General features: G+C 35.5%; 1 protein-coding gene and 1 long non-coding RNA gene across 2 annotated transcripts; one reads left to right on the plus strand and one right to left on the minus strand.

Annotated features, from left to right (window-relative positions):
• Positions 1–7,478: 7,478 nt before the first annotated feature.
• On the minus strand, positions 7,479–9,703 carry LOC102670165 (uncharacterized). Its single transcript, XR_417534.4, has 3 exons — positions 9,293–9,703; positions 8,307–8,382; positions 7,479–7,780 (listed from the first exon to the last, which is right to left on the minus strand). It is a non-coding gene; the product is annotated as an uncharacterized lncRNA (long non-coding RNA).
• A 22,090-nt stretch (positions 9,704–31,793) lies between these two features.
• On the plus strand, positions 31,794–59,071 carry LOC100798882 (uncharacterized). Its single transcript, XM_014766394.3, has 9 exons — positions 31,794–32,232; positions 32,983–33,124; positions 33,203–33,484; positions 33,573–33,720; positions 34,214–35,185; positions 35,319–35,557; positions 35,656–35,729; positions 58,396–58,504; positions 58,911–59,071. The coding sequence occupies exons 1-9, from the start codon at positions 32,177–32,179 to the stop codon at positions 58,932–58,934; spliced, it is 2,046 nt and encodes a 681-aa protein (XP_014621880.1). The 5' UTR covers positions 31,794–32,176; the 3' UTR covers positions 58,935–59,071.
• Positions 59,072–60,948: the final 1,877 nt, after the last annotated feature.

Genomic DNA, 60,948 nt, shown 5'->3' on the forward strand with positions numbered 1-60,948 from the left:
GTCCATTATGAATTATACTTTGTGAGAAAAATAAATGCTTTGAGGATGATGAGATAGGGTGAGTAGCAAACAAAGGTGTTGAGTTGTAGCTATCCCTCCTACTCTATTTATAATAGGTGATGTATTGTTTTCACGTGATTGATACCAACGGCTAAGATCGCACCGATAATATAAACAGTTTAGATTAAGTCTTAATTAATTACATTTGTTTTGTGCTATTCAAAACAATTAGTATTTAGTCTAATCGTCTTGTAGAAAGCATTGTTTAGTTACATCGTCTCAAAACAAGCAATGTGAGATAAAAATCGTAAGGGGAAAAGCAACGTGTGGTCAGATCGTTTTTCTGGCACAAAGCTATGCAGGATTCATGACAAGTAAACAGTAACCTCATTTACGTGAATGCGTTATGGGTCATTGATTGTCGTTTGTGCAATCTCTACCACTTCTTTTCTGGCACAAAGGACAAAGCTCTGTAAGATTCCTAACTCGTGAATAATAACCTCGTTTGTGTGAATGTGTTATGGGTCGTTGATCGTTGTTGGTGCTATCTCGGCCACTTCTTTTCTGTCCCAGAAGACAAAGCTCTATAGGATTCCTAATTGGTGAACAATAATCTCATTTACGTGAATGCATTATAGGTCGTTGATTATCGTCGGTGCAATCTCGGTCACTCATTTTGTGGCACAGTGGACAAAGCTCTGTAGGATTCTTGACAAGTAAAATCTTCAAGTGTTACTAATTTTGTCTTGTTTTTGGACACTTTGTTTTAAATTATTTACTTTTTGGTTGATATATATTTATTTATAGCAAGGTATAATTTATGCCGAATTTTTTTATAGAAAAATGCATATATTTGAATACTTAATATAAATATAATTTAGTTAAATATTTTTCAAAAATACATATATTTAAGTGATCTAATTATTTTACCGAAACAAATTAAATAAATAGAATAAGTTCAATTTTGATAGTATGCATTAATTCATGTAAAACTATTATTACTTAAATAGTATTTTTTTTAAAAAAAAAATAAATAATCATTAAATGAAACCAAATTTATCTAGTTTGAAGAATACAAATAAAAAAAAAGTTATATAAATGGTGTAGATTAAATCTTAATTTATTACATTTGATTTATGCTATTCAAAAAATCAGTGTGTAGTGAAATCGTTGTTTGGAAAGCATTATGCAATCACATCATTTCAATACAAGCAACGTGGGGTCAAATTGTCTCAAAGAAATAAATTTGGAGGCAATTCATATGAAAAAAATTTAGTGCTTAGTCAATTAATTCTTGTTTATTGTTCATTCAATCAATAAGGGCAAACTGACAACAAACATATTAGGACATAATTAACCAGGGCAAGCAATTAATTTCGTCTATGTCCACCAATTCCATATATGGGTGGTTGTCTATTTCTTTTCAGTTGTCAACGTACTCAACCATGTTATTGTGGTTCAACTTGTTCATCGGCTACAACAGTTGGTTCTTCCTGCACGAAGTCATTAGCATAATAACTCTCGACAATACTTTGGTGAAAGGATGCACATGAAGGTATGGGCATAACTCTATGTTTTGAGGTCAAAACTCATTTTTGAGGTCAAAACATTAATAAAAATAGTCCGTACTTCTATAACTTTCATTCCAAATTCGTGATAGATTTTTCATTTTACTAAAGGTTCTTAAACTTGTTTTATTTGTAACTTTTGCTAGGAAACTCCGGTTTAAGTGAAATTTAAGGCTAACTTTATGTTTTAACATGCAAATAAATCATTTTTGCATCAAAAACTCAAGGAAAACAACTTAGCACACAGATTCAGGACATGACAACAAGCTCAAAAATTTCAAAGCAACAACATGTTCAAGGAAGTTCAACAACAAGCATATGGTTCAAGAGTTGGAGAGATCCCCTTACCTCTTGTAGGCTGCACAAAATTTAGAAGGAAAAATGAGGGAGTTTAGATTCAAGTTTCCAACCTTCAATAATGAAAATAAGGTTTTGAAACTACAAGTGAAAATAGGGGAAGAAAATGAAGTGAAAATCAAGCTTATAGTTGAAAATGAAGGTCACTTACCTAAGCTTGATGGAAGAAGGGCTCAAGAACACTGATAAAACTTGGAAGAAAAAGATGGTCTTCTTTTTCTCCAAAAGCTTTAGCAAAATGTGAGAACTAGCCTAGGCTTTGGCTTTTAAAAGACAACACTTATTGTAGGTGAAATGCTTGGACCAATGGAATTGCAAGGCCTAATCTTGATCTTCTTAATCTAAGCACTTTGAATGACCATTAATATGACTAATTGGAAACTTGGACAGCCCTTGATGTGCTCTCCATGAGCTCAAGCATGCCTTATATGGCTTCTTGCACTTTTCCAAAACTAACTATAAAAGGATAAAGTAGAGTTTTGCCAAAAATGGTCAAAATTGCTTTTGCTAAAACGGGTAAATTTTATCTTAATCTTCTAGATTAGTGTGATAACCTCCCTTGGGATATGTGTACTTAGAGTGAACCTTGCACAGAGTCCACTCACACAGAGACAAATTACACTGCGACTCAATGCACAATGCAATCCTTGCACAGATGCAAATCTAGCTTAGACAATTTATATTTTTTTATCAAGCTTTACTAAATCAATCACACAAGCGCGCGCACACACACACACATACATAGCAAAAAATTCTATGATTAAAAACATATAACTATTGAAATTAAATTCATACATGCACAAATGACAAAACACAAAGTTTCTTCTGTCAATCGGAGTTGTAATTTTTCAGGGTGTTACAGCTCTAACTTATTTTAATTATTCTACATCATATAATTATACACTTTAATTAGTCACCAATTAATTAAACTAAAATTCTATTTTTAAACTAGTTATATAGTCATTTATGAAAATGCCCTCCACTTTAAACTCTTATGGCTTAATTATCCCTTTCTAATTCTATGGAATCTAGATCACCATTAATCAACCTTAATTATCCCCACTTAATTTCTAACTTTACTTACAGTAATTACTAATTTTCTTTCAAGCTTCTAATTCCTATTTCTAGACCAAAATCCAATTATTAACATCTAGGTCATTAATAAGTTGACCATTATTTGACTAGAAAATTTTCTTTGAATTATTCTTATTCTTTTTAGACTTTAGCTTAAAATCTTAAGAGTTTAACCATGCCTCGGTATCCTATGGTGACATCTCATTTTTTTTTTTACCATTTCAATAGTCTAAAAATACTACTCAATCGCATAACAAAGCATTAACATAGTCTACCACACGCACACATGGAAAATTGGGATGTTATATTCAATTTTTCCCAGAACTAGCGAGTCGCCCGTGCCGATGCACGGGCTCATACTAATATTTGAGATTTCATAAATATAAATTATTACTACATGTACACACTTATATAATTTTGTTTATTTGGATAATAATAATGTTTAAGTATTGATAGAAAAAAAATACATTAAATAAAATATAAATTTGAAACTAATATTGAGTTACATGTAGGTAATAAAACATAATTTTAAGGTAATGTGTAAATATTATATATTGTTTGATATTGTTTGGAATAAAAGAAAAGATGTATAGTAAAAATATGTGAATCAAACGATTACATGATTGAATAATATGTACCTCATTAAGTTATGAAACATCAACAACACTAAGTCATGAAACATCAAGGAGCAGGAAAAAGAAATGATAAAAATATAAGCCAACGAAATAAATTCAGAATGAATTAAAGCAAACCATAAATTGTTCAGTTAAAATTAAAATGGAATTGAAAAATTGTTCGATACCCAAAGGTATTGAACTTACAACATTAATAAAAGTATGAGAAAAAGGCACATGAAAGAACCTTTGGAATGCACATAACTAAAATCAGACATTAGTAGTGTTAGCCCGTACCTTCAAATTGTTGGATGTATTTCTTTTTTTTTTTTATTGAAGAACGTTTGGAATGCACATAATTAAAATAAGATATTAGTAGTGTTAGCTCATGCCTTAAAATTGTTGACTGTATTTTTTTGTCTTTTTTTATTGAAGAATATTTGGGATAGACATGACTAAAAATAGATATTAGTAGTGTTAGCCCGTGCCTTGAAATTGTTGGTTGTATTTTTTCCCTCTTTTTGATTAGAGGACCTTTGAGATGCACATAACTAAAATCAGGTATTAGTAGTGTTAGCCTGTGCCTTTAAATTGTTGACTGCATTTTTTTTTCTTCTTTTTAATTGAATCTCCTCTACCATAAATTAAAGAAAGTAATACACACACAAAAATTACAGAGCATAAATCTTTCGTCCACGTTTAATCTACAATTAAAATTCATAGAACATAACAGATGGTAACTGAAATAAGACCACACAAAGAAAAGAATGGAGATCTCATCTGGAAATACGTTTGGTTGAATAGTATGGGTTATTATAAGTCATCTTATATTGTTTTTAATTACTAAAGATAAAACAAAATAAAAAAGCAATAAGTCAACATTAAAATTGATAGTGTAATATTTAAAATTGATTGTTTAGTTCAAACTAATTAGGAATAAGTCAATGTCTAAATTATCATTATTTTGATATCCTAACAGAACATGCTTATTAAAATTGATCAAACTTTTATAAAGTTCTGGTTTTAATAATTGGTTAAAATTGATATGGTAATATTTAAAATTTATTGTTAAGAACCTACTAATTAGGAATAACTTAACTGCTAAATTATTATGTTTATTAATTAGAAAATCATGAATATTTTAATATACTAACTGAATATTTAAAACTGATTGTTAAGGACCCATTAATGGAAATGTTTAAATTGTGATTATTTACATATCTAAACAGAATATGTTTAGTAATTTGAAAATCATGATTATTTTCATATACTAACAGGAGATTTAAAATTGATTGTTAAGTACCTATTAATGGAAAGGTATTTTAGATTTTTCTAACGTTTTGTTTAATTTTTAAATTCATAAAACTAAATTTTAAATATAATTGATTGTTGAATTTGATTTATTTTGATGGTGATTGACATTAAATTATATTTATTAATTATTTATTGATTTTTCGTTTGAAACATTAATCTGATGTTAATATTAATCTTATTTTTTTAACTAACTGTATCACAATAATAATTTTTTTCACTTCCCGTGCTAGACTTTTATTATTTATTATGAATATAATGATAATCTTTTTCACTTCTAGTGCTAGACTTTTATTATGAAAATACTGTTATATATTTATCAATAGTGTTAAAATTCATTATGGAATGACTGAAAATTTAGTTTATAATAATGTTTAAGTATTGGCAGAAAAAATACATTAAATAAAATATGAATTTGAAACATGCGCCAAGGTGTAGACTTGTTAATAGTATTTTAAATGAAGTCGTTCCAATTAGTTTGAATGGTCATGGAGAATCAGAAGGAGACATACTCATTCTTGGCAATAAATGTTGATTGACATTGATGAATTTGATTTATTTTGATGATGATTGACATTAAATTATATTTATTAATTATTTATTGATTTTTCATTTGAAACATTACTCTGATGTTAACATTAATCTTATTTTTTTAACTAACTGTATCACAATGATAATTTTTTTCACTCCCCGTGCTAGACTTTTATTATTTATTATGAATATAATGATAATCTTTTTTACTTCCCGTGCTAGACTTTTATTATGAAAATATTGTTGTATATTTATCAATAGTGTTAAAATTCATTATGGAATGACTGAAAATTTAGTTTATTTGGATAATAATAATGTTTAAGTATTGATAGAAAAAAAATACATTAAATAAAATATGAATTTGAAACATGCACCAAGGTGTAGACTTGTTAATAGTATTTCAAATGAAGTTGTTCCAATTAGTTTGAATGGTCATGGAGAATCAGAAGGAAACATATTCTTGGCAATAAATGTTGATTGACATTGATGAATTTGATTTATTTTGATGATGATTGACATTAAATTATATTTATTAATTATTTATTGATTTTTCGTTTGAAACATTAATCTGATGTTAACATTAATCTTATTTTTTTAACTAACATAATTAAAATATCTAACTCTTCAATAAAAATTTGAAATATTTGCTCTTTGATTCAAGTATGAAACTTATTTTTGATTAAAAAAAACTAACTACACTTAAAGATTTTTTTTTAAATATAAATTATTTTACTCTATTAGTGTGAGTTATTCAACACTTAAAGATTTTTAATATTATAACTTATAAAAGAAATTACATGTAATTTTTCTATTAAATATTTTGACGATGTCATATGCTATTGAACTGTTAAAGTGATTGTGACACCATCAATTAACTTGTTACTCTTCAATTCACTTGTTACTCCATATTAAAGACTAAAGTTATTAGAAAAAGGAAAAATATAAGAACCAAAGATGCTAAAAAAATTGTTTATGATATAAAAGTGAAATTTGCAAAGCATAATTTTATAAAAAAAATTAAACGTAAACAAATAGTAAGTAAATATAAAAGCAATATACTGTCTATTAATTATACAAAAATTAAATCATATTAAAATTTTATAAACTCAAACTTATTGAAAAAATATTCAATATAATAGTTAGTAAATAAAAGTTAACACATATATTACCGGAGGTCGTGAAATTAATGTATGCACATTATCGTTTTTATCATGTTTTTCTTATGATATACTGATTTAATTTGAAATGAAAATAAACAAAAATAAGAAAAAAAATATTTTTATTAATTAAACATTAATTAATTGACAATAATTACGAAAAAACAAATACAAAATTGAAGTTGGTTTTAACAATATGTTAAAATTGATACTGTGATATTTAAAATTGATTGTTAAGTACCTACTAATTATGAATAAATAATTATGATTATTTCCATATCCTAACAGAATATGGTTATTAATTTGAAAATTATGATTATTTCTATATCCTAACATAATATTTAAAATTGATTTTTAAGTATCTATTAATTTGAAAAGAAAAATAATAAATGTTAATTGACATTGACGAATTTGATTTATTTTGATGATGAATAAAGGAGAAAGAGAAAACAAAAATAGGTACAATGAAGGCTTATGATTAAAATGATAAGAGTGACTAACACATAATAATATAATATATTTTATAAAAATGGTGTGAGGTCTCAGTGCCTCCACTCAACAGGAATGTCTTGTCGAAATTTTTTGTCATTTTAATTATTTGTTTTATGTGAATAAATTAAATTTTAAAAGTTTAATTTTAATCTTCTATATTTTTAAATTATATTTATTAATTATTTATTCATTATTCGTTTCAAACATTAATGTTATGTTAACATTTAAATTTTAAAATTATTAATTTATTATAATAATGACTAAAAGCACCATGACAGGAAAGCGCATTGAAAAGGCAAGTCTTGGGAACATAAAAACGCATTGGAAAGACAAAGAAAAACGCATTGGAAAGCCAAGTCTTAGGAACAGAAAAATGCATTGGAAAGGCAAACGTCTTGGGAATAGAATACAAATAATTAATTGTTACATATTTACATTTACAATGGAAATAAATGAATAAACACATCCGGAGCAAAAGCAACACAAAAGACAAAAAGAATTAAATGCACAATAAAATTAAAATTAATAAAAAGTATTAATATTAATTAATTAATTAGTAAAAATAATAAATGGAGGTTGACACCGATGTTTCTGGGCGGAAATGAAGGCTCTTGACATTGCCAAACGTAAGCACGGTCCACATCAGCATTGTGAGCAAAGAAAACGAAGCTTTCTCCTGCAAAGAAAATGAAGCATGGTGAAAAATGTTCAAGAACACCAAAAAGGTCAACATGGTTCAGGAACAACAAAAAATTAAATCTTTTTCACTGCGAGAACAACAAAACAAAACAAAGGCAGAACAAAAGAAACACGAAATGCAAAGGAAGAACAATACTCAACTACAGTCAAATAAGACTGAGAAAAAAAAATCAATATTTTGTACTATCAGAACCCAAAAATCAAAGCTTTTTGGAGAAAAAAATCGTAGCTTTAGAAGAAACAATGAACATGTAGTGAAAAAACAAAAAACCGAAATAAAAAACGCATACAAATGCCAAAAGAGGTAAAAAGAAAACACAGAAGAAGACGGGGAGGGAAAACGAACTTGTAATCTATCCAACATACCATGATCTGTGGCTTTTGTCTTGCAAAGGAAGAAGAATACTCAACCACGGTCAAATAAGATTGAGGAACACAAAAAAATAATCTTTTGTACAAACAGAACCCAGAAATCAAAAGGAGAAATGAAATACATCACAAACCTGTCCTCCAAATGCCAGAGACTATTTGTTGTCTTCGTTATTGTTGTCGGTCACAAAGATACTCAATGCTACAGATCTGAACCCAAAATGCATGAAAATGAAGAGAAAGCAACGTCAAAGAAGGCTCAGGAACACAAAAATATTTAACCTTTGATAGAGAAAGCAAGAAAACGAACCTGTGTTGATAGAGTTTGGAGATAAAAATCGAAACTTTTTGAGATAAAAATGACAACTTTAGAAGAAACAATGAACATGCAATGAAAAAACAAAAAACCAAAAAAAAAACGCATACAAATACAAATAGAGGTAAAAAAAGAAAACGTAGAAGAAGACGGGGAGGGAAAACGAAGCACATCAAAACCACATCAAGAGGGATAAAGGCAAAAATCGAAGTTTTTTGAGATAAAGCAAGAAAACGAACTTGTGTTCATGGAGTTTGGAGATAAAAATCGAAGCTTTGAGATAAAAATGATAGCTTTAGAAGAAACAATGAACATGCAGTGAAAAAACAAAAAATCGGAAAAAAAAAAACGCATACAAAATCGAAGCTTTTTGGAGAAATGAGATACATCACAAATGTTTAACCTTTGACAAAGAAAGCAAAAAAACGAAGCACATTCATGGAGTTTGGAGATAAAAATCGAAGCTTTTTGAGATAAAAATGGTAGCTTTAGAAGAAACAATGAACATGCTGTGAAAAAAATCGAAAAAAAGCACATGGAGAGGGAAACCGAAGCACATTCATGGAGTTTGGAGATAAAAATCGAAGCTTTTTGAGATAAAAATGGTAGCTTTAGAAGAAACAATGAACATGTGAAAAAAATCGAAAAAAAGCACATGGAGAGGGAAAACGAAGCACATTCATAGAGTTTGGAGATAAAAATCGAAGCTTTTTGAGATAAAAATGATAGCTTTAAAAGAAACAATGAACATGCTGTGAAAAAAAATCGAAAAAAAGCACATAGAGAGGGAAAACGAAACATAACCTTTGAGTTTTTCGTTCGGCATCTCCGTCATTTCCGTCCTGCATTTGGAGAACAACAGCACCAAGGCATCGTCTTCGAATGGTGGTAGGAAAAAAAAAGAGAATGAAAGAGAGAATGAGAATGAGAAAGGGTGGAGAGAGTGAAGTAGAGAGAACGGTGGTAGGAAAAAAAAAGAGAGAATGAGAATGGGAAACGGTGGAGAGAGAATTGGAATTAATTACGGGTTTGACACTGTAGCATGAGGTGACATTTTTGGGCGGGAATTGAAACAACCACAGCTTGACACGTGTCCCTGACAGCCAATGTCAGGGCCTTGTTTGTATCATGATAGATGATTGGTTGGCCGATTAACACATATTTGTGTATGTCCTTTCAAATTTCAATCTGTCGTTGATGTTTCTCTGCCCAATTTGTGTCACTATGGCCTCTCATGTCAGTATAATTGACTTTGTCAAGATTATGCGATGGATCTAGTATATCTTGACAAAGTCCAAATTGGAGCATGACCTTGTCAGTTTGATATCATATTACCACTGGAAAATAGATTAAAGGTACTCAAGCATTCTATATTTTGGAATCTTTGTATGCATTTTCTGGTAGAAATGATTCAAAACTTCTGTAAGGCATCTAGTGGAATTGAAATATTAATTGGCATTAGTAATTTTAAAAACAATAAAATTGACGTTTGAATAAAAAAATAAAAAAAAGGGTTCAATCTCCTCGTTACGTATGTTGTCAAATCTTGACTTGTAGTTGATGACATCACAGCATGGGATTCCAGAAAGTTGTAGGCCTCTACTTCTCCATCTAGGTTAATGTGATATGTTAATATCAAATACATTACTGAAAAATTAGCTTTGTTTGAGTTATAATTTTTCATTTACCTATTTACAAGTGGATATGATGGCTGGCGCTCGACCTTTGCTTGAATGAACGACATGCGATACCATGCCCAAGACTGTAACAACAATGTACATCCTCCCATTTTTTGGATATGGGATAAATAGCCCTACACATTTCTCTGTACAAATGTGCTAAACATGCCGAACCCCAATTGTACCGGTCAGCCCGATCAAAATCTCCTGACAAGGGTAGATACATCAAGTGAACTCTATCCGCTGACTTGCCTGGCATCAACAACCCACAAATGAGCCCTAAAAGGTATGCCCTACGATGGTCTGCTAGTTTTTGTGGTATGGGTTCTGCTGGGAGAGTCAGCATGTGTTCTTTTAACCACTTTAGTTTAAGTGTTGATCCCACTAGTGAATTCTCTAGGGGAACAACACCTATATATTTTGCACACATTTGTTCCCAATCATAATATGTTCGGCCAGTAATTGGTCTACCATCAATGTGTAAACCTAATTGTAGAGCAACATCTTCCAAGGTGATTATGCATTCACCAACAGGAAGATACATCTTCCAAGGTGATTGTGCATTCATCAACAGGAAGATGAAACGTGTGTGACTCATGTCTCTACCTTTCAACCAAAGCAATCACAAAAGCATCGTTGATTTTAACTTGTTTGAGTTTTGCAACATCTAAAAACCTAGCTTGAACCAACAAAGGTTCAATTTTGGGATCTGGAGAGGGCATTGCTTGAGCATATGACTAGATTACATCATTTGTTACCTAAAGAAATGAAAATAATAACAACAACATCATTTCTAATTTATAACATAATTAACATTCAATTAAATAGAATGTATTACTTACTTCTCTAAATCTATGAAGGTGTTGTCTCCAAAGAAGAGGATCGGTTGTAGATGTAATTGTTTAGGCTTTGGTGTTAACATCGAGAAGAACTTAAATAGGGATATATGAGAACCAGAGAAAGTGAGTCTGTGAGTTAATGTATATGATGGTAATACATGCAATGTATCTATAGGAAAAATCTAACAATAACACAACTCATTCGGTGATTGTGGCAAGTACACGACATGCATGTTGCACGATGATGAAGACTATGTTTTCCATGTTCGCAAACATCTCCAAGCTCACATGCCTGGAGTTGTATATTAGTACTACAGACCTTCCCAAATAAACATGTGCACATCCACCACCAATTTCTGCTAGCTCTTTTAGTTTTGAGGGTTTGGATCAATACCTCACTCACATAATGAACCTTGAATCGAGTTATGAAGAAAAAAAAACCCAATTTATTTGATTGCTATTTTATTATTTAATGATTTGTAGGAATCATATGTTTTTCATTTTTTTATTTTTGAGTTGTCATCATCTATGTTTTAATGCCAAAAGTTTGAAGTATTGATTGAAATCTTCAAGTGTTTGCAGTTTTTTCTTCATTTTTCCCTATTTGTTGAATGCATTTAAGAGCCAAATCGATACCCGAAAATGTGTTAATGGCTTTGCTGACATCAAAACTAAGGTAATGAAACATTATTTTAACAAAAATAGTTGATACAAATTAAAATCTAAGTGTCAAAACTTGTCCTCATGGATTCAAATGTTCAACTATTAGAAATTTTTATTGTTTTTTGGCCACTTGGTTATTGTGTTTGAGGGTCAAATCGAGACCTGAAAGTTGAATTAATGGTTTTATTAACATGAAAACTATGAGAATGAATCATTATTTTAACCAAAACACCTGATAAAAATAAAAATCTAAGTGCCCAAAGTTGTCCTCATGGATTCATATCTTGAAGTCTTAGTAATTTTTCTTATCTTTTGCCACTTCATTTGTCGTTTGAGTGCCGAATAAAGGCCCAAAAGGAAATTTATCTTAATGGGTTTATTGACATGAAAAGTATGGGAATGAAACATTATTTTAAGCAAAAAAACTTATACAAATAAGAATGTGTTAACCGAATGACAAATATATCAATTTGCACAAATAGTAATTAAAACGATAAGTCTAAGTATCGTGTCCACATGGAATTTGTTTTACTTAGATGTCGTATATTCAGTGTGTAAACATTTTCAACTTTGGTAATAAAAGTAGAGAAACACATTCATGGTTCGATTTTCTTTGATTAATTCTTCTAAACTTAAACAAATGACAAAATAAACACAAAGCTGTAGAATGGAATAAATATCAAAATAAAAGCGTCGGGGAGTATTCTACTGAACTTTCTCTTGTCGTACTAAAAGGTTTTTCTCTATTCAATATTACTCTAATGTTCTTGCACCATCAATTTACTCAGACTAGGATTCCTCACATGAAAAAGCCTAACTCTCTTAGTTTTTGTTCTTGATTCCTCCATAAACACATCCTAAGGGAGCTGCACTATGCACAAGATACAATACATACTAGATTACTGCACTCTGACTTAACATCCTCTAGGGTTTTGTGTTCGCTTAGCGAGCTGGCTTCCTCGCTAAGCAGATGAGCCTCGCTTAGCCAATCTGGCTCACTGAGTGAGCCCTTCAGCAGCATTTCAACTTCTTCTCTTCTTTAGCTTAAAAACCCAATTAGGTCCAACAATAGTCAACAAAAAATGGAGTTTCCACCGTATAAATTCACACAAGAATAAATTATTTACAAATTTCGCAAAAGAAACCATAAATTAGAGGTACATTGCTACTCTTTCTCCTATTTTTAATGCAATTAAAGCTCATGAATAGCAATTAACGGAATGTAAGTGACAAAAGTTCTCTTCATGGATGGAAATCAATTTTTTGTTGTTTTTGGCCACATGGTTTATCCATTTGAGGGTTGAATCAAGACCCCAAAGTTGAATTAATGGCTTTATTGACATGAAAACTATATGAATGAAACATTATTTTAACCAAAACACCTGATACATATAAAGATCTAAGTGCCCAAAGTTGTCCTTATGAATTGGAATGTTCAACTATTAGCAATTTTTTCTTGTTTTTGGCCACTTGGTTCATGTAGTTTTTTTGTCTCATGTTAAGGAATCCAATTTATTTTAGACCCTTATCAACTCATGTCAGGGAATCCAATTTATTTCAGACCCTCATCTATTCACGCCAAGGAATCCAATGTATTTCAGCCCTAACTCGAACCCTACACTTAAGAGGAGACATACCCTGTTTTCTCTTACATTACTTGTGCTCTTCTTTTTCTCTTATTCACAAGGTCCAATGTATTTCATACCCTTATCCACTCACGTTACGAAATCCAATGTGTTTCAAACCCTTATCTACTCACGTTAGGGAATCCAATGTATTTCAAATCCTTATATACTCATGTCATGGAACCCAATTTATTTCAAACCTTCATCTATTCATGCCAAGGAATCCAATGCTCCAAACCCTAACCCATACCTTAGGTCGTAAACCCTTAACCCTAACCCAAACCCTACACTTAAAAGGAGATAGACCCTACTTTCTCTAATGTTACTTGTGCTCTTCTTTTCTCTCACTCACGGGTCCAATTTATTTTAGACCCTTATCTACTCATGTTAAGGAATTCAATGTATTTTAGACCCTTACCTTATCTATTCATGTCAGGGAATCCAATGTATTTCAGATCCTTATCTACTCACATCAAGGAATCCAATGTATTTCAGACCCTTATCTACCCACATCAAGGAATCCAATTTATTTCAAACCCTCAACTATTTACACCAGGGAATCCAATGGTTCAAACCCTAACCCTTACCCTAGGTCATAAACCCTTAACCCTAGCCTAGGCCCTACACTTTTGAGGAGACAAACCCTGTTTTCTCTTATGTTACTTTTGCTCTTCTTTTTCTCTCACTCACAGATCCAATTTATTTCCGACCCTTATCTACTCACGTCAGGGAATCCAATGTATTTTAGACCTTTATCTACTCATGCTAGGGAATCCAATGTATTTCATATCGTCGTCTATTCACGCCAGGGAATCCTATGCTCCAAAACCTAACCCTTACCCTAGGTTGTAAACCCTTAACCCTAACCTAGACCCTACACTTAAGAGGAGACAGACCCTATTTTCTTTGATGTTACTTGCACTTTTCTTTTTCTTTCACTCACAGGTCCAATTTATTTCAGACCCTTATTTACTCACATCAAGGAATCCAATGTATTTCATACCCTTATCTACTCACGTCAGGGAATCCAATGTATTTAGACCCTTATCTACTCACGTCGGGGAATCCAATTTATTTCAGGCTCTCATCTATTCACGCCAGGGAATCCAATGCTCCAAACCCCAACCCTTACCTTAGTTCCTAAACCCTTAACCCTAACCCGAATCGTACACTTAAGAGGAGACAAACCTTATTTTCTCTTATGTTACTTATGCTTTTCTTTTTCCTTCACTCACATATCTAATTTATTTCAAACCCTTATCTATTGAGGTTAGGGAATCTAATTTATTTTAGATAGTTATCTACTCACGTTAAGGAACCCAATGCTCCAAACCCTAACCTTTACCCTAACCCTAAGTCATAATTTCTTAACCTTGACCCCTATATATATATATATATATATATATATATATATATATATATATATATATATATATATATAGAACTCATATCCACCTTTGTTTAACACATTCACAAAACACTTCCTTTCTCTTTTTCTTTCTTCCAAGTTTGCAAACACAACCCAGTGACATTTTTTTCTTTTAGGCATGGCAGCGGAATCCAACCCTGTGGGAACCGAATCGAACCTGCCCCGACTTTGACAGATAAAAATCGCGTTGACCGGGTTTGGGGTCAGATTCGGGTTTTCCCCCGATAACCCGAAACAAGGGTGATGGCAAGGGCGGGTATGGGATTACTGATATCCGCCCCGAACCCGACCCCCCAGAAATTATAGAGGAAGAAAAGGTGCCAATTTGGAAAACCTAACTCCTAAAACCTAATTTGCGCCACTGCAGCTCCTCAGTCCTCAATCTACCTACCTCTCTCTGTCTCTCACAAATTCACTAATTTGTGCCGCTGTAGCTCCTCAGTCCTCACTCTACCACTCTTGTACTTCGATCTCCTCTCCGATCTCAATTTCGCCCTAGACGAGGACACCAAGATTTCTCTCTCTCTCTCTCTCTCTCTCTCTCTCTTAACCATCCATGGCATTGCTTTGGATAATTTTATCTCCTTTTGACTTGGTTCCTTTGAACACTTTACTCTGCCCACTTTCTTTTCTTTTTCAAATCCATGATGGCAACTTTGTTCTATTTGAGCTTTGTTCAACAGAAATATAAAGGAAGGTGGAAGGAAGGCAAAAGGGTATCCTGGATCTATCATCCTTTTTGGCATGTGCTCGAGGCAAGTTTGACATGCACGGGAGTCTCTCCCAGTGAATTCTTTCCTTGTTTTTGAATATATTGTTCAAGTTCTAGTTAACTACTCATCGTGGAACTTTCTTTGTTTATAAGTATCACCCCTCTGTAGGGATTGTTAATAAATAATAGCAAAAAAAAATTTTCAGCTCTACCACTATCCTTATGCTTGGTGAACTTGTATATTCCCTTTCCATGTCTCATCTAAAAGTTCCTATTTGGCTCAAACTATACGACTGCTATGTGTGGGATGAGGTTTTCGATTGTCCTTGGGTAATATTAACTTGTATAAAGAAGGGCAAATTGCAATCGTTAGTCTGAGTGTTGTAGCTTGATAAATGTATGAGACTATTCTAGGCCATTCTATTCTTTTTATCGTGGATATTGTTGGCTGCAGTAATTTTTTATAAAAGCAAATTTGATCTAATTATAGAGGATACCTTGGGTGACAACAACTCTGAAACATACTAGCCACTACTTCAACTAATTAATTGGTAAAATCTTGTTTGATGTTCATAAGCTTGAAACTTGAGTGCTATTGATATGAATATTGTGTGGATTTGCCTCAAAATATGTCTGCAGCTTATGAAATTTTATTTCATTGGCTTCTTATGTTTTATTGTGGATCAGAATCAATTAATTATGAGTTGCTTTCGGAAATGTCTTTGTACCATTTTTCTGTTTTGTTTGAAGTGATTCTCAGCTTTTATGAGATTTAGTTTTGGTTATTGTTTAAGGTTATGTTTGATTTTTGGTTTTCTAAATTCCCTTTCATGAATGTTTGGTTACTTTGCAAGTATGTTGTATATTAAAAAAATTTCTGAAACTCAATTTTATAAAATCAAAACTTGATTTATTTTTACAATTTCAATTTACAAACTTAAGTTTAATCCAACTATGAACTTAGTTAGAAACAAATTTAAATATTTTTAGTGAGAAAAAATAGTCTATAATATCTTCATAGAAAAAAATATTACCCATTAAGATTTAAGAGGAGTACGCACTTTGTGTAACACACTTAAGATTTTTATTTTATTTTTTTGTACATGAAGAAAAAAAAAACAAAACAGAGCTACGATCTTAGAAACATATAATTTTAGCAGCCAAGAGAACTATTTTTCTTCCTTTACTGAAAGCCACAGGGCAAGCAAATTAAAATAGTTGGTTGATTCACTCCCTCATACTAAATATGGCTAAAAGTATGACGAATAATAGGGCTAGCTAAAATTCATTATAATAAAAATCAAATTGTTGAGTGTATCTTTGGCTACAAAATGAGCCTTGAAGCATTCTGTTGTACCATCTAATTTTTGTTTAATTTTGTATAACCACGTGTAATTTTTTTAAAGGCAAAGCAAAATATACTATTGATGATAAAAAGTATTGGAAGCTAAGTCACAAGCCGTGAAATGTTTCCAGTCCCACGTGGCACGTTTTACAATAAAACCCATACAAACCAAAAACCCAGCACGCCACTGATCATCATCATACATACAGTAGCACCCCACATGTAATTAATCATATTTATATCTTTGTTATATGGTACCATTAATAGGACCAGGTGCGATTAGTAAGAAATATTTCTAAGTTTTTTCAGTATTTTTTGTATTATTTTTTAAATTGATTACCAATGAATGTATTGCCTTGATTTTTTAAATAATTAGTTTACTGCATATAGTTTACTGCCATGCTGATTTTACAAACAAAGGAGTTTAATTCAGATTTTTTCATTCTAGTGTATAATTAAAAAATCTACTTGTTTATCATTCTACTTTCAGCATTTATCATACTACTTGTTTGGGAAAAACTTTTTATGATATTAGTGTTTTTTCTATTTCCAGGAAAGTAATGGAAGATATTAGTTTTTCACCATAAGGAATTTACCCTATTCCTTCACCAATTAATGAGTCTCATTCACCTTCACCAATTGATCAAACTCTTTCACCTATTCAAGTTGATCTTGCACCTTCTCCTTCACCTATTAATGTTGATCATACTCCTTCACTCATGAAGATGAAGTTAATAATATGGAGGCACAAGGAGGAATATGTAGGCTGAAAAGTAAGATTTGGCAACAGTTTAAAAAAATTAAAGTCAATGGTTTGGACAAGGCTGAATGCAAGTATTGTAAGAAACTTCTTGGTGGAAAATCAAAAAATGGAACCAAGCATTTGTGGCAGCATAATGAGATTTTTGTTCAGTATAATATTTATATGAAAGGGATGAAGGGCCAAACATTTCTTACACCTAAGGTCATGCAAGGAAAGCAAGAGTTCAGTGCGGGAACCTACGATGCAGAATGTGCAAGGGAAGAACTAGCAAAAGCAATTATTATGCATGAGTATCCACTATCAATTGTGGATCACCTTGGCTTTAGGAGATACTCTGCTGCCCTCCAACCTGTGTTTCAGGTTCGCTAGCAAAACCCCTCCAACCTTGGCTTTAGGATATATAACTATTTTTATTTCTTTCATGAACTTTTCATATGTTATATGTAACTACTACCATTTTTCCAGAAAAAAAAAATTGTTATCACTATTTTCTTTAACTATTTTTAATAAAGATAAAGACATGAAATGTCTCTTTTTCAGCTGGTATATTATAAAATAAAATATAGTGATATTTTTCAGGTTCCTACTAGAAACACAATTAAGAAGGAGATAATGAAAATCTATGAGAATGAACGAGCAACAACTTTGAAGTTGTTGGATAATCTTGATGGAAGAGTGACCATTACATCAAACATGTGGACTTCAACGAGTCAGAAGATGGGGTATATGGCTATTACAGCTCATTACGTTGATGGTTGTTGCAACTTACAAAGTCAGATTTTGAGGTAATAAAACGATTTGAACTTTTTATATTATTAGGCCTTTTATTTTATAAAATGATTGAGTATGATTATATTATATCTCTTTTTTGGTTGTTTTTATATTATATCTCTATTTTTATGTTAGGTTCATTTATGTTTCTGCTCCTCATACAAGTGATAAACTTTGCAAAGTATTGACTGACTGTTTGATGGATTGGAATATTGACACAGAATTTTCCACTATCACCCTAGATAATTGTACCACAAATGATGCTATGATTGATAAAATTAAGGGTAAATTACACTTGGGTAGTTTGCTTAGGGATGGGTCTTTACTTCACATGCGTTGTTGTGCTCACATCCTTAATTTGATAGTAAAAGATGCGTTGGAAGTGGTGAAAGAAGGTGTAGAAAATATTTGAGATGGTGTGGCATATTGGACAACAACACCTAAGAGGAAGGAAAAATTTGAGGAAACGGCTAAACAGTTGAGAATCCCTTATACTAAGAATTTGGCATTAGACTGTCCAACTAGATGGAACTCAACTTACAAAATGCTTGAAATTGTCATAGGATATGAGGATGTATTTTGTCGATTAAAGCAATGAGAGTCTCAATATAATTGTATGCCAAGTACTTTACAGTGGCAATTTGCAAAGGATGTTTGTGGGAGATTGAAGTTGTTCAATACTATCATTAAATTATTTTCTTCTACTAAACATCCAACTGCTAATTTGTATTTTCCAAATATATGTGAGATTAATTTGGCAATCAAACAATGGATTACCTCTCCTAACCCAATGATTCAACAAATGGCAAAAAATATGATGATCAAATTTGATAAATATTGGGGTGTGATTCATAATGTGGTGGGAGTTGCCATTGTTTTAGATCCTAGGTTCAAGATGGAGTTGCTCGAGTATTATTATGAAAAGTTGTATGAACATGACTCTTTTACTCAAGTGAGGTGCATTCAACAATTGTGTTATGACTTAGTTTCTACTCAAGTGAGGTGCATTCAACAATTGTGTTATGACTTAGTTTCTGATTACCAAATGAAAATGAACAAAGACTCTTTTGGTAGTAATGTTGGTGATGTTACTGGTAGTGAAGTTGTTGGTGATGCATTATCTGAGTATGATAGATTTATTATAAGGAAAAAAAGGGCTAGAAGTTCTTATGGTAAATCAGAGTTAGACCATTATTTAGAAGAAGAGGTTTTACCAAGAGCTGTTGACTTTGATATTTTAATGTGGTGAAAGTTTAATGGTGTCAAGTATCCAACACTTCAAGCAATTGCTAAGGATATATTAGCTATTCTGGTATCTATCGTAGCTTCAAAATCCGCATTTAGCACGGGTGGTCAAATATTAAGCCCACATCGTAGTCGACTTCAATGAACTACTTTAGAGGCTTTAATGTGCGCTAGAAATTGGTTGTGGAGTGCTGAAAATAATGGTAAAGTTTTATTCATATATGTTGTTAAATTGATATTTGTGTTTATTCAAGAATTAATACTTGTAATGTATTTTTATAGGTTCTATGAGCTATAAAGTTGTTGATGAATGTGCTACTGTAATGAATGAAATAGTTTCAAATGATGAAGGTAAATAATGTTCTAAATTTTATTTTTTTGTTATTATATAATATAAGCTTTTGTTCTAATTTTTATTTCTTTTATGCAGGTGGAATGATGGGTGCTGGAGTCACTAATTTGGAGGAATGATTAACATTTATTTGCTGAATAATTTAAGTTGTTTCTTTTTTTATTATGTAATTTGAAAGAATGAAACATGTTTAAGTTGTTGAACAAAATCATATGCTAAACAGAATGAAACATGTTGAAGGACAACCAACATAGTATATTAGTATCTCTTTTTTTGCTAAACAGAATCATATGCTACTTATTATTGGGACAACATATATTTAGATGGTACTGTATTTTGGGGGAAAATAAATATGCATGTCATTAATTCCTCATGCAATACCCAAATTTTATGATTCTAATTGAATTGATTGATTTGCTTTAGTAATTTTTTAAATTATGATAATGATCCCATATTTTAATTTGGCTTTGTTATTGTTTTTTTGCTACGTAACTGCATTTTTTTCCATTTTTTTCAATAAGTTACAATATTTTTTCTCTTTTTTTTTTAAATTTTAATCAATACTAGCGGGGGCAGGGCGAGGCGGGAAACCCGACCCCTAATGGGGACAGGGATGGGTACGTATTTTTTAATCTCGGCGAGGATCGGGGTCGAGGTCGGGGATCGGTTACCAAGTCGGGGGCGGGGTGGGAAATGCAATACCCGTCCTTGTTTCACCCCGTTGCCATGCCTAGTTTCTTTGTTCTTTGTTTATTACACAATATGTCTTCCTCAACTGTTAAATGGTTAGTGCCTTACGATGGTGAAATAATCAAAACAAATGAAGGAGATACTTTTCAAAGCCCTAACCCTTTGTTCTTTGAAACAAAGCGAGGCCTCACACTTGAGGCCTTTGAAAACAAAAATCCTCCAACGCCTCTATCTTCAACCATTGGACCAAGTATGCAATATTTTATTCTGATACCCACAAGCAGTGAGCCGTGGAATGTTGAAAGGTATGATTTTAGTTATTCGTCAAACTGAGATTCTTCAATACTATGAATTGTATGCAAACATCGACCGCAATACAGTTCCCACCCCAAACCCTGAACCAATACCTTCTCAACCATAATATTATCCTCAGTCCCATTATTCACAATTAAACGATGCAACCCAAGACACTTTTTCTTTAACCCAACTAGAACAAACTATATTTAAACCAAACACATCTTCTTTTACCGGACTTCTTTTTGTACCATTTTCCACCAATTTTTTGAGTCACAACCATGTGATTCTACTGAGGATCATCCTCACTTGCACATCAGTACCTGATGCAATCCTACCCTGCAAGGGCATTGGATAGAAGACTCCAAGAAGATTAGGCCAGAGATGCAAGAGAATGCCTTAGGATTCTCATGAGCCTTAGGGTAGATTTCGGGCTCATGGGCTAAATATGAGCCCGCTTATCTTTGTACATATTAGATTAAGGTTTCATTATTTTTTGGCCTTGTATTTAGGGCTCCATAATATAGGTAAGGTACCCTAGAAATGTAAGATTTTTCAGCCCTTGTATTTTAGGGCACCTAGACTAGTTTTTGTATTAGGGGTAGTTTTATAATTTCACATGCATTAAGTGAATATTTGATGTGTGTGGTTGGAAATAAATTTAATTTAATTGGGAGAAGCCCAATCCAATTAAATTTTAGAGGGGGAGGTGAGCATTTGCTTGCTACACCCCATTGCCACATCATATAGTCACACTTTGTGCATATCCTTCATGCTTTACATGTCTCATGACACCTAAGCACACTTAGTGGAGAATCTTGGACTTGATCTTGGATTAGTGGGTTGAACCATAGCTAAAATTAACTAATCATAATTAGTGAAATTTTGGCTCCACAAATTCAAGTGAAATTTGAATAGAAATTCAAATTTTCCTCCAATTTTGTGTGACGCTTAGGCTATAAATAGAGGCCATGTGTGTGCATTTTTTTAACTTTGATCATTTAAAAATTAAACTTTAGATTTCAGAGCTCTTTTAGAGCACAAAATTTTGTGTTCTTCTCTTCCTCTCCCTTCATTCATCTCCTTCTTCCTCCAAGCTTTTATCCATGGCTTCCTATGGTGGTGAGCTTCTTCTAGAGTCATCTTCTCCTTGAAGTGGCGTCTCCTCTCTCTCTTCCTTCTCCATTCTGCTGCCATTCATCTTCCAAGAAGCAAAGGAATCCATTGATGAAGAAGATCCTAGGCCTACGAGCTCCAATGGAGCTACATCATGTGGTATCAAGAGCATCTTCATCTAGGTGATGTTCTTTTGCTTCCTCTATCTTTTTGTTTGGTGAATTCTCTTTAATTCCTTGTTCTTCATCTTATTCTCCATATATATCCTCCATTGTCTTGTGGTTTGGTTCTGTTTAGAGTAGATTCAAAAAAAAATAAACCGATTAAATCTTAGATCTATACTTGTTCTTGCATTTCTATGATTCAAATTTTGTAGATCTACTCTTGAATCATGTTTTTGTGTTGATTTTAGGTTCTATCTTTTTTCATTCATAATATTCTTGTGCTGAACCTTTAGATCTAAATTTTCTTCCAAAATATTGATTAGAAAAAAACACAAATATCTAAGTGTAAATCACTTAATCCATGTTGTCTTAGAGTCATGTTTAGTCATAGTAATTGTCACATTATGTTCTAAGTTTGTGTTGAATTTTTATTTTGTTGATTGAATTCAAGATACATTTGTTCATGTATTCTTGTCATTCTTAGCCTATCTTTTGAATTTTGATTCTAATTCATGCATGTTATTTAGTTCATAACATGTTTTAAATCAATTCCTAGAAGTAGTCTTGTTGTTGAACACTTTTTTTTGTTTTCTAAGTTTCCTACATGATGCATATGATGAAGTTGAGTTGTGGTGCTGAGTTGTGGCTGGACTTGTGAATCAAAATAAGTCTTAAGCTCTCTTGAATTGTGTTATTCAAGATAATTGAGCATAAGCAAACACAAATTGTAACTATCCAAGCCTTAAGCAACATAAACACTACTATTGATTTCTAGGTTGAAATCGCTGGTGCTAACAGTTTGAACATACGAACTTGTATAAATTACTGGGAATTGGTCACTATGTATTTTGAGCTAAAATTTTTACTGAATTTTCTAGACATCTGGAAAAAAATTATGAAAAAAGAACCAAGCGATTTTGATTAAAGGAAAAAAATAAGAAAAATCACACAAGTTGGCAAAAAAATCAGTGTCCAGGAAAAAAAAGTGAAAGGGAAGTGTGCTTGTTGTTTTGGATCAAAATTTGGTGTCTATTTTATACCAATCCTAGTTCTGAAATTTCAATTGAAAATTAGTGTGAAAAAAAAGTTCCCAAACTAGAGGTTTCTTGAGTCTTTTTATTTTGATTTTTTTACTCTACTCTAGAGCCATTCTAAGTTTCTCTTTGAGTCCTAGTTTGCTTTTATGTGCTTTTCATTGCTTTAATTGTTGAAAAATCCCTGAAAATTTGTCTTGTTAAAACTCTATTGGTTTAGCTTTCATTTCACTTTTTGGGTCTTTGATTATTACTTGTCTCTTTGTTTCCTTGTTTGTGAGTTGCCATATAGGGAATTGGAAAGGAGGATTGGTGCCATCCCATGAAGAATTTGAGTCAAAAAGCAAGGGGAAAACCACCTTAGGAGCTATTGGACTAAGAAGCACTCCAAATTGAGTGAATCACCAAAGAGAGAACAATCACCAAAAATTGAGGACCTTTTTTTAATTTTTTTAATTGAGAACTTACTTTTCATTGCTTTCAAATTTTGTAACAAAAAGGCCTTTCATTGGAAGTAAGTTGGGAGCCTCCAATAGGTCACCCTACTTCCATTTGTGTGTAATAATTTTAGGCAATTTTTTCTTAGGATAGTGAGTGTTTTGTTGGGAACCTTAAATGAGGTCATACAAACACTCTTAGGATCTACCTAGTTTACATTTCTTTCACTTTAATTTCTTGCTTACTTTCATAGTTTATTTTCTTTACTAGCCACACCTAGTTTATCTTGTTATTGCATAGTACTTTCTTATTTCTTATCTCGCTTATCTTGAGTTCTTTTGGAACCTTAGCTTTTACCTTTTTTTACAAACCCCCAACAAGAAAGAACTACAACTTAGGAACCAACATGAGTCATCATTTATCTAGTGTTAATGGCAAGGGTACTAGTCATAATGACCCTCTATCTAGAATCTTAGATGAGTTGAGTTCCCTCAAGTTATGGAAAGAAAAACTAGAAAGAAAAGAAAAAGGAAAAGAGAGGGTAAAAATAAATCAAGATGAGAGGGGGCAAATAAGGGAAGAAGAAAGAAGGAAAATACTAAAAGAATTAAGAAAAGAAAAACATGCCTCCTATAGTAGTCATAATTCTTGCAAGAGCCTAAGTGAAGAACTTTGTGACTATTATGAAGGAAGGCATAGGTCACATCTTAGACCTCACTCCCATATGAGAGAAAAGGAAAGAAAGCCTCAAGAGGCTAACATTAACCTCTCATACTTCCATGGGAAGGACAATGTAGAGGCTAACTTAGATTGGGAAATAAGGGTAGAGCAACAACTTAAAAGGAAGTCTACTTCAAAATCTTATGGCTCTCACTCTTATCCAAAGAAAGGCCAAGGTTAAGGCATATTAGGGGTGACACTTCTAAGCCCAAAGATGATAAGGGGAAGACAATAGAAAGGTAACCCCTTAAGGCTAGTATGCAAGAGAAGACTAGATTTATAAAGTGCTTTAAATGTCTTGGAAGAGGACACATTACTTATCAATGCCCAACCAAGAAAACCATGATTATGAGGGGCCAAGACATTTATAGTAGCCAAGATGAGGCTACTACTTTTCCTTCCTCTAGTGAAAATGAAGAAGCAAAAGGGGAAGAATCTAGTGAAGAGATCTACCCACAAGAAGAAGGACAACCTTTAATGGTTAAGGAGAAGTGTAAGGAGGCAAGTGTCTCCTCCAAGAGGTTAGCTAAGAAGGAAAGGAATTTTGAAATAAATACAAATATTAAAGTTATTTCCCCTCTTAGAGAACCTCCACATTTTCTCCTTTGTGAAAAGACACTTGTTAGCATTGCCACACCTCTTAGGCTTGAGTTTATTCCTCAAGTAAAGGAGTTGTTGGATGAGGGTTTGGTTCGCAATAGCTTAAATCCTTGTGCTTTGTTGGTGCCCAAAATAGGTATTATTAGGCATCAAATCCCTAAAATAGGCGGTATGATGAATGTTTTGAGTGGTGCAACCCTCTTTTGTAAAATCACTCGTGCACCCAACATCTTCATGATTTGTGTACATAGGGACTCATTAGGTAGGTTTGTTCTTATTTTTAGTTTCAATACAAACTTAGGTACTTACATGGGACACCTTAGGTTTGTCATACTTTTTGGTAGGAATAATCAACATGAAAATACAGAAAAATGTATGTTTTATTGCATTACTTTTCTTAATTTTTTAAATAGTGATCAAGGGGTTCCCATGAACCCTAAGAGAATAAAGGTCATTCATGAGTGGCCCACTTCACCAAGTATAAGAAAAATTTGGGGCTTCCATGACTTAACAAACATTTACAAAAGGTTTATCCCATATTTTTCTATACTTGTAGCACCACTCATTGAGTTGGTGATGAACCAAGTTCCTTCATGGGAAAATGCCCAAGAAATGGGTTTTCAGACCTTACCTTATTTCAACATACCAAACACCACTAATACATATGTTTTTGTTCTTTTTACAGGTGTTGAGGAAAAAAGCCCAGAGTTTCAAAAACCTCGGGATTTGAGGTCAAATCCTTTTCAAGGGGGAGTGAATGATGCAATCCTACCCCGCAAGGGCATTGGATAGAAGACTCCAAGAAGATTGGGCCAGAGATGCAAGAGAATGCCTTAGGATTCTCATGAGCCTTAGGGTAGATTTCGGACCCATGGGCTAAGTATGAGCCCGCTTATCTTTGTACATATTAGATTAAGGTTTCATTATTTTTTGGCCTTGTATTTAGGACTCCATAATATAGGTAAGGTGCCCTAGAAATGTAGGATTTTTCAGCCCTTGTATTTTAGGGCACCTAGACTAGTTTTTGTATTATGGGTAGTTTTGTAATTTCACATGCATTAAGTGAATATTTGATGTGTGTGGTTGGAAATAAATTTAATTTAATTGGGAGAAGCCCAATCCAATTAAATTTTAGAGGGGGAGGTGAGCATTTGCTTGCTACACCCCATTGCCACATCATATAGTCACACTTTGTGCATGTCCTTCATGTTTTACATGTCTCATGACACCTAAGCACACTTAGTGGAGAATCTGGGACTTAATCTTGGATTAGTGGGATGAACCATAGCTAAAATTCACTAATCATAATTAGTGAAATTTTGGCTCCAAAATTTGGCTCCACAAATTCAATTTCAAATTCAAGTGAAATTTGAATAGAAATTCAAATTTCCCTCCAATTTTGTGCGACACTGAGGCTATAAATAGAGGCCATGTGTATGCAAAATTTTAAAGAATCCTATTTTCAAGATTTTGAATAGAGGCATAGCTTGGATGACGAAGGAAGTCCAACATCCAATGGGAACTCCTTCAAAGGAATGTGTTTCCTGACAAAACAAGACGTACAAAATGCTTTGTAGTTGTATCATGTGAGTAAAGAAGCTAACGATAAGACACATCTATCAAACCCAACAAAGCTAATTGTCATTTGTAATGATGATAGTTGTGCTTGGAGGTGCAGGGCATCATTCATCCTTGAGTCCAAGCAGTGGGAAATAAGAAATCTTTGTGAACCCTATTCAAATCCTTCAATCTCACAAGATCGTGCAAAACTGTCATATTTGCTAATTAGTAAAAGCATCCATAACTTGATCGAAAATGATCCATCAACTTCAGTGCCAACCTTGATAACACATATCAAAAGAACTGAAGGATACACTACCACATACCACAAAGCATGGTTAGCAAAGCAAAAGGCTATTAAAGGCATCTACGACGACTGGGAAAGATCGTACCACAATCTACCGAGATTGTTGCAGGCTATGCAACAATTTTTTCTTGGTTGGTGGTGGAGAAGGAAACACTGCTAATGCCACCACAAAGAGGTCAACCAATAGAGGGTTTCATCATGTTCTATTGTCTTTTTTGAGGTTTCATACCGTGTATCGATGAGTTTCAATATTGCAAACACATAGTTTAGGTCAATGGAACATGGTTGTACGGTAAGTACAGGGGAGCCCTCCTTGTGGTAGTTGCCCAAGATGGCAACAATAAAATCCTTCTAATAGTCATTGTTGTTGTCAAGAGAGAATCAGCAAGAGCATGGCTGTTCTTTCTCGAAAATATAAAAAGGCATGTCACCCCACAACATGGTCTGTGTTTGATTTCAAATAGGCACGAGTCAATCAAAAGTGCCTACTCAAGACATGATAGTAGGTGGATAACGCAAAACTCTGTGCATGTGTTTTGTATTCGACACATTGCGCAAAATTACATGAGGTACAAGAACAATTACATCAAAAAATTAATTATCAATGTGGGTGAGTGCCAAACTTCTTTCTCTTCATATTTAATGTCACTTCATTTTATATTATTCACAATAATAAAATTCTGTTTATAACTACTCAACATATGCAAAGATGGAGCCTATGTTCAATTACTACTACAACATGCTGAGGGAGGAAGTAGATGTTGACCGAGCAATTAATTGGCTCAGTGAGATTTTGTGAGAAAAATAGATTCTTGCGTGGGATGGTGGCCAACACTAGGGGCACATGACACCAATCAAGAAATTAAGAAATCTGCCAATAGGTGCGCTAGTAAAATCCACATATGTAAGGTGTAATGCATTGTTCAACAAAAGAGGGAGAGAAGCCGCAACAATGCTTGCATCTAGCCAAGTTTATAAGGAAGTACTAAACAAGGCCATCCAAGACGACTTAGAAAGGCAAACACTCACAATGTTCTTGAGTTCGATCAACACGACACATGATTCTTAGTCTAAGAGGCAATAAACCCGAGAAAGGTTTGGCCCGCTGGAGATTTCACGGTTAGGTTGGATGAAAGGTGGTGTGGCTGTGGAAAATTCTAGAAGTTGCACATGCCTTGTTCTCATGTGTTGTTATTGCTTGTAAGCATGCTCATCATGATTACAAAAACTACATACGTCTTGTGTATACGTTAGAAAGTGTCTCCAACATATACAGATGATTGTTTGGAGAATTGCACAACGAAGCCTATTGGTCACCGTGTCACAAGCCAATGATCTCCCTCGATCTAGAAAAGAAAACAAGTACTAAGGGTCATCTTGTCTTCACTCATATCCACACCGAAATGGATATCCGAGAACCGGGTCAACCAAAGTGATGTTTTGTGTGTCTCATCATAGGTCATTCAAAGAAAAATTTCCCTCACCATGTAGACTCAAGCCAACAACATTGAATGTATGTCATATTATTTGTATTTGTGAAATTTTGTTGTATTAATTCAAATTTATATTTATTTTGTTCTATTGTTGGTAATTTTAAAATATTTTGTATGTCATTAGTTACATGTGTTTTTTTTTAATTTCAAATATGTTTTATAATAATCAAATAAAATGAAAATGCAAAGGAATAAAAACACTCTCGTGGTTAGTGTGTTGTGTTGAGGGAGAAATTCACATGTGATCCCTAATTGACTTGTAGTTGCAGTTGTGGGAACTATTGTTACATGCTTTATGGTAGAAAAAAGGCCAACCTACTATTATCAACGTTCAATTCCAATGAAACTAGCTAATACTTATCGATTTATACGAATAACAAAATCCAAAAACGCTACACATGTTCGGTCCCACCGCACATGTGCGTGCAAACTTGTATCAATGAACCTGCTAGTGCATTGATTGAATACAGCTCCCAACCTTTGCGAACCGAGAGATTCCCGAGCAAATTGAGCCAAAAAAAAACTTTTGGAAAAGTTCACTTCAACTTATATTTAAATAAATAAATTATATTTTCATTTTATAATCAAGAATTAAAATTTATATATAAATTTAAAGATAAAAATAAAAATAAACAAGTGATTTAAAAGAGATAGACATACATTAAGATTATGAATGAGCAAAAAATTAGTTTAAAAAGTTCTATTAATTGTTATAGATTTTATTTTTAAGTTTCATTTAATTTATTCAAAAGTTTAATTTGGTCTATTAATCTATTTACAAATTTATTTTATATTAAAGTTTTTATATAATTCTAATTTTTCTTTATATTGGACAATAAGACTCATAAATAATTGAGAAAAATCTATGTTAAACAAACTATAATCTATAAAAATTAAAATTATCATTACTTAAAACGTGATAAAGATAAAAATACATAAAAATAAAAAATATATATATAGTAAAGTATCATCTTAAAAAAAATTTAACAACACTTTCTCTTAAATCAATTTTATTTAATTTTAAACAACAAATAAAATTAAAAATATCAAAAATAGTACAAAGTATTTTCAAACTAAAAATTATTTTCAGTTTAAAAAATTTAAATATAAATATAATTAATTAAAAAGAAAAAAAATAAAAACAATTTACAAAAACAAACAAATAAAACTACGTTATCAATCTTAACGAGATCGACAGCTCGCGCACAATTTATTAGGAAAAAACAAATTCACATGAACCAGTAATATTCTCCTCTTAATAATTGAATCCACGTTGACAATAATTTCTCAAAGACAACCTAATAAATAAACAGCAAAATTTCGATCAATAATTCCTGCGGGACCCACGACAATCCCCAATTCCCCATCCCATGCCATGCCCCTGCCACTTCCCAGCCTCATGCTCACGCTTCCCATGTTTTCAATGTATTCCATTTTTCTTTCCTTTGTCTTAAAATATTTCCGGGTTTTTTTTATTTCTATCTCAAATTATCATAAATTTATTATTTTACCCTCTTCTCCGCCGCCTTACTAAATATACATCATTTTAAAGTTTATATATCTTAAAATAAATGTCGTATTTAAAAACAAATTCTCAAAATAAGTAGTTTTTAACTTTTAAATATAATATTAATTATTTTTTTATTAATATACCTAATGCTGTGACTTTAGTTTTTTAATGTAATATTGATAACATCATTTTACATTGAGTGCGATGGATCTTTGCAAATGATTATGAAGGGAATTTGATACTACAAATAAAATGTTTTTAAACTTTCATATTTTTCACATATAAGGTGAAATCTTTTCTTAATCTGCATTTCTAATTTTTGTTTCCATTGAGTAGGTTGCTTAATGATGTGCATGTAGTGGTTTTCTACATTTAGGTTTAGTTATTGATAGGTTTTTAAGAATTTAGGCATTTGTTGTGTGCATTTGCTTGTGAGTTTGGTTGTAACTCAAAGATTATAGTGAAAAAATCCTAATAGGTTATTATGGATCAACTAGATGTAGATTTCCTAAAAATCGAACTAGTATAAATTTTGTGTACATCCTTTTCTCTATTCCTTCAACTTTTTATTACTTATTGGTTAAAGTTCTTAATACTTGTTTTTTTATATTTGTTTGGTATCTTTGTTTAAACCATAATTTGTTAAAAGAAAATATAAGGGTGTTTACAACGTATCTTACTCTCTTGGATTAATGGAAAAGGTTTTGCAAAAAACTTTGATTTTGATTTAAATTGTTTTAAAACTAATTCACCCTATATTGATTTGTGGTTTTATGTGTAGTTATTTCTAACAATTTTTTTTAGATATTTTCAAATTTCCACTTTTGATACCCATCATTAGTCTAAGTCCTATAAGTGATGATGTGAAACTCTATTAGCTTGTCACATCACTGCCTAACTGATAATATCACGTAGTAAAATAAAAAATTAAATAATAAATCAAACATAAGATATATTATATGTATAAAAAACATATTAAATCTAAATTTGATGTCGCAAGATATATAATCATTTATAAATTAATAAATAATAAATAACTTACTGCATGAAGTAAACCAAACTCATAAGCGTATATTAAAATCAAGTTTACACTTTTCTTGGACACAATCAATCAATTTCATTTCTAAGGAATTAGTTTTCTTTTTAAATAGTTTTTAAAATAAATAAGTTATCTAAATAATCTCTTTAATATATTATAAATCATATTAAATAATTTTTCAAGTATTTAAAAGTTCTTTAAATTAATAGTTAAATATTACTAAAACATATCGACATAGGGATTAAAATAATTGTTATTTTAAAAATTATTTAAGTTAAATGGGTTTACTCATATTACATGTGGATCACTCTCAAATTAATAGAATAATACGCCGTTTGATCAATTATAAGTAAAAAAAATATATTTCATAATTATTAAAAAATTAATTAACTTCATTAAGTAGTATCATTTTTAAGTTATTGTTTGTTAAAATTTGATATTAACCATAAACAGTCCTTTCCCCTCTTAAAACAAGAGTATTTTGAAGAGAATCTCATTAAATAAAATATAAATAATTAAGATTTATTTATATTTGAAAAAAAAAGAAATTTTTATTGTTTATATTCAAGATTAAAAGATGCAGACAACATAACATTATTGAGATAATTGATAAATGAGCTTAAAAGTAAAAAGAGAAATAAAAAGGTTGAGAGTTTAAATTGTCCAACAACTTTTTTTAATAAGATAAAATTAATAAATTAAAATTTATTGAAAAAAGGTTTAATTATCAAATGAGTGTGTAAACTTGTTTTAATGTAACTGCATGACCATTTTTCTAAAAATAAAAATAAAAATCAAAATCAATAGGATAACACGCGTATGTGAAAGCAAAAAACCCATTTTATCCCAACACGACACAAGCACTGAATTCTCGACCCCTTCCTATTTTTAAGGTTTTAATTAACAGCACATGCCACATACAAACAAAACATTCCATAAAAAAAAAAAAGGGAACATGTTCGTTCCTGACGAGTTCAACTACTTTCTCTCTCTGCTTCTCCTTTCATTCTCTCTGTCTCTGCGCTAAACCAAATTGAAATTAGTAATTAGCAATTAGCATCATCGCCAACAGAAAACCTCTCTGTACAAATCCGCATTTATTTATGCACTCTTCTCCTCCCTCCCTTTAACTCTCTTTCTTTCTGTTTTATATTCTTTGTTATGAAGTTACTCGCTCCGTGTTCCATTGCCTTTCGTTCTTCTTCGTTTTCATGGAACACCCATTTCTCAGGTGCTAGTGGGAATTTTGGAGAAGCAGGTTTTGGTGATAAGAAGGGGTTTGAGGGTGTTGTTTTTCTTAATGGGGAAAGGTGACGATGGACGCTGCATTTTTCCTCTTACGAGTTTGCAAATTGGGTATGTTGTTATTCTTCTTCTTTTCTTTTTCCTTTTTGTATTTATGATTAGCTTTAATGGCTTGTTTGATCACATGGTTATTGAATTCATGGTGGATGGAATGTATTTATTTGTTTACTTTTTTGGTGAAAGGGTTGGGTAGGTTTGATTTTAAATTTTGAGTTCACGGATACTGTTTTATCGCCAATATCTGCAAATGGTAACCGTGTTTATTTTTTTAAAAAAAAAATGGTAATATTCTGAATTCTCCATGTAGCCGACCTCACCTAGTGAGATAAAGCTTTGTTGTTGTTGTATTCTGAACTCTGTTACTTTTTCACCTGCATTGATTAAAATCGGTTGAAAATTTATGAACTGAACCGTGTTTTCTGGTTGACTGAAATTGAGGGCGTTTTCTGGTTTCTGAAGATGTAATTGATCAGTAACATTGTTGGCTTTGGTCTTCATTTAACTTTCAGTTCTAGCTGCTTGTAGATTGCAAGTCACTTTTTGCATTATCTTGTATATATATATCGGGTGGAAGACTATTGGAAATTTGGAAGTGCAACTGTTATTCCTTCCACTTACCTTTCAGTTACAGTGATTTAATGATTTGGCACATCAACTTTTTAAAAAATTTCTTTGACTAGCCAAAAAATTTCTGTCTCGTCTGGTTGGTTGTTATCTACTGTATTTAAATAGATCAAGAGTTATTTTGTATTTCTGTTTTTGTAATGCTCACTTATTTTGTCTTTGTGGTGTATTTTGCAGAGACTTGCAATCTTATTTTGCAGATCTTAGCCTTTTTCTCGCAAATGATAGCAAAAAAATGTATATTTTGGTTGACAACAGACCATGGTTGAGTGACCTTGGTTCACGGGGAGTACACATTTGGCAATTGATGGTTACTAAGGTTGGTAAACTCAACTATTTGATTTGCATGTAATTGTTGTCTTAGAATAAGAGTTATACCCTTTTTATTTTATTTCAGTCAAGGCTTTCTCCATTTGCATATTCCAAATCTCGAAGAGAGAGGAAGGAAGGCAAGGAGGTTTGTCCTCAATCAAGCTCTAGCAAACCAAAGAAATTTATGAGATGGTTCTCGTTGATTGAAGCAGTGATGTTATCAAGAAAGAAAGTTTTGTTGCCTGTGAAAAACCTAAGGAATTCTTTACAATTGAGCAGTGAATTGCATAGAACTCTGTATGGCTTTATTGTATTTGAAGTTGCATGGACCAGTGTTCGTGGTATTAACTACTATAATGAGCTTCAGGTATTTGATCTCTTTGGCACGTTTCTTGTTATTTTCTCAGATTACTGTCTACACTATCATTTATTGAGTTATTTCGTTTGTTTTGCAGACTGATACATCACTGGCTATAGAAGCTAAACTGATGAAAAGATGGGAATTTGACAGTATAGCTCAAGCTGCAGACTGTATGTCTTCATGGTTCTCAGGAACACCTTCTGAAAAGTTGCTTCTGAAAGAACACCTGGATTCCGCCTCAGGTGTTAACAGCAATTCTCATCATTGCCTTCAGACCTAGTGTGCATAATACATATGAATTTAGGATAGCCTTGATGTCTATAGCATTTGTATTTCATTTGAGTTGAAATATACTTATGTAGGAAGAGATGCATGCATCTATTTGTATTTTATGCAGGTAGAAATATACTTATGTATGGAGATGTGCAATGCATCTCTTGACACAGGCACTCACATATCTGATAGAAAATTGCTACATATAATTTACTTAACACTGGTTTATGTTGATAATAGGACCCTGAGTATGTAGAGATATTACCATGTTTGAAGGGTTATAAAATTTAGAAAATAAAGGGAAAGGAGGGACCTTATTCCCACCTAATCTTTCCTCTATGTATCCAATTTTATTTTCCGTTTTTATGTTGTGTGTGTGTGTGTTTGGGGCGGGGGGGTTGGAATGGCGAGATTTTCATGTAAAAGCTTTTAACCTTGCTTCTTTGTCTGCAATTTTAACAGGGGACACATTTTATGATGCTAGTGAAGATTTTTCTGGCACTGTATCCGTTGATGATGGTGATGATAATGTCTGCAGAATTCTGACTGTTGAAGATAGTTTGGGTACCAAAGTTGGAGTATATTCTGATGATACAGAAGAAACAACAGACATGCTACACACACCTCCTCCTTCTGGACCTAACAAGAGAAGAAAATTAATGAATTTCTTTAGTGCTGGAGTTGAAGTTGGTAGCTACTCGGCAGCTGAAATTGATAACTCATTGGATTATTCTCAGACCTTTAGCTGTGTTTCTGATGATACAGTTGAAACCACTCAAGATGATACAGTTGAAGCAACACAATATAGTGATGTTCTACTGTCATTTAGGTTTAATGATCATGACCTCCCATTTAAATTCAGGGAAGTCATAGTATCTGATCTGCGATTGCTTACTTTGTTGGAGGCTGGTCTTCCATCTTGGGTCATCTTCCTTCAGTCATATCCAGTGTTATGCAATCTTTATCGTCCTTGGATGTGCCCACTTGCAAGACTTTTATATTTTTTGATCTCATTTGTTACTGTCCTCATTGGATTCTATGATTTATACAAAAATGTTCCTGTTCTCAAGGCAACTGCATCTCGTATATGTGGGCCTCTTCTTGATTGGATTGAAACTTGGGAGATGGTTTCAAGGGTCAAATACTTAGGCACAATGCTGTTTCTACATAACTTCCAGAAGGCTGTTAGGTGGTTTCTTGCCTTTACACATACCATGCGATCATTTTTTTCCTTTCTTGTTCAACCTCTTGTAGAGTCATTGGTGGAGATTTTTGGATTTCTTCTCCCAAGCTTCAAGTTTTTGTTTGAATTAGCTGAAAGCATCTTTTCTGTCATTTGGCTCGTAGTGGATACTTCTTTTGATATAGTGGGAAATGTACTGGAGCTGCTCTTTTCACCATTTTGGTTTGTCCTCAATGTTGTTTGGAGCATTGGTAAGTCATCATATGTTTTAGTTTTCTGGTCATGTTTGTTAATTGTTAAATTTAGCCTTGTTTTTGCCAACATAAATTGTCATATGATATTCTACTAATTGCTTGCTTTTACTCTTTCTGATATATACTGCAGCTACTTGTATCTTATATCCTTTATTTTGGGTTCTCTGGGAATTCCTATATGCTCCTGTTCGTCTTGTCCTGGTGATATTCGGTTTTGTGGCTTCCATATGTTCACACATTTGTAATATGCTTGGCAACACGTGGCAGTTTGTTAGTAGGATTTTCCAGTTTGCAGCATCTTCTGAAGCAACAGTCAGTGCTTCTGAAGTTTCTATGTGGCGAACTCTTTGGAATGACCTTTTTTCCCAGGTTGTAAGATGGTATATCAATAGTATTTTGGATGTCAGTGATTTCATTAAAGACTTTCCTGATTGTTAGGTTTTTTTTTTTTCTATTTCCTTTTCCAGATTTTCCGTGCTCTCAAGAGCATACTCTATGGGTTTGTTGCCTTCTTCACAGCCTGCAATAGGCATCGACTAAGGTATGTTTATATTCTGTTTATAACTTGAAAGAAAATAAAATGACATTTCAAGTAAAATGTTGGTCGTGTGATGGTAGAATATATCTATTACAGCTTAAAAGACAGTGCTTAGTAGACATTTCTTGAGAAATTGCACTTTCCGTTGGTAATTTTAGTAAGGTGTTGATGGTGAACTGTCAATATTGTTGACGTGTAGTTATTCAATTCAATTTCAAGGAAAACCTTGTCACTTTTGGTAGAATGAAAAAAAAGGTATTGGAAATGAAGCTAGTCATTTCTTTTAGGTGTAGGAATTTAGTTAAAATAAGGCACATACTTCTGCTAAGTGTAAGAACTGTGAAATCCAAATCTGTATGCTACGGTACAGAGATGCCAAATTTCTAAATTGAAGAAAGTATTGTGTTAAAAGTTTTAGAGTAGGAAAATAAAAAAGAAGATAAAGGGTAGAGTATTTATTTGGTAAGAAAGAAAAGAAAGTTAGATAGATGATTTTTTTTTAAAAAAATTTATAGAAGTTCAGTAAGATAAAAGAAGAAATTAAAATGAGTTTGATGAATTTGCTTTACATTGAATGTAAGCCCCCCTAAAATGACCATATGCTTTACATTGAGTGGAAGCCAAATACTTAACCTGTTTCAAATCAGCTGTTTTGCCAAAGAAACCTCCTTTATGATTTCATTGTTATGCTCTCTTAGAATGTGGGTTTGGACCTAACTCAACCTCAAAAGCTAGCTCATGGGGTGAGGGTTTCCTCCCACTTATATATTCTATTGTGGCTTTTTAATGGATCTAGGATAAACTCTAATACCATCTTAGAATGTGGGTTTAGACTCAACTTTGTAGAGTTGAGTTAGGCTCATAATCTGCTTTTTGAGATGGTATCGTATTAGAGTATATGAATGTAAAACTGTTCAAACGGTTTAGTTAGAGTTGTTAGCCTTTGCTAACAGCAGCTTCTACTTAGGGAATGTACAGCTATTGACAGCTGTACTACTCTTAGTTTAGAAAGCTATAAATATCTCTTTTGTAACTAACTTTCTTTCAAGTTAATGAAATGAGATTCATTCATTCTATTACGCAAATTCTCTCTCTCTCTCTCTCATATTATCTTAGATGGTATCTAGAGCCATTTTTCGAAGCTTTTCCCCTCTTCAAAATTTCTGGGTCTTCTTCTCCACAAAGCTTCTAATCTTCTCGTCCATGGCTTCCATGTCTCAGAACTCTGTTTCTCAGTCATTTCCTAACTCCATTGCTGAGAGTGAGAAGCTCGATGATTCGAACTATCTCCACTGGAGATAGCATGTTGAGCCTATGATCAAGTCGCACAAGCTGCAACAATTTGTGGTGAATCCGGTTGTTCCGCTGCAATATCTCACCAAAGAAGATCGTGAAGCTGATAAAGTCAATCCTGCGTATGAAGTGTGGGAAGTTTAGGACCAAACGCTACTTGTTTGGCTCCAATCAACACTTTCGAAGTCTGTTCTACCACGAGTGCTTGGATCGAACCACTCCTATGAAATTTGGGAGAAGATTCACGAGTACTTCAATCTTCAGACGAAGTCTTGTGCGTGCCAATTGCAAACTGTGATGTGCACGGTTATGCTCAAAGGAAAGACAATTGAAGAATATTTGCGCTAGATCAAAGGATTTGTTGATGAGCTCACCAGTGTTGGAGTGCCGGTTGGTCACGAAGAGTACGTCGATGCGCTTCTTGAAGGACTTCCTTCCGATTATGCGCTGATTGTCTCTGTTATTGAGAGCAAGAAGCGCACGCCTTCCATTGCCGAAATTGAGGCACTACTCTACTACAGTCATGAGACTCGCCTTGTTCGTTACAACAAGGAAACTCAATGTCTTAGTTCTCCTTCACTGAACTATACTCAGGGATATTCGAACCCTAATTCATACAAATCTGCTGATTCCGGTGGTTTTTGTAGTTCGTATGGTTGCAGCGGTGGTAACCATGGTGGTTTTAGTGACTACTGTGGCATTAGTGGTGGCTTTGGTCGCAGTGGTGGTAGTTCCAGAAAAGGTCATGGTGGTGGCTGATTTGCCAACTTTCAGTGCCAGATTGTCTTAAGTATGGTCACACTGAATGTTTGCCATTTCTGTTCTGACATGAGTTATCAACCTCACGAATCCTTCATCTTCTTTGATCCAACTACACTTCAATCTATTCCCTACACCTCTGGATCTGTCAGAACCTCTAACACTTGGATCAATCCCAATTCAAAGTCTGGAACTGCTGCTCAAGCTTCAACACAGCCAAGTGCAATGAATACTAATTCCAGATCTCAAGGCAATGCCAACTCCACTTTGATTCCGGATTCTGGTGCTAGTTTCCATGTGACTGGTGAACTTCAGAATATCAAACACTTTAGTCACTTTGATGGACCAAATCAAGGCCGCTGCATCGCCGCCCGGATGTAGTGAAAAGTAAGCAAGGGTTCCCACATTTTCGTGAACGGGTGTGGGTAAAGAAGCTAGTTCATGACAGGAGGATTCGCTTTGGTACATGGAATATAGGCACACTTACTGGAAAATCTATGGAAATAGTGGATGTTATGGTGAGGAGGAAGATCAATTTTATGTGCTTACAAGAAACTAAGTGGACAGGTGAAAAAGCGAAAGAATTAGACAACTCGGGATTTAAGCTGTGGTATACCGGAAAAATCAGATCAAGAAATGGGGTAGGGATTATTGTGGACAAGGAGTGGAAGAATGATGTCGTGGATGTAAGAAGAGTAGGAGATCGTATCATAGTCTTAAAATTGGTAGTGGGACATGATACCTTTAATGTTATTAGTGGGTACGCACCTCAGGTTGGGTTAGCAGAACACTTTAAGGTAAAATTTTGGGAGGATCTAGAAGGGGTACTTCAGGATATACCCCAAGGAGAGAAAGTTTTCCTAGGAGGGGATCTCAATGGACATGTAGGTAGCGTGGCTAGAGGTTTTGAGGGGGTGCATGGGGGTTTTGGCCTAGGGGAGATGAATGGGGAGGGTAAATCCATCTTGGAGTTTTCGGAGGCTTTGGATCTTTCTATAGCCAATACATGGTTTAAGAAAAGAGAGGAACATCTTATCACTTACAAAAGTGGAGGGACATGTTCTCAGATAGATTTCTTCCTTATCAGGAAGTCTGATAGGAAGTATTGCTTGAACTGTAAAGTTATCCCGGGAGAGAGCTTGACTACCCAACATAGAGTTTTGGTTATGGATGTAAGAATTAGAGATAGGGCAAAGAGAAGAAGTCCTCTGGTAGCACCAAGGATCAAATGGTGGCACTTGAAGGGTGAGAAACAAGGAATCTTCCAACAAAAGATATGGGAGGGTTGGTGTGGACAATCACAAGGAAGTGCAAATGATATGTGGAACAAGATGTCCCAAGAGATTATTAAAGTGGCTAAAGAGACGTTGGGTGAGTCTAGAGGTTTTGGACCTAGGGGTAAAGAATCGTGGTGGTGGAATGAAAATGTTCAGAGCAAAGTTAGAGTAAAAAAGGAGTGTTTCAAGGAGTGGTCTAGGTGTAGAAATTCTGAAACTTGGGATAAGTATAAGATAGCTAGAAATGAAACCAAAAAGGCGGTGAGTGAGGCAAGAGCCCAAGCTTTTGACGGACTATACCAAGCTCTAGGAACCAGGGACGGAGAAAGATCTATATATAGGCTTGCTAAGGGTAGAGAGAGGAAGACTAGAGATTTGGATCAAGTAAAGTGTGTTAAGGATGAAGAAGGCAAAGTCTTAGTGCATGAAAAAGATATCAAGGAAAGGTGGAAGGCGTATTTCCACAACTTATTTAATGATGGATATGGATATGACTCTAGCAGTCTAGACACAAGAGAAGAGGACCGGAACTATAAGTACTATCGTCGGATTCAGAAACAGGAAGTAAAGGAAGCGTTGAAAAGAATGAGTAATGGTAAGGCGGTGGGGCCAGACAACATACCTATTGAAGTGTGGAAAACTCTTGGAGATAGAGGTCTTGAGTGGCTCACGGAACTCTTTAACGAAATTATGAGGTCAAAACGCATGCCGGAGGAATGGAGGAGAAGCACGTTAGTGCCAATCTATAAGAACAAGGGGGATATACAAAATTGTGCAAATTATAGGGGAATCAAGCTCATGAGTCATACCATGAAATTATGGGAAAGAGTGATCGAACGGAGATTAAGAAAGGAGACTCAAGTTACTGAGAATCAATTTGGTTTCATGCCGGGAAGGTCGACCATGGAAGCGATTTATTTATTACGGCGGGTGATGGAGCAATATCGCATGGCCCAACAAGACTTGCACTTGATTTTTATTGACTTGGAGAAAGCGTATGATAGAGTGCCTAGAGAGATTTTGTGGAAAGCTCTAGAGAAGAAAGGGGTTAGGGTTGCATATATTCGAGCTATCCAAGATATGTATGATAGGGTATCGACTAGTGTTAGGACACAGGGTGGAGAGTCAGACGATTTTCCCATCACAATTGGTTTACATCAAGGGTCAACCCTTAGCCCCTACCTTTTTACCTTAATTCTGGATGTCCTCACGAAACAAATCCAAGAGATAGCGCCGAGATGCATGCTTTTTGCAGATGACATAGTCCTCCTTGGAGAGTCGAGGGAGGAGTTGAATGAGAGGTTGGAAACTTGGAGACGAGCTCTAGAAACACATGGCTTTCGCCTAAGCAGAAGCAAATCGGAGTATATGGAATGTAAGTTCAACAAAAGAAGGAGGGTTTCTAACTCAGAGGTGAAAATAGGAGACCATATTATCCCTCAAGTCACACGGTTTAAATATCTTGGGTCTATAATACAGGATGATGGGGAAATTGAAGGGGATGTGAATCATCGCATTCAAGCAGGATGGATGAAATGGAGAAAAGCATCGGGGGTGTTATGTGATGCAAAGGTACCGATCAAGCTAAAGGGAAAGTTTTATCGGACTGCGGTAAGACCGGTGATTTTGTACGGAACAGAATGTTGGGTGGTCAAGAGCCAACATGAGAATAAAGTAGGTGTAGCGGAGATGAGGATGTTGCGGTGGATGTGTGGTAAGACTCGACAGGATAAAATTAGAAACGAAGCTATTAGAGAGAGGGTTGGAGTAGCGCCTATTGTAGAGAAGATGGTGAAAAATAGACTTAGGTGGTTTGGGCATGTAGAGAGAAGACCGGTAGACTCTGTAGTGAGGAGAGTAGACCAGATGGAGAGAAGACAAACAATTCGAGGCAGAGGAAGACCCAAAAAGACTATAAGAGAGGTTATAAAAAAGGATCTCGAAATTAATGGTTTGGATAGAAGTATGGTACTTGATAGAACATTATGGCGGAAGTTGATCCATGTAGCCGACCCTACCTAGTGGGATAAGGCGTTGTTGTTGTTGTTGTTGTTGATGGACCAAATCAAATTTTAATAGGAAATGATGAAGGTGTAAGTATTTCTGCTGCTGGTTCCTCTTCCTTTGTATCACCTAATGACTCTAAAATTACCTTTAGAAAGCTGGCTATGAAAGAAAAGGTGGATATGCTCTTTTTACAGGAAACCAAAAGGGATAGGTTAGAAAAACATGTTTGTCAATTACTGTGGGGGGATCAGGATGTCATGTGGGCTGAGTGTCCAGCAGTTAACAGTGCAGGGGGGATTTTATGCGTGTGGAGTGATGCGACTTTTACGGAGGAAAGGAGAATAATTGGTAATGGTTTTATTCTACTAGAAGGTTTTAGGAGGGGTGAAGGGGAGAGAATTACGTTGGTTAATATTTACTTGCCATGTGACAGCGAGTAAGAGGATCCATGTGGTGCCTTGCGGGAGACTACAATAGTGTTAGGAGGCAGACTGAAAGAGTTGGCATCAGTCAAAGGGAGAATGGGGGGAGTGAAGCAAGAGAGTTTAATACTGGGATAGCTGACATGTGGGTCGAAGATGTTCCGTGTTTGGGCCAGGCCATAAATACACTCAGACCTAATGGGCAGGCGAGGAGCAGACTTGACAGGGTAATGTGGCTGAAACAAGGTGACTGTAATTCAAAATATTACCACATGGTGGTAAATTGGAAGCGGTGTTCCAACATGTTGAGAGGAGTTCATGTTAATGGGGTTTGGATGGATGACCCAGCCAATGTGAAAGATGAAGTGCTGAACTTTTTCAGGAATAGATTCTTAGAGCCTTCAGAGGTGAGACCAGGGCTGGATGGAGTTGTTTTTAATGTTATTGATGAGGGGCTTAATTTGGTTTTGGTAGCTCTGTTTGAGGAGACTGAAGTGAGGGCAGCTGTGTGGGACTGTAGCAGTTCGAAGAGTCCAGGGCCAGATGACTGAATTTCAAATTCATAAAAGAATTTTGGTCTGTTATAAAGACAGACGTGCTTTGTTTTCTTGGGGAGTTCCACTCAAATGGGATTTTCCCAAAGGGCAGTAACGCCTCTTTCTTGGCAATGATTCCTAAAGTTAATGACCCGCAAAGCCTAAATGAATATAGGCCTATATCTTTAGTAGGCTGTGTGTATAAAATTGTAGCCAAAATTCTTTCACAGAGGCTCAAGAAGGTGATGCCGGCTCTTATAGATGAAAGAAAAAGTGCTTTCATAGATGGAAGATATCTATTGCACAGTGTTGTCATTGCTAATGAGGTTGTAGAAGAAGCTAGAAGGTGCAAAAAGAACTGTTTAATTTTTAAAGTAGATTATGAGAAGGCTTACGATTCTGTATGTTGGGAGTTCCTTCTGTACATGATGAGACGTATGGGTTTCTATGCTAAGTGGGTTAGCTGGATTGAGAGGTGCCTCAAACTTCCTCAGTCTCAGTCCTTGTAAATGGGAGTCCTACTGATTAGTTCTCACCCCAAAGGGGACTCCAACAGGGGGGACCCATTAGCCCCTTTCCTTTTTAATATTTTAGTTTAGGGTTTGACAGGTCTGATGAGGGAGGCGCAGAAAAAAAAATCTGTACAAAGGTTTCTTGGTGGGAAGAAACAAAGTGGAGATCAGTATCCTCCAGTATGCAGATGATACTATTTTCTTTGGTGATGCAACAATACAAAATGTTATTGCCATTAAAACTATGTTGAGAAGCTTTTAGATGGTCTCCGACTTGAAGATTAATTTCGCAAAAAGTTACTTTGGGGCTTTTGGGATGTCGGATGAGTGGGTGCAACATGCTTCTACAGCTTTGAATTACAGATTGTTTTTTTTTTTTTTTGAACGGCCAAAAATATAATATATTAATTTAAAGATAGAAGATACAAAGTACCAGAGGTACTATAACAAACCACAGGAGTTAGAGCCTCCTGAAACAAACCGCAAAAACCAGAAGCTACCAACCCAACAAAAACCAAACAACCCATCCCAACAAGACAAACATTACTTAAAAGCTACTGCCATAGCTGAGGACCATTGGTGAAAAGGAACATGAAAATCCTTTTCCCACCCCCTCATCCAGGACCAAGAGAGGAAAATTGTATTATCCACCAATTTAGAGATGACAAAAGGCTGATTGTTGAAGATAATGTCATTTCTAAGATTCCATATTGATGTTGTAGCTGCTATCCACCAGATTTTCCACTTTCTGTTGGTGTCTTTCAGTCCTGCCGTAGAGAAATGCTGGATGAAGTTATCCAAAGGTCTCCAATGAAGCACTCTAGGTTCCTTTACCCATGAGCTGAATTCCCACCATAGAGGCATAACTTTAGGACACAAGAAGAATAGGTGGGAGGCAGATTCAGTTTTGTTCTGACAAAAAGGGCACAGGTCATTATCAATAGTGACATTCCTCCTAAGTAGATTATCCTTAGTGGGCAATCTGTCCCATAGAAGCCTCCAAGCAAATACTAGGGCTCTAGGAGGGATTTTGATGTTCCATAAGTGCTGGAAACCAAGACATTGATCTTCATTAAGATGATCAGCTTTAATATAAAGGTAGGCAGAATTAGTGGAAAAAATTCCTTTTGAGTCAGCTCCCCATAACCAAGAATCTTTTAAAGCTGTAGAAGGCCTAATTGCAGCAGTTTGATCAATAAACTCAGAGGCTCTTCCCATTTCACTATCAAACAGATTTCGCCTCCAAGAAAAGCTCCATTCCCACCCAGATTCACAGAAGGTTCCCATAGTTGCCACTGTGTGAAATTTCTGAGATGAGAGATGGTATAATTCCGGGAACTTATCTTTTAACCTAATCCCTCTTTCCACCCAAGAGTCCTCCCAAAAGAGAATTTGATCACCCCTACCCAGCTTCCAAATGAATTGGCTGGACACATCTGCCATACTGCTGTGATTAATTGTAGACCTTAAATCAGACCACCAGCAAGAGAAATGCTTCCTTGTGGGCCCCTCCTTCTAAACCTCTCCATCCCCCATATTTGGAAGTTAAAATTCTGTTCCACAATTGATCTGGATAGTGAAACATCATCCATTTCCATTTGATTAAGAGGGCTTTGTTAAAAGCTGTAATGTCTTTAACTCCAAGACCTCCCCTCTCTTTAGCTGCACACACTTGACTCCAAGCCACCCAAGCTATCTTCCTCCCTTCTTGATTATCACCCCAAAGAAACTTTCTTTGAATGGAGATGAGTTTGTTGATCACTGTTGAAGGAGTCCTGAAAAAAGACATGTAAAACAATGGCAGAGCTGTTAGGACAGCATTAATTAGGGTGATTCTACCAGCCATGGATATGCTTCTCTGCCTCCATTTGTTCAGTCTAGCCTCAAATTTGTTGATGATAGGTTCCCACACCATCTTCCTTCTCGGATTGACACCTATAGGCAGCCCTAGGTAGCAGAAAGGAAGCTGCAGGGGACCACAATTTAGGAGATCAGCAGCAGATCTGATCCACTGATCAGATTGACCAATTGCTCCCAGCTGGCTCTTGGCAAAGTTGATCCTCAGACCAGAGACTATCTCAAAGCTTCTAAGAATAGCCTTGATAACACTAACATTATCCATAGAAGCTTCCCCAAAAAAGATTGTATCATCCGCAAACTGAAGCATGTTCACTGGGACTTTATTCTTCCCTACCAAAAAGCTGTGAAAGAAGTTTCTAGAGACTGCTTCCCTCATCAAACCTGATAACCCTTCAGCAGCCAAAACAAATAAAAAAGGGGCCAAAGGATCCCCTTGCCTCAAACCTCTTTGAGGCTTAAATTCCTCAGTCGGACTACCATTTACAAGGATGGATATTGAAGCTGAAGAAAGGCAGCCTTTAACCCAACCAATCCACCTTTCATGGAACCCCATTCTCCTCATCATATAAAAAATGAATTGCCAGGACACAGAGTCATAAGTTTTCTCAAAGTCCACTTTAAGCACTAAGCAAGATTTCTTTTGCTCCTAGCCTCCTCAACTACCTCACTAGCAATCAGAACTCCATGTAACAGCTGACGACCCTTAACAAAAGCTGACTGTCTTTCATCCACAAGGTGATCCAGAACCTTACTTAGCCTATTAGAAAGGATTTTTGCAACAATCTTGTAAACACATCCTATGAGGGATATAGGTCTAAAGTGATTAATAGATTGAGGGTCCTTGATCTTAGGGATAAGAGCAATGAAAGAAGAATTGAGGCCCTTAGGAAAAGTAGCATTCACATGAAATTCTGCTAGAAACCTTAAGAAATCAGGTTTCAGCTCTTTCCAAAACTGCTTTATAAATCTAAAGTTCAGCCCATCAGGCCCTGGGCTTTTATCATTGCCACAAGCCCACACTGCAGAATATATCTCCTCTTCTCTAAAAGGTTCCACCATCAGATCCCTCTGAAATGGGTCCAGGACAGAAAAAACAACTCCATCTAAATTGGGTCTAAGCAAAAGAGGCTCAGAAAATCTGCTCTGGAAGTGATGCAATACTTCAGCCTTAATTCTATTAGGGTTTTCTACCCAAGAACCTTCAATTGATGACTCTGTGAAAAAAAGCTGAGTTGCTGTCTCCCTCTTTAATCCACTTGCTTCTAGACTTCTGTCTTACAAAAGACTCATGAATAGTAGCCTTCTCCCACAGCTCTGCTTGAGTCTTCTTGAGATCCTGAATTTGCTGAGCAGAGGGTTGTGCTGAAAGAGAATTTTCCAGATCATTTAGCTTCAGCTGAATCTGCTTAACTTTATTACCCATATCTCGATAGTTATCTTTGCTCCAATTTCTCAGTCTTTGCTTAAGGTTCTGCAGTTTACATTTCAGCACATATCCACCCCACCCAATAGGCTGAGCTTCAGACCAGCAGTCCCTCACAACCTTGAAAAATTCTTTATCCATTAGCCAACCATCAAACACCTTAAAAGGCTTAGGGCCCCAATCAATACTTTTAGATTGTAAAAATATAGGACAATGATCAGAATAATTTCTTTGAAGGATGAATTGAGAAGAGTCCTGCCACTTAGATAACTAAGCATCAGAGATCAGCACCCTATCCAATTTGCTTCTACAGGTGCCATTTGGCCTAAACCATGTAAAGTGCTTGCCCACACAGGGGATATCATCAACCTCCATGTCATGAAGCCAATCATTGAACTCAGTTATCAGATTAGAATCTGAGTTACTATGATTGCTACCCATTCGCTCAGAGGGGTGTCTAATGCAATTAAAATCCCCTACAAGACACCAATACTCCACCTGAGATTGAAGCTTCCTTGTGCTCAAAGACTGCCAAAGCTGTCTCTTACCTTCTAAATCACAGGGAGCATAAATATTAGCCACGACCACTCTTGTCAACTCAGCCAACCAAACCCCTTCCAGCAGAATCAACCCCTTTTCTGAAAATCTATAATCAACCTTGAAATTGTTATTATTCCAAATGCATAACATCCCCCCAGCAGTGTTCACAGCTGGGAACCATTCCCAAGCAAAATCTGGGTCTCCCCACAAGGCCTGAACAGCTGCCTTATCCAGAGAATCCCTCTTAGTTTCCTGCAAACAAAGAAGATTCACCTTATGCTTCCCAACTAAATTCCTGATAGAGGCCCATTTAATGCCTCTACCCAACCCTCTGATGTTATAGGATAAAATATTCATCTATGGGTTGTCCTATTTCCCAACTCCATAGCTTCCTTTTGATCATTGGATTCCATATCAGCATAGTGTTGAATGAAAACAGAGTGGTCTGTTTCAGCCTCCATGCCTAAACTTTGTCCAACCTCCCATAATTGATGGGCCTCCTCCATCACCTCTGTGTTACCTGTGATCTTGCTTTTTAGCTTGTTATTTGACTCAAGCTGGCTCGGGTTATGTGTTTTAATGCAGTTATGAATGATAGTCTCCCTGTCCTTGTCTGCTTTTTGAACTTGGGACTGCTTTTCCACAGATTGCAAGTTGCTGGGTTTATTTGGGGGGTATTTTTGTCTAACGTAGACTCTGGAATATTTGTCCACTATCTGTATAGAGGGTTGGGCTGTAGGGCCGAATGTATGAGTAGGCCCAACACCTTCAGAAATCTGATTGGGGCTCAAATCCGAATGAGGTTGAAAACACCTTATTTCTCCCTCTGCTTCCCCATAATAATAGCCTTCAGAACTCACTTTATCACTTTCGTTCAAATAATTTCCTTCTAGGATGTTTTCTTTTAAGGCAGCAGTCTGAGCCACGTTGCAGGCTACCATCTTCATGCAATCCTTCTGGGTATCCGCTACTGCCCTGCTAAGTTCAAGGTCAACCTTTGCCAAAACGAGTTCACTGCTCTGTTTGTCGGTGCTTTCTGCCTCTTCCCGATGGTTAACACGATATTGAGTATTACCCATTGGATCGCGGCAATACCCAACTGGCTCTTCCCCTGACCAGCGGTTAAAGGCAAGACCCGTCTTAGTGGATAACTCCGGCGAGGAGGAAAAGTTGGTTTCCTTATCATCGTCGTCGGCGCCGCCAGATTCTCCTCCGTCGTCCGAGGTTATCACCTCCGACCACTCGTCGGACGGAGACATACCATTCCGCTTCAGCCCATCAAATGACCCTATCTCCTCCACGAGCCGCACCCGATATTCGAAACCACCCACCCGCACAACAACCTCGCTCCTTATGGACGGTGGGAGGGGTGTCCTCACCAGCATCCGTGCTCGGTCAAGTCTTCGTCGGTCCTCTGTGTCATCATCCAGCTCAATGACGTCGCCAATGGAGGAGACAGCTTTCTTGAAGTGTACGAGTTCCCAGACCTCCAACGGAAAGCCCCATGCTTGAATCCAAACCACCCTATTGTTAGACCGGCACCCCGGTTTCCATTTCTCCAACGCGTAGAAGAGTGAGTTGCCGTCTTCTTTCTCCGTTTGGATGATGAGTTCAGCTTTATCGTCCGATAACCCAGAGAGGAGAATCATGTCGTCTCCAAGAAATCTGGTACGAACATTGTACCCCAACTCCCAGGCGACACGATCCTCTATGGTATCAACTGCCATAAACTCCTTTAACTTCCCCACCCATGAATCCTTACACCAAAGTCCCGTACCTGCAGACGGGGTAATCGTTATAGTAGGTACAACGCTTGCTTTGCTCGTCATATGTCCTGAAGACTTCCCATTAGACACCACGTACGATCTCCGGCTGGGATCGATAGGTTCAACGCAAAATTTAGAAGTGGTAGTATTGATGTTTCTTCCAAAGCCAGTGTTTTGCTGCTTCCCTTCAGTCTGAGCTGACCTCGTGAACCTGGGTAAGTTGACAAACAATTTGTGTTCATTGATGAAAATGTTGTCCAGCTTCACCTCCAACCCTCTTGCGTCCGAAACTCCCTTGAACCGCATAAAACCATATCTTCTACCCTCCCTATTGCGCCTTTTCGCTATATAGACTTCTCTCACATCACCCCATTTTTTAAAGTGCTTCCACAGTAACCCTTCATCAGCTTCCTCTGGAAAATGGGTGAAGTAGTATGACGTAATGTCCTCCTTGTCCCTCCAGTTCAGATAGAAACGTGTATGTTGGCCCCTAACCACTTGGTTTTGCGTCGGATTGTCAACCTTCAGGGTCTTCTTCATATCTTTCGTAGTCTTTTTACTAACCACCTTTGTCCATGCTCCTTCTTCATCACCAGCATTGTCCCGCTTACAGTTATTGAAGTGCATCCCGAAAGATGATTTTTCCTTTCGACCCTTGCTTTGCCACCTTCTTGTCCATCTTCTGTGTGGTTTAGGAGAGGCTCTGCCTCTGGTCCTATCACCAAGATCCCTATGACGACGCGTATACTCTCTAGGATAGTGCTTTCCCCTCTCCCTCGTTCTCCCAAAGTCATAGCCTCTCCCTCTCCCTCTTTCATGCTCTCTGTGTGTATCTCTCTCACGAGACCTCTCTCTCTCTCTCACTCTGTGTCTCCCTCTCTCACGAGATCTCTCTCTCTCTATCTCTCATTCTCTCTTCTCTCTCTTACAGATTGTTGTTGATGCCTTTCTCCTATTTGGGGCTTCCAATTGGAGCCAATCCAAGGCGAAGTGAGACGTGGGACCCGATTGTTGACAAGTGAGAGAGGAGACTAAATAGACGGAAACAAAGATTTTCATCCTTCGGGGGAAGGGTGATTTTGATAAAGTCAGTCCTAAACTCGATTCCTATTTTTTTCTTTTCTTTTTTCAGGGTTCCAAATATGGTGGTGACAAAATTGGAGGAATTACAATGAAGGTTTTTGTGGGGAGGGAGAGGGCAATTGGAAGAGAGGAAGATACCTTGCGTCAATTGGGAGATGATTTGCTTACCAAAGGAGAAGGGTGGTTTGGGGGTTTGGGTTTTGAAGAAGTTTAACCTTGCTCTGGTCAGAAAGTGGCGTTGGAATTTATTCCATCACCAAGGGGAATTATGGGCTAGAATTTTATATTCAAAGTATGGTGGGAGGAGGAATTTGGATGAGGAACGGTGAAGTAACAAGGAATCTTTTTGGTGGAGGGATTTAAGTGCTATTTGTGGAGCTGGTGAGGATGGAAGGTGGTTTAAAGAGGGGATTAAGTGGAAAATTGGTAGCGGATTGAGGGTGAGGTTTTGGGAAGATGGCTGGTTGGAGGGTGGAGTGTCGTTTAGAGATAAATATACTAGATTATATTGTATGTCAATGCAACAGCAGCAGTATATTCAGTATATGGGGGCCTTAATTGATGGGAAATGGGAATGAAACTTATTGTGGAGGAGAAATCTCATGGAGGGGGAGGCGGGAGCGGCATCAAACTTTTTGAGTGATGTGGAGCAAATTCAAATTGCACCACATCAGCAGGACAGGTGGTTGTGGCTTGGAGACTCTTGCGGTGAATACAGAGTCAGTAGTGCGTATTACTCTATGTGCGAGGATTTAAACGATCAGAATGATGATGATGACGTTTTGTTCAGCAAACTGTGGAAAACCAAGATCCCTAGCAAGGTTGCAAATTTCTTATGGAGGCTAATTAGAGACGGATTTACCTACCAGATGTAATCTCCGGAGAAGGAACATAACCTTAGATGACTACCAATGTCCGCTTTGTTCAGAACGGGAAGAGGATGCATCACACTTACTTTTTGGGTGTCAAAAGGTGATGCCTTTGTGATGGGAGTCTTTCCTGGCTGGAGGTGTCCACTGCACTACCAGCAACACTGAGAGGGAATTTTCTCTAAATTTCGTATGGCAACATGGCTGGAGTTTTTCAGGAAAGATGGCACCCTATATGGGCCGCTTTAACTTGGCATGTATGGAATCATAGGAATAGAGTTTGCTTCTCTAACCATGTTTTTGAGGGTCAGCAAGTACTGGAGGAGGCAATATATTTTGCTTGGTTGTGGCTTAGAAATTTAGAAATTTAGAAAAAGACTTTGAATTACTATACCACATTTGGACCAGCAATATTAGAGCAGGTCTCATGTATAGGGGGGGATGTGGTTGATTTTTGTTGTTTGTTGATGGCTTACCCTCTTGCTTTCTTCCCACTCTTCTACTGCACCAAGTGTTCCCCCTGGTTTTTCTCCCATTCCTGTCAACTCTCCTTCAGTATCAAATCCTGTTTCTCAACATTCCGAATCCTCAAGTTCACACCCTCACACTTTTGAGTCATCTACTTTGCAACCTCAGACTTCAGAATCCTCCACCTCACCACTACCATCTTCTGAGTCTGTCTCTATCTCTAATCCTGCACCAGTTATTGACACTCATCCTATGCAGACCGGGTCCAAGTCTGGGATTCACAATCCTAGACTTCATCCCTCATTGTTTCTCACTCAATTCTGAACCTAAGACTGTAAAGCAGGATTGGGAATTCTAATTGGTGTGCTGCAATGCAGCTAGAGTATGATGCTCTTCTGAAAAACAAAACTTGGGATTTAGTCCTTTTTTTTTTTTTTTGCTCAGCAAAAATATGTATATTGTATTAATACTGGGAGTACCAGAGGTACTAAAAGTACAAGCAGTGGTTATGTGACCAGCTGGTTCAGAGGTGAATACAAGGACCCAAACCAGCTCCACAAACCCTGTTACAAAAATCCAGTCCCTACCCTTCCATCCTAGGTTCAGAACCCTACACTTAGGTTAGAGGACCATTGATTGAAATGCAATACAAAATCTTTTTCCATTACTTTTAGCCACGTCCAAATTAGCAGTAAAGCATCATCCAACACTTTGCTTCCATTGAACGTTTCATTTTGGAAAACAATCTTGTTTCTCTGCTGCTATATGGTTCATGTTAAAGCAACCCACCAGCATTTCCACCTTGTAGATTTTATTCCAGCCACGATCTGATTTCCATGTTGCATAAAGTGGTCTCGAGGGTTTTGCGGGAGTGCAGTCACTATTTTAAGGCAAGATAGTGACTCCCACCACAGGGGTAAGATTTTACTGCAACTGAAAAAAAAGGTGGGCAGCCTCCTCCTCATGATTACTGCAGAATGGGCATAGCGTATCAGTCACCTCCACTTGTCTCCTTCTAAGGTTCAGCTTTGTTGGTAATCTATCATTGATTAATCTCCATGCAAACATTGATGATTTAGGTGGAATTTTCATAGTTCCTCAAAAACAGCATCCTGTTGTTCCCCCATTAACTCTCCCCATAACATATCATACGCGCTTTTTGATGAGTAATGTCCACTTGGCTTGGGTTTCCAAACCCAAGAGTCTGCTCTAACTGGATGGATTTTTTGCGATGCTATCTCCCCAAGGAAATCATCAGCCATTATAATTAGGGGTGGGTAAACGGGCTGGCCCGTCCCGCGTAAGGCCCGCCCGCATAAGTCCGCATTGGCAGCGAACCGGGCCAGTCCGCCCCGCTTCTTACACAGGCCAAATAAATTGGTCCACCCCCGCCTCGTGGACCCCGCAGATCAAACGAGCCGGTCCGCGGGCCTAGTTTTAAAAGAATTTTAATTTTAATAAAAATACAATATAATCAAATTAAATTCAATACAAATGTAAATAAAATCTCAATAATTAGTCAATTACATCAATAAAATAAATAATGTCTTAACAAAAGAAAATCCAAGCAATAAATCTAAAATATGAAATTTAAATATTTCCAACAACAAATGATTTCATATTTGAAGTAACTTGAGTCTTCTCCATGTGAGTCGCGTTTTATTTTTCTTATAAGGAAAAAAGTCATATGACTTGTGCGCGTGCGTGACTATGTGGTGGAGAAAAAGTGTTTTTAGCCTGCTACAATAATAAATGCTAAATATGATGTGAGCTATTTTTTATAATAAAAATATATTGAAATATCTTTAAAATATTTATTTAACAATTATTTTTAGCTTAAATGATAAGAATTGATTTTTTATTATTTATGGCTTACAGATATGAAAATGATAAATTACAAGAAAAAAAAATCGAGAAAATATCAAAAAGGAAGATTTTTATCATGTTATCACTTATCTTTTTTTATCTTAATCTTTTATTTTTGTTATCTTATCCTTTTTTTATCTTTATCATCTTTTAATTTAAATCTTTTATTTTTATTTTTAAATCTTTATTTTATCTAATATATTTCTTTATGTGTTATTTTAAAAGAAAAGTTTAAAGTGAAAAAGAGAAAATCAAACGTAATATAATTAGGTCAGGATCACACAAATCAAATCTAATGCGGGCTGCGGGCAACCCGCGGACCCTGCGGGCCAAACCCGCAAAGTCCGCGGGTTAAGCGGGGCGGACCCAAAAATATGACATAACCATGAACCGTTTAAAAAAATGGTCCGTAACCCGTGCGAACCGCGGGTCCCGCGGACCAGTTCATGGACCTGGGTCTGTTTACTCACCCCTAATTATAATCTCGCTGTCAAATAAAGATTTCCTCCAATTGAAGTGCCATTCCCAATCTGAACTAGTATTGCTCCCCAACTGCATCCAACAGACAGGCTATTGGGTGCAAGTGGGTCTTTAGAGTAAAGGAGAATGCTGATGGCTCCATTAACAAGTTTAAAGCTCAGTTGGTGGCAAAGGGCTTCCACCAAGTCCATGGTTTTAATTTCCATGACTTTTTCCCTTGTTGTGAAGCCTATCACATTCAGGGTTATTCTCACTCTTGCTCTCACACATGGTTGGGAGTTGTTTCAGCTGGATGTGAATAATGCCTTTTTAAATGGATTACTTGAAGAAAGAGTGTTTATGACACAGCCTCCTGGTTTTAAAGTTGGGGACAGGTCTCTTGTTTGCCGCAAACTGAACAAGGCTGGTTTAAAACAAGCCCCAAGGCAGTGGTTTGATAGGTTGAAGTCTGCTCTTCTTCAGTTTGGTTTTGTGGGCAGTAAATGTGATTCTTCCCTGTTTATCTTCAAGCATCAGTCTCATATTGTTTATGTGCTAGTTTATGTGGATGACATTATCATCACATGTAGCTCCACTCCTCTCATCCAGCAGTTAACTACTAAACTTAATGTTGTCTTCTCTCTCAAGCAACTTGGCCACTTGGATTATTTCTTGGGCCTAGAGATAAAGTATCTACCTGATAACTCCTTAGTTATGACTCAAAGCAAGTACATACGTGATTTACTTCACAAGACACACATGGAAGAACACATTATATCCCCTCTCCCATGGTCTCTAATTGTAAATTGTCCAAGTTTGGTGCTGGTTTATTTCAAGATCCAACTTCATATAGATCAATGGTGGGTGCACTACAATATGTCACTTTAACTGGACCTGGAATCAATTTTGCCGTTCATAAAGTTTGTCAGTTTATAGCTCAGCCTCTTGAATCTCATTGGGCAGTAGTCAAAAGGATTTTAAGGTATCTCAAAGGTACCTTGTCTCATGGTTTACATCTAAAGCCTGCTTCTCTTGCCTAGCCTTTGTCACTTAAAGGTCACTGCACGATCTAGCACTCAAGCCGAGTACCGTAGATTGGCTCAAACCTCTACTGAGCTGATCTTGGCTGACAGAGTTACAAGTTCCTTTTACCACTCCTGTTCTCCTCTGTGACAATTAGAGTGCAGTGTCAATCACTCATAATCCAGTGTTCCATAGTTGCACCAAACATATGGAAATTGATGTCTTCTTTGTCTGAGAAAAAGTTCTGGCCAACAGCTTTTCATCTATTATATTTCAGCTCTGGATCAATGGGCAGATGTACTGACCAAGCCCCTTTCTTCATCATGTTTTGAGTTTCTCAGGGGCAAACTCAATGTGAAGTGATTTTCCTCTGAAAACTCTTCCCCCTGAGTTTGAGGGGGCTATTAGAGTATATGAATGTAAAATTGTTCAAACAGTTTAGTTAGAGTTGTTAGCCTTTGCTAACAGCAGCTTCTACTTAGGGAATTTACAACTATTGATAGTTGTACTACTCTTAGTTTAGAAAGCTATAAATATCTCTTTTGTAACTAACTTTCTTTCAAGTTAATGAAAAGAGGTTCATTCATTCTGTTACACAAATTCTCTCTCTGAAGCCAAATACTTAACCTGTCCCAAATCAGTTGTTTTGCCAAAGAAACCTCCTTTTTGATTTCATTGTTATGCTCTCTTAGAATGTGAATTTGGACCTAACTTAATCCCAAAAGCTAGCTCATGGGGTAAGGGTTGCCTCTCACTTATATGTTGGACAAGTGACCTCAATAACTTAAACTTAAGAAGGGGGGAGGGGGTGAATTAAGTTTCAAAATTTTCCACTAACAAACTTTTAACCCCCTTCTAAATGATAGACTCAAAATGCAGAAGAAGAAGCATCATTCAATTTAATAATGTTCTTTAAACATGCAAGATAAAATTGATTGCAATAACATATATGAGATAAGGGAAGAGAGAAATGCAAACTCGATTTATACTAGTTCAGCCACTTATCATGCCTACGTCCAGTCCTCAAGTAACCCACTTGAGATTTTTCACTATCTCTGTAAATCCTTTATAGACTTTGAACACACCTTGGGATCCCCCACCCTTGTGTTCAAAGATTCTCCAAGAGACAACTCGTCTCTTGATTACAATTCTCACAATTCAAGAGACAACTAGTCTCTTGATTACAACTGACTTTCTGAGATGAACAAAAAGATTTCTCTCCTTTAGAGTAGATGGTACAAATTGAAGTTCCTAGAGGAATTTCTCTCTTTTAGAGATGATAATACAATTTGAAGTTCCTAGATGAATTCTCAATAGATTTTCAAGTGTTTGCCCAAGAGTTGTTGAGAGAGCATTTGACAATGAAGTTCTCTTAGAATATCCCTCTCTCACTTTTTAAAGTCAGACAAACATATATATAGGTCTTTCATACCTTTTCAAAAATGGTTTGAAGAGATGTGCCTTTTCAAATTTTTTTTTCTGAAATTCTTCATTGGTAATCGATTACAGGTTTCTAGTAATCGATTACACAGTTATATTTTGAAGGGTCACGACTTTTTAAAGTGTTTTCTGAAGTGTCGTTGTTGGTAATCGATTACAAGCATCTGGTAATCGATTACATGATTCAAAATTCAAATTCAAAACCCTTTTTAAAAGCTGTTTTTCAAATTTGTCTTCTGGTAATCGATTACACTGCCTGGTAATCGATTACCAGAGCCTTGATCTCTTGGAAACACTTGTTCTGAGGCAAAAGCTTGATCTTGAATTAATCTTGAAGCAATGCTTGTTTGTTGAAGCAACCTTGTATTAATCTTGAAGCAATACTTAACCTTTGAATGTTTGTTGAAGTAATCTTGAAAGCAACCTTGTTTGATTATTCTTTGGCATCATCAAAACCATGTATTCATACATTCACATTCTCCCCTTTTTTTATGATGACAATCATTATCAAATGAATTTTTTCTGGCATCATCAAAACCTGAAATCTACATGATTCACATTATATATTCTATTGTGGCCTTTTAATGGATTTAGGATAAACTCTAATACTATCTTAGAATGTGGTTTTGGATCTAACTTTGTAGAATTGTGTTAGGCTCATAATATGCTTTTTGAGATGGTATCAAAGTCTATCCTAGATCCATTCAAAGGGCCTCCCACCATGCTATTCACGCGTCAAGCTCAAAAGTGTTGGGCATGAGCGGTGTATTGGGAAAAATCAAGTTTCACATTGGCTAGAGATAAGGTCAAGATAAAGTGTATAAGTGGCAGCAACCGGCACCTTTTGGGGTGGAGTAGGCCCAAACCCACATTTTAAGATGGTATCAGAGCCATAGCCCATCTTTGTTCTCGTCTATTCTAGTAGACTCGCCTGTTCTGGCAGGCATTTGTGGAGGGGCGGGATGTGTTAGGAAGTCCCACATTCGTTGCCTCAATTCTTACGTTATATATCTGTTGGATAACTTTACTTAGTGTCAATTGATTTTAAGCTGAAATCTAACATGCGTACCCCAAGTGTAGCATATATTGCACAATGCCATTAAATATAGTCTCTTCTACCAAAACCAACAAAGCTAACTAAAGAATTTATGAATTGTGTGTCTGGTCAAGATCACACAAAGCTCTCTCTATATAATATATTTGCAGTAAATACTAATAAATGGAATGATGATTCTAAGGCTAATCAGCTATTAATTAGGGATTCTATCACTAATTCTAACACTCCCCCTCTAGTTGAAAGATATATATCATATGCACCAAGCTTGTTACATATAGTTTCAACCTGAGGTCCTTTAAAGACTTAGTAAAAATATCAGCCAAGTGCTACGAGATCTATCTTTATGTGTTTAGTATGTTCATGGAAGACTAAATTAGATGCAATGTGAAGAGAGCAACTTGATTTTCACAAATAAGCTTAGTGTCTTGAGTGTCTCCAAACTTTAATTGTTGGAGAAGTTGCCTAAGCCATGTAATTTCGCATGCAACTTCTGTCATGGTATAGTATTCAACTTCAGCGCTGGATCTCGCAACTATATTTTGCTTCTTGCTTCTCCATGAGATCAAATTCCCTCCAAGCAGAACACAATAGCCTGAGGTAGAACTCCTGTCCAATCAGCACTAGAGTAACAAACAATTTTGACATTGTCTTCGTCTTCATATAGAAATCCGTGGCCTGGTGCGTTCTTGATATATCTGAGAATGCGCATGACAACATTCCAATGGCTATCACAAGGGGCATTGAGCAATTGACTTAACACTCTGCAAAAGTGATGTCTGGTCTGGTGACACTGAGGTAACTGAGTCTGCCAACAAGTTTGTGATATCTTCTTGGGTCTTTTAGTGGCTCTAGTGGTGCTCATGATTTGGGTATTTTCATAACTATAACCATAACTAATAAATAACTAGATTATAAGTGGGTATTATAACTATAACCATAACTTGTTTTATATAACAGTTATAATTTGATATAAAACCACTTATGCAAGCAGTTTTAGGGAGTTGTAGATTTATGGGAGAGACCAGGATCTTGAAGACCTGGGCAGTTATGGTTATAGTTATGTACACACTCTTTCTTTGGGAACTTTTAGATAATAGCTGAGGAAAATTTTATCTCGATTAGAAACAATAGTGGAAGGGAAACCGTGCAACCGTACTACCTATTGGATGAAGTATTTTGCTACCTCTCTAGCTGTAAATGGGTGGTTAAGGGGGATAAAATGGGTATACTTGGTTAACCGATTCACCTCAACAAGGATGGTGTCCTTACCCTCTGATTTAGGAAGACCTTCAAAAAAATCTTATGAAATGTCACTCCAAACTTGTGAGGGTATCAGTAATGGCTGCAATAAACCTGCGGGGGTAATGATTCATACTTATTTCGTTGGCAGGTATCACAGGTGGCCACAAAAAACACTGGATATCCTTCTTCATCCCCTCTCATTATACCAACCCAGCTAGTCTTTGATAAGTTCTAAAGAAGCCGGAGTGAACACCCTATGCTGAGTTATGAAAATCAGCTAAGAGCAATGGAATCCCAGTCTTTGGTAGCACCAGTGTATTCTTATACAACAATTTATTACCTTGTAAGATGTAGCCTGGATGAGAATCTGAATTTAGCATTAAATCCTGAACAATGACTCTTAATTTGTCCTCTTTGTTGTTGAGGCCGGTGCAATGCTAATATGAATATCTTCTATGTTGGAGGATATGTTCTATAGCAATATTATATTATGATATATGCTGACATTCAGCTTATATGATAGTATGTAGGAGTTTATATGGACACTATATTGTCTTGAACAGGTGATTGCGATTTTACCTTTTCTTAGGAAGACGCTCCTAATGTTGTTTGAATCATAACAGTGTTACTAGATGTTGGATTGGCTCTTGACAATTGTGTGCTTCACATGCAACTAATTATGAGGAATACTTATCATTCTGTACAGTCTATCAATCAAGCAAGTAATATCTGGTGCTAACCCTGATTCGACGTGACTATCTATGCAGCATTTATAATCATGTACAGGAGTTCGTCCAAAGATTATATGGTACGTGCCAAAGATCAAGGCAAGACGACTCTAGAGACAATGGAAAAACTTGCTTGCCGCTGAATTTGGTGAGAACTCTCAAATTGAGTATGATGCAATCAGCTTTGTGACTTTTCAAAGTTCTTGTTCCCTGTTATTTGATATTTATTTCAGAAGTTAGGCGATGAATAAGATTTGAGAACAACTATCTAATGAATGATTTTAAAATGGGATTTTGTTTAAAACTGCATAAAACAAATAAACATGTTGCTCGTGAAATGTAGTTGCTTCTCAAGTGCACTGCTCCCTGTTACTTGTTATTGGTTTCTTTATTTTGTACATTCAAAATGCTAATTGTGTAATATTTTTGCTCTTGTATTTTGTCCTAATGTGTTTGATAGCATTGCTTGGTACTTTTATGTTGCTTTTGAGTGGAAATAAACTATCATTGAAAACTTGTTAATCATTAAGCTTATCTTTGACTTCAATTTGCAGACGGAAGAAAAGAAGAACGTTTGATTGTATTGTGTCTTTTCAGAGACAGCACTCTGTATTGGAAAACAAATTTGGTAACTTTTACAAATCTAACATCAACACGTCATTTTCAGCAAACTCAATTCGATTACCGTTGCAATTTTAAGATTATTTCTCTGTAACAAATTTTGATTTTACCTTTTCCCCTCTCTTTAGTTCCCCAAGTTTACTTCTCACAGTTGTCTATTTATGATGAGTTTTATAGTCCAATATGTACAAAGTATGTACAGTACACTTGTAAATTTCCTCAATGTATATTCAAAATTGAACAATTGTAAAATGCACCAGTTTTGTACAATTTACAGTCACTAATTTTAAAATTACTTACGGGCATAATTTCATTTAGTCTCTGAACTTTAAGCCTATATGCGATTTTGATCTTTCCAATTTTATTTGTGCTCACATTTTTAAGTCTTTCATAATTTATTGAAGACTTGATATTTAATTTGGTCCTCTAATTATATTTAAATGTTCAATTCAATCTTGATATTTTAAAAAGCTTCAATCAAGTCCTTTAATTTTTAAAATTGTCTCAATAAGGTCTTTTTCATCTAATTATACCGAACCGTTAAAATTATGAATTTTGACGATTTTTGTTTATGAATAGTGACAATTTTAACTATCACTATATTAATTATTGTTAAAAATTAAAAAAATTATTTGAAAAATAAAATTTTTAAAAAAATGTTTGTCTCTTGGGGTTTGAAGCATTTCACCCACATCTCCAAGTGGGATTTTGGCTAGGAGACTAGATTTGGCTGTTTAGTGCTGACGGGGATTGCCATGATGGTGTGGTTTGCGGTGAGGAGAGTGCAACAACGATAGGCTTGAAGGTGAGGATGAGGGGGTGTTGGGGTTGGAGCCACAATTCTACTAGCGACCAAGGGAGGAGGCGAGGAACTCGTCGTTGCCATCATCATTGTTTTTGATGATGACAATGGAGAGATTGTTGGTGAGGAGGGGCTTGGAGGGCCTGCCAACACGGTTGGGGTTGTTGTTGAAAATGTGCCACTTGAGGGTGATGCTAGGTGCACCCAGCATTATTGCTGGTGCACCCAGTATGTTAAGTGAATGGGCGAAAATGCCCTTCACTTAAAATTTAAATTTGCTAAATCCGTTTCACTGATTACACTATCTGTACATCTCCTCCTCCCTGCGCCGCTTCCATTTCTTCTCTGTGCATTGGAGCTTCTTCACGTCCGCATTGGTTGCTTCCTCGGAGGTCTGTTTGCCGCGCATTGGGTGGTTCGTTGTCGGCATTGAGAAGACCTGCAGCACTATTGTGCTATTACACTATTGAGGTAAGGTTCTACTCTCCGTTAATGGCTGCTTCATTCGATTTTCGTCTGGTGTGCATTGGTACGAATCATATGATCCGTATTTGTTGTATGTTTCGTGTAACTCATACAGATCAGAGGATCCGTATCATAAGGATCAGTTGATTCGTATGACACATACCGATCATGTGATCCGTATGACACATACGAATCACATGATCTATATGAGGCATACAGATCAACTGATTCTTATGATCCATACGGATCATCTGATCCGTATGAGTCATACGGATCATCTGATCCGTATGAGTCATACGGATCATGTGATCTATATGAGCATCTTTAAATTAAAAAAATAGAAAATAATTATTGTTTGAAAAAATAGGTTTTAATAATGTTTTTAAATAGGTAGTTTATTTGTTAGTTTTGTTTTAAAAATAGGTATTGTTTGTTTTAAAAAAATATTTTATATTGTATTTTGTTATGAAATAGTTATAAATTTAAATAGTAAATATATGAATTTTGTAGTTGTTTACAGATATTTTATTTCAACGAAATAGTCATATATTATTTAATTATTTGTATGTAAATAGTTTTTGTTTAATAGATAAATGAAAAAAAAATTTGAATTTCGACCAAAAAATGTATGTGTGGAAATTTATAGATTATGGTTAGAACTAGAAGGTTAGTTCGTGCATTAGGCAGGGTTATAGGTAGAGCCC

This window comes from Glycine max, chromosome 13, assembly GCF_000004515.6.
Source record: "Glycine max cultivar Williams 82 chromosome 13, Glycine_max_v4.0, whole genome shotgun sequence".
Lineage (NCBI taxonomy): Eukaryota > Viridiplantae > Streptophyta > Magnoliopsida > Fabales > Fabaceae > Glycine > Glycine max.

Coding starts and splice junctions, on each gene's coding strand:
- LOC100798882 (XM_014766394.3), top strand. CDS start 32,177: ATGGGGAAAGGTGACGATGGACGCTGCATTTTTCCTCTTACGAGTTTG. Junction 33,485..33,572: donor ACTACTATAATGAGCTTCAG/GTATTTGATCTC, acceptor TTTGTTTTGCAG/ACTGATACATCACTGGCTAT. Junction 35,558..35,655: donor GGAATGACCTTTTTTCCCAG/GTTGTAAGATGG, acceptor TTCCTTTTCCAG/ATTTTCCGTGCTCTCAAGAG.